This window comes from Rhinolophus ferrumequinum, chromosome 10, assembly GCF_004115265.2.
Source record: "Rhinolophus ferrumequinum isolate MPI-CBG mRhiFer1 chromosome 10, mRhiFer1_v1.p, whole genome shotgun sequence".
In the NCBI taxonomy this organism is placed as follows: Eukaryota; Metazoa; Chordata; class Mammalia; order Chiroptera; family Rhinolophidae; genus Rhinolophus; species Rhinolophus ferrumequinum.
Window position 1 is genome coordinate 49,120,013 of NC_046293.1, and position 60,948 is coordinate 49,180,960.

The 60,948-nt window shown below is 38.3% G+C and overlaps 1 protein-coding gene across 2 annotated transcripts; it reads right to left on the reverse strand.

The window, feature by feature from the left end:
- Positions 1 to 31,509: 31,509 nt before the first annotated feature.
- RPAP3 (RNA polymerase II associated protein 3) lies at positions 31,510 to 59,350 on the reverse strand. Of its 2 annotated transcripts, none has more exons than XM_033118395.1 (17): positions 59,255 to 59,350; positions 55,909 to 56,092; positions 54,877 to 55,017; positions 53,531 to 53,653; positions 52,610 to 52,737; positions 49,754 to 49,875; positions 48,984 to 49,054; positions 47,700 to 47,825; positions 46,453 to 46,580; positions 42,902 to 43,023; positions 41,471 to 41,541; positions 41,045 to 41,146; positions 37,168 to 37,406; positions 35,658 to 35,844; positions 34,717 to 34,814; positions 34,143 to 34,243; positions 31,510 to 31,744 (listed from the first exon to the last, which is right to left on the reverse strand). In XM_033118395.1, the coding sequence occupies exons 2-17, from the start codon at positions 56,059 to 56,061 to the stop codon at positions 31,659 to 31,661; spliced, it is 1,998 nt and encodes a 665-aa protein (XP_032974286.1). In that variant the 5' UTR covers positions 56,062 to 56,092; positions 59,255 to 59,350; the 3' UTR covers positions 31,510 to 31,658. The 2 variants fall into 2 exon arrangements, with proteins under 2 accessions (XP_032974286.1, XP_032974287.1); XM_033118396.1 differs by having other exon boundaries at positions 59,260 to 59,344.
- Between the last annotated feature and the right edge of the window lie 1,598 nt (positions 59,351 to 60,948).

The window sequence follows — 60,948 nt, forward strand, 5'->3', positions numbered from 1 at the left end:
GGGCAAGTGATAGGGGTTTTTCCTTTCACGCCAGTGACGTAATGTTCCCTTTTTAAATAAATTTAAGTTTTTCAAAGAAAGTCCATACAGATAGCAATATGAATTAAGCATACGGATGATGTATACTCGTAGGTACGGCAAACTGGTGCAGGCATTATGTAAATGCCTGGAGTTTGGGAAGTAGCTCTCTGCCGGGACATCCATTGAACTTTCCAAGAGGAGTTATTAGCAAATGTCTCTCTGACTGTAGTCTGTGCACTGTACGGGCCATGTAAAACTGGTGCCATTCAGGAAGAAAACAGTGCAAGTTATATCTGTATGTGTAACAATCTGAAAGGAGTCAGGCTGTAATACTATGTAAATATCCCAGTTGACATAGGCACCTCACCTGTTTGGTCAACTTGCCAGATGGTCCCTGCCCGGGTCGCCCCCTGTGGTCCTCTGGGCATCTTGGGGGAAAAGTGTAATTTCCCTAAGGAGAGAATTGACACATTTTTTTGTTCACTTTCACCAAATGGCCATATGTTACAGTTCAAATGTGTCTAATTAAGAGGATGTGTAGACTGTAGCATCTGGTTTTGACTAAACTAACTCATAAAATGGAGAAGATTAAAGACAGTATCAGTAATACACACAAGCACACAAAAAGAAAATGGCAGAGCCTGTGCTTCTCTGATTCTTAAAACACACAGCTTTCTATCAGCCACATGAGGTAAAACAAGGATCTGACAGAAAGCAACTGCCACATTTAAAATTAATAAAAAGACAACCTAAACTATAGGTTTACTTCCACTCTTTTTCCTTATGAACCTTGCCTTGAGTTTATAGTGTGCCTTTGATATTGGCTAATTGGCGCATAAAGCTGTCAGGATTAGCGAGACATTTTTAACAGGAAGCAGCCGGAACACTCATTGTTGTAGATGAGCAATGTGATTCTATTAATGAATAAAACAAAACAAAAGGCATTTATTTCATCTTTATCATCCTTTTAAGTTGTTTTTTATCTATGCTTTATAATATAAATGACATACTAATATCATAATACACGGATTAATTTATTAATAGGTAATACGTTATACATAATTTATAGATAAATCTATATAGATTGGGAAAGCATGCTGACACATTGTTTTACTCATGAAGTATGTAATTAAAACAGTTGGGATATCACTGTTATAAAAACTAAAAAATCTGGCTGGTTGAATGGCATTATTAAATTTAGAGTCATTCTAATTGGAGAACAGCCACATAATAATGATTTCAATTGTGAATTAGTTGGTCTCAGACGAGTCTTTCTGTTAGTGGTCTGACCACAGGATGCACCCCACACAAAGGCCACTTCCAGGATGTGACATTAATATGTGTGTATAGGAAGAAACTCATTCCACCATTTTCTATGGCCAATGGACAGGCATCCACATTAACCAAAGTCAGTTTCAAATCATTAATATTTAACTTATACAACAGGGGGTGCAGAAAAGAGCCCTGCTTTATGTCACTGAACACTGTTAGCTAAATCATCAAAAGATACGCCGAAAACAGCCTAAGTGACCGACAACAGATGAATGGTAAACTTTCAGACTTGGTTTGTTTTGTTCTGCTAAAGCAGTGGGACTCGGTTAATCAAATGACATATTACGCAGAAGTCTAATATACAAAGCAGACTTGGAGCAAAGCTAGAAGCCTGAATTTCTGCAGATGTAGCCCTTCTCTCCCCCTGAGGAGTGGCTGGGGGTTAGGGGTCAGAGATTAGGGGTCGGAGATGGCCTTAGGGCAAACGTGTGAAACCCTTGAGAGTTAGAGCAGCAGAGTGGAGAGTGAAAGGGGCTGGGGAGTAGGAAAAGAGAAACACAGGAAACAAAAAGGCGATTGCTATTGAGCTGATTGTTGGCTCACCCTTCCTTTCTTTCCTTTCTTTCGTTCCCTTCCGTCTTTCCTTCCTTCCTTCCTTCCTTCCTTCCTTCCTTCCTTCCTTCCTTCCTTCCTTCCTTCCTTCCTTCCTTCCTAATAATTTAGGCAAGAAGTGGTGGGGGCTTGAATATAACCACCCCAGCCTTTCTGATACCTACTAAAATGTGACGACCATTGCTCTGGACCTAAGGTGATGAAATAAATTTCTAGGCCCAAGATAGAGCCGCGCCTGCCTGGCGTGCCACATCAGCAAACCGAAACTTAGATAACTGTGCCCCTGTAACCACTCCCCTTGACCAGAACCGCGGTCTAGCCAGTCTGCCAGGCCCCAAATACCAAGCCAACTCTGAGCTCTCTACTCATTTCCTTGTTCCTTATTCATTTTCTGTCTTTTTCTTCCTGTTGCCCATTGTTTATTCTATAAAAGTGTCCTGCCTTCGGCCCCATTCTGCAGTTCTCTGGACCCTTGAGAACGAGACTGCCCACTTCATGAACTGTTAAACAAGGTTTGTCTGTATCACCTAAATTGTCTTCTTTAATCATTTTTAATACAGGGTTCAGAAGGGAGTTCTTCTGTTTCTCCTCTTCCCATTCCTTCCTCTTCATCTTTTCTTCCCCTCCCCTACTTTTTAATATCAGCAGAGCATCTAATACCTACCAAAGAACATGCCGCCATTTCCAGCATCAGCATCTCTACTGCGCTGTGAGCACCTCAGGCGGAAGCCATGTGTGACATGCATTGAAGCCTCAGGTCAAATACAGTACCTGGCATACAGTAAGCACTCAATAAGTAGCTACTGAATTATGAATGGAATAGGGGATAATATGTAGAATTTTATTAACTTCAGATATGAAATACATGTACTCTCATATTTAAAAAAAAAAAAAAAAGAACTAAATAGCAAAAGCATTTTTTAGGTGAACATTTGCTAACGACTGATTTGGACATTCTCTCCGTCCAAGCTTCCAACACCCAGCACTGCCTGGCTTCTACAGAGCAACGGTTGTTCATCTCCTTAATCATGAGCCTGCAGCTCAGCCAAACTCTGAATCACTACAGGAGCACAAATTACATTCAGTGAGATTTTAGAGGACGCGTTACATTGTGCCTGGCACATACTGGCAGTGACTTTAATGCCCCACTGGAGATGTCAGGCCAAAGACTGAATGACCAGCAGAGATGGGCCAAAGGGACTCCTGCAACTGCACGGGAAAGGCGGAGGCAGGCCAGGTGGTGCTGTGATCCACTAATATAATATTCCGTGGTCATGATTTGTGATTTTTTTAAATCAATAGGAATCTGGTTTAATATATTCTGTTCTACCCACAGGAGAACCACACGAGGAAGAAGAAAGGAGGGAGGGCTGTACATAGTGACATGCAAAGAAGCCCATGATCTATTTTTTTGTACTGAAAAAGCAAATTAAAGAAGATTTTGTATACATAAACAATTTAAATTTTAATTGTACAAAGTAAATTTTGTGTGTTTGAGAGAGTTTTAGATATGCATAGAAAAATCCAGATGGCTATAGAGCAGCCTATCGGTGGTGGGGAGCTCTGGGGAGTGAGATTGGAGGAGTGCAGGAAGAGGTGGGCTTTCACTCTAGTATACTTTTATACACATTCATATCGTTTGAATTTTTTGCAAGTATGCGCATTATGGAAGTATATAATCAGTCGTCTATGTATGGTACCCATGTGTGGTTAACTAATGTATGAATATGCTGTTTCTCACCCAGAAGAGCTCCCTGCATTTGAAGCAGGAACAATAGACCAGGTCTACTCCTACCTCTGCCCCAACCAGCTGTGTGCCCTTAAGCAAGTCACTTTACCCTTTGGACCTCTATCAAAAGGATGGAACCAAAGTTCTTCCTCAGCTCAAAATTCCTTAAGGAGGAAATAAACTTCATGTAAGTATCCATTTAAAAACCTGATTCAGCAGCAACTACCTAAATATATTTCCTTGGGAATCAGATGGTTCAAAATTTGAAGAAAAAAAATTCAGCGAGAATTTAAAAAAATAAAATCTATTGGATTTTATGCCCAGTGCTGATTTTCCAATAAGCATTTTCTCCACGAGACTGAATTTTTTTCTCAGTTTTCTGATACTGTGTGTGGTTTGCCCAAAGTTACCAACAGCTGCAAATTGTTTTTTCCCACAGCTTCCTGCTTGGAGCATATTTATAACTTCCCGTCCTCTTTTGGAAAAATATATGAAGTTACACAAGGGTTTGCTATGGGGGACATCCAGCCATGAAGCCAAACTTTATGACAAAGTAAGAGTTAGGAAGAGGAACAAAATTATTTATTTTGAATAAATAACTAAACATTTAAATATAGAGTGGATAATATATCAACACCATGAGATTTCATGTAAGCTCTAGAAACCAGGAAATTGGTTATATTTCAGTAATGTTTTAATGATAAATAAACTTTAGTTGGAGCCAGTCTAATAGATTGTGTTTATCAGTCAGAGGGAGCCAAACTAATAAATAGGCCTGCTTAAAATGCCCTTTTTTAAATGATTTGACTACCATGTACAGAACTATGGCCTGGAGCACAGATACGTTCAATTGTCAACAGTAACATTAACACAGGGTTTCCGTGAATTTCCATAAAGACAGTGTGTGCAGTTCATGAACGGTTCGTGGATATTGGGACAATCGGGCTGAGACTGCACAGCCATCCCAGCCAAGACCACCCTGGTTTGAGAGAAGCCCTATTTTGATGGCCCAACTAGGATCGTCTAGTTGGAGGTCATGCTGTACGATCCCTGGCTATTCTGGGTTTTGGAGTAAGACAACATTTAAATCCATCTTCACCTCTTACAAGCGCCAGACACATAACCTTTCTGAACCTCTCATTTCTCTCCTTTGTAAAATGGGGCTAATACATAACACAGGACACATGGTCACACACAAGAAAATAATAGGACCTACCATTGGTGCCTTGGACAGAGTAACGCTCAGTACATATTAGTCTCCTTCCTTTCAAACAAAGACTCTGTTTCCAAAGCCACTGGATAACAGGGTGAACCTAGGAAATATTTTATACTCCTGGTCTGATGATTTTGCTGAGGCAAAACTGACCACCATGTGTTCTATGTTTTTAGTCTATTTTCTTATCTGTAAAATTGGAATAATGTCTCTCTGCATCCCTATGACAGCCTGCATAGGGATGTCATGAAGACTGAGATTTTCTGTTTCTGAGTAATGAGGTATTCATACAAATATGAGTAGTATCATCATTATTACTACGTCCTTCAGATGAAATGGCAGATGTAACCCCTTCTCTAGATTTTGCCATTGGAAAACTGAGTCCAGAGAGGAGAAGCAACATGCTCAAGATCACACAGCTTCTTAGGGGCAGAGCTAATATTAAAACTCAGTCTCCTGAATCTCAGAACAGTGCAGGCACCATGGGACCTCCGCCAGGATGGGGAGTCAAACCCTAATAAGCCCTGTGCGCACCGAATTCCATCTCAGAGTCTACTTCTAGATAACCCAACCTGCCACACCTGGCCACACCCAGCTACTCAGATGACTGAAAATGTAGTATTTTAGCTGGTGGTCATGTGTGTTCCATAGTTTCCTCTCAGGAGGCTTTGCACAATGTCTAACATTTAGGAGGCATTCAAACAAATATAGAATGAATTAATGAGAGTAATTGAATGGATGAATGAACCACAGGAATCTTCAAGGAAAGAACAAAGAAGCCAATTAAATGTATTGGTTATATATGCATTGGGTCACGTGGACATACACATAAAGTAAACACTTTACTTACAAATAGTTAGGAATACACAAATAAACTTTATGACACTCGTTCTAATTTTACTTGAAGTGAGAAGGATTCTTTCAAACTGACTTTATCATATTTGTAAGGAAAAGCAAAAACTTTTGTGTCATTTTCTATAAGCATTGCTCATACATCTCATAACTAGTTGATAAAAGGTGTTTTGGATCATTTGCTTGCTTGCTTGCTTGCTTGCTTTGTTTATTTGCTGGCTTACTTTTGCCAAAGCAGAGAGCATTTAGGAAAGAAGTCTGCTGTCTTCTGGGAATCTTAATTCCCTTGGGACAGAAGAGAGATGAAAAATGTACTTTTCAACACATTTGACATGCCAAGGAATTTCACAATAAAAGGAAGAAATTAATCCATAAAATGTATTTCTAACAAGTTGTCAGAATCCACAGTGAATGCTCTGTGGTTACAACACAGCTGAGCAGGGAAGGAGAGGAAGGGAGGAGAATTGGAACTGTGGACACAGAAGAGCGCTAAGGCCACAGGGCCCAGAGCCTCTGAGCATGGAGGAAGGATTCTGAGGCAGCTTTAGCGGCCACCACGTCCGCACTGCTCTCTCCAAGGAAGGGAACTGAGTCTGTGGGACAGAACACCTCCCGTGCAGCATTTCAACAGTGGCCTTCTGGAGATGATGGCTAGTGACAGAACTTTAGGCCCGTAGGCAAAGAAGATATTTGGGGACACAGAGGTCCGCAGACAGGCTGATTCCCTGAAGTCCTCGGGCACATGTCCTGCATTCAAATGAGCACCATGAAGAGAAACAAAATGGGGACAGTATTCAACTTGAGAATATAATCCAATGGTTTTTTGATACAACAGGCCCTTTAGAAAATTTCAGAAAGAAAGAGCTTGTGCCATTAGCAACTTCTGTGAGAAACTGCTCTTCCCAGTGCCTCAGGGACCTGGAAGCTCCTGCTCTGAAAACCCGGAGCCAAAGCCAAACCCTATTGCTGACATTCCATTTCAATTTGACTGTTTTTGTTTAACGTCCAGCCCAACACCAACAACCTGATACACTTTTATTATTCTTCCAGGAAGCAAACAAATATAAGGCTTTGCACACGAAAGAAAAAAAGCCAAATATGACCATTATTCCCCATTAAAACTTAAAATATCAAGCTGTAAACCCCGAGGAGGACGCTGAGAGGCAATAATAGCTGGGAGACATTTGTTGAGGAGAGAAAGGCAGTGACAGATGAAAGAGGAGGGTGATACCGTTTCCCCATCGCTTTCTGCTATGTTCCGAGTCTCCCTGTGGGGAGCCTGGGCAGCAGCAGGAGTTTCCATCACATGCCTCAAGCCACATTTGTCACCCTGTGCTCCAGCTGCTGCCTCCGAGGTGTCTCAGCCTCGTTCATACCAGGAGGGAAGAGGTGGGAACCCTCTCAGCACAGCAGGGGCCTCGGACTCAAGACTCCCTAATATTCCACACTCCGATAAAAGCAAAGGTGCGTTACCTCATGTAATCCTCACCGCAACCCAGGGAAAAGGTACTACTTTAATCCCCATTTTATATGTGAGGAAATTAAGGTTTAGAGAGATTAAGTAATTTGAAAGAGACGAAACCTATTAAATGAGGACCCAGGATGCCATCGAGATGCCTCCTGTTTTAGAGAAAAGGGATGGGTGCGGAAATGGCAAAAGTGACTTCTTTTAAAATAAAATTATGTCTCCCACATTTTCTGTTTGCTCATGAGCGAAATGGAGAGGGCAGCTGAGTTGCGAATACATGAGATGATAGACGTAAGGAGACACGGTGAGCACTCAAGTAATGCTGGGTGTCACCGTTCATCCTCACTGGGAGAAACTGTATCTTTCCCCATTTACCCGTGAGGAGACTGAGGCTTGGCCAAATCGAGATGCCCAAGGTCGGAAATGGAGTTGCTGGAAGGGGCCCCAGTTCCTACCCAGTCTGGAACCCTTCCCTCCCCCAGCTACCTGCACTCCTAGGATGTGCTCCAAGCTGCCCTGTGGGCTTGTTCTTTTAATGAATGCACACGACAGCCTGCTGAAGATGGTGTATCATTGGGCATTAAAAATTACCTACTTAACAATCGCTTTGAGACTTCCAGGTGAAATGCATGTATCTTTCCTTTTCAATCTTTGTGTTGTTACCAAGATTTGGGCAGTCTAAGAACAGTCAGACAGGGAACACATCATCTATTTTTGTAATATTTCAGCTCTGGGTCTGAAAGATCTAAATTAGAAAAAAAAAATCATACAAAATGGGAGAAGATTAAAGTTCTCTGAGTGTTAAAAAACAGAAAGAAAAAAGCTTATTTCTCATTTGATTCAACCAGCCCAGGTAACAAGCAGTGTCTCGGGTCACCTTTTGACATCACTGCAGCATAATCACTCTGTAGACAGTCTCTTAGGACCAGCTTTACTCATGTGAAGCTGGCACTGAGGTGATTTTAAATAACATTTTAATTTCTTCATCCCACCATGATAGAATTATGTATTTGCATCTGAAGATCCTTTATGACATTCCTTTCTCAGAAATCGCTGTGAATCAGTAATGAGTCTGCCCCAGAGCTGCTCCATTGACTTGATATTATAAAGTGAAAAATCACATGTCTAATGCCTGTCTGACTGGTACTGTTTTGTAAAACTTTGCAACTGAAAAACTTCTGAACCAAAGGAAAAAATGTGAAATCTCACTTTTGACGGGTAACATTCAGAAGAATATTAAGGACAGGGTTAACTCTGGTTTTGCTCCTTACCATAGTTTTTTAAAATATACTCTTGCGGGGAAAGAGAGGTGTGACTTGTGGGGGCGCGGAGGACGACAGCTGGCTGGCAGGACCATGGGTCCTGTGGGGGGCAGTGGTGTTACTGTCCAACAATTAAGCTGTCCATGTTTTATGCAGTTTTCTGTGTTTGTGTTATATTTAACATGTTTTAAAGTTTCTTTGTTTGTTTTAAAGAGCCCTACTCTGGACAAGGCAGGGTGCCAACTCTATGTACCTGTTTTGTTCACTGCTGAATCTTCAGCTCCTAGAAAAGTGCTTGGCCCATAGTAGGGACTCAATAAATACTTGTTGAAGAAGATTACACAGATGAAAAAGACATCCATTCGCTCACTGAGATGGGAGCCTTGATAAAATACAGATACCAACTAGGGTTTAGGCTCATTCAGTGGTCTGGGTTGAAGCCTAGGAATCAGTATTATTTTTAATTTTTCGTTATAAACTTTTTCAAACACAGAAAAAAAGAGTATAATGATTCTTAAAATCAATACCATTAGATAGCTAACAAAATTAATGATAATTCTTTATCACCATCTAACACCTGGTCTATATTCAAATTTTGTCACTTGCTCCAAAAATGTATGCTACTCCCAGTTTAATCCTACCAGGAGCCAATCTACATAACATGTGGTTGTTGTATCTCTTAAGTCACTTCTAACCTAGAACAGTGCTTGCCCCATCCCTTTCTTTGGCATGACATTAAGTGAAGAGACCAGTCCAGCTGTCCCTCAAAATGACCCACGTTCTGAATTTGTGCAACTGCTGAATTTGTATTGTCATTTATTCCACTCACCCATGCATTCCCTGTAAACCAGAGTTTGGATCTAAAGGCTGGATTATATTCAGGTTAAAGATTTTAGTCAAGGTATCACTACTGAGGCTATATGATATTGTAACACATCATGAGGTACATCATATCTAATTGACCGATTATCAGTGAGCCAGAGACAGCTTCATCCCTCCATTGTAAAGTTCCCTTTTTTCTTTTTAAACCATCAGATAGTCTCTGGAGTAACACTTCAGCACACTACAGTATCCAATTCTCCATCACTTAATGGACGTATCATCTATTGACGATTCTTGCCTCGGTCAATTGCTTCATGTTGCAAAATGGTAATTTTTCTATTTCTATCATTCGTTCTATATTTATTAGTTCATGATCTTTATAAGAGAGAGAAGAGCAAGAAAGAGCAAGAGAGACTTATCTCATCAGCTGCTCCTGGAAAAGCAAGGTAAATATTTATTTCGAATTATCACTTTTCAGAGTAAGGAGTAAGTAACGTGGTATTTTGTTTGCTTTGTTTGGTCTTTGGTGTTCTCGTCTCTGAGTATTATTTTATAGATTTACAGATTTTTATGTATTCAGTGTATTTTATTCCATTGCAGTATTTCTTTTTGAAGCTCAAATTGTCCCATCTTTGGCCAATAAGAGTCCCTTTAAACTGGCTCTTTTCCTAGCACAGCAAGATGCCCCAAGCTTGTACACTCCCTCATTCAGACCTAGAATCAGCCTTTTCTTTAAAGAGCCCTGATTTCTTTCAGTGGGAATGGTACTTAGAGACCAAAACCTGGGTGCTAGGGGTACTCATTGCTACTCACTTTTCAACACTTCTAGGCCCTTCCAATGGAAAGAATTGATGGGAAATATACGTGTATGTATTTTTAAATCATATTGAAATTTTCCATTCAAATTTAGTAATACAAAGGTTTCACTTTTTTTTATTTTTATACTTACATTGCTTTTCTCTTACACTAATAACTTAGTTGTTACCAACACTAACATGTCACTTATTTGCTTTATTTTGCAATATATATTAGATTCAAAATAAAAATATCAGTACAATAACTTGCTTTAAACTCTTGAATTAAATTTGAGATTTCTTTTGTCTTGAGAAGATATCCCATTAGGCCTGTTAAAATATTTCAAATGCTTCTAAAGTATTTGAAATAATTGTTTTCTTGGTGTGTTTGTTACCAATTTGATATTATAATTACATTTACTTGTTTTCAATTTTAGGGACTCTCTTTTTGAATACTAAAAAATTTACTTCTCAAAAAACTAAAATTATATAAAAATGAACATGAGTTTTGATTCCATCTCTGTCTCCTCCATCTTGTAATTTTTTTAAATGTTTATATTCTTCCACTTTTTCATCTTCCTCCTCCCTCCTTTGCCTTTCTGAACTAGTCAGTCCTAAAGCTCTCAAGCAGTTCAGAGTAAAGTAGGTGGTCACAGTGGAGGGAGGGATTGCTGTGGTGGTCCAAAGTAAGGATCCAGGGCCAAGAAGGGTAAGGAGAGAGCTCATCTAGGAGGACTACCTGGAGCCCCAGCAAGGTGAGGACTGATGCAAGTATCAGAGCACAGGTGGAGTGAAGAGAGCATCTGCGTGGGGGTAGGGGGCAGAGGCTGTGATGGGAGATTGGTTATATACAGGTGGATTGAGCAAATAAGTGACTATATTAAGGAAAATGGGAGCAAGGTTTCTCAGTGTCAGAGAAGGGAGTTACAAATAATAGAGAGAGATAATTTAAATGACTCCTGTGATGTTAGATAGGAATTGGAGATATGAAGGTGAACTCAGTTTTTGAAATCTATAATAGACACAGAAGTAAATATAGATGTAAAGGTATACACACACACACACACATTCATCTGTCCACTGAGACTGCCTGAGAGAAGTGACACCCCAATAGCAGTGAGCACAGCTAGCAAATCTTAGTTTACAAACTAAATCTTAGTTTGTAAACACCATTCTCCACTAAAAGGAACCAGGGATCCTTGGAGAAATGGCTGGTTCCAGGGCTGAGGCAGGGAAGTCCAACATTGGAACATCTTGTGTGGGAAAGCAAGGAAGTACTCAAGGAATAATGAAACCTCCTCAAAAGGGCACAGAAGCCAGCTTGAAGACGTTCCCACTAATGCAATCTGGGGCAATTTGGGCGCCCAAATAAATAATGATAACAAATTATAATCCATGAATAAAATAGGAAATCATGATATTAATTAATTAATCAAAGCTTTGTTGAGAAACAGGATATTTACATAGTTTCAAAGTCCCATCCCACAAATATTTATTAATTACAAAGGGAAAAAGTAACCACAGTGGACCACCTTAACCTAGTGATCAAAGCCAACCTCATCAGTAGTGAAACAACTCAAAATTATGCACCATATAAGATGTAATGAGAACACACATCATATCTGTGATATTCGTGCAAAAATTGCACAGCCTTGAAACTAATCATAAGGAAACATCAGACAAACCCAAATCAAGGGACATTCTTAAACCCAACAGGCCTGCAATATTCAAAATCTTCACGAGGTCATAAAGTGAAGGAACAACAGCAACAAAATCAGAATATTCCCAAGGAGCATCTTATATATCAGTTCAGACTATGCAGCTTGATGGATGTAAATCTGTTCATCACCTTTCAAAGTGCTATTAACAGAGACATCTTCACTTCTCCACTCCATTCCACACCCCAGCTCATTAGTTCAGGAAAAAAGAAGAGCTACTTAAGAAATTAAACCTACGAAGTGTTAAAAATGACACAAAGCAGCAACATGGAGATTGGATTGTAAAAGCTTTAGAATAGAAGGACTTGGTACAGAAAACACCAGAGAGAAAGACTGGAAGAGAGAAAAGAGGGAGAACAGCTTAAAGAAACTGCAGCCCAAGTCAGGCAGGGCTCAGGGGCCATGGAGAAGGCGGCTGGGGAGGAAGGCTGGGTTTCCGGTTATCTGATGGCTCAGGGTCTGATGGCTTATTCACTTGTTTATCAGTTTAGTTCACTTTTCCATGAACCTCTGAAGTCCCTGAAAAGTCAACACTGACAGTACATGACATGCAGCTAATCAAATATTCGTATTTTTTAATAAGCTCCAAAAATGTTTAAAAATTAATGCTGCTGTCACTAATATCTAGCTCCTATTTCTACCTTTCGGTGTGGTTACTTCTTAATGTTTTTCTATATTAAAAGGTATCGGAGCCTCTCCTGAAACTCCCCTGACAGGGCTTTGCCTGATTAATTCCTTTTTTCTGACTCTGTGCTCAGGGATCTGGGGAAATCTCCGAGGCCAGCTCACCATTCGCTAACACTGTGACCCAGATTGAGTCTGTTTTATTTAATAAACAGGAAGGGTTTTAGCCTTGGGGTAGCAATACATTTAAGGCTGCAGTGAACCCCCAGTTTGCTTATGAGAGATGTTTTTGCCTGGGGTGAAATGAAGGCATCAGCTGTTGATTTCTTCTGCGTTTGTAGAATGGATTGAGATTCAGGAAAATTTTTTAGTGTTTTTGAAAATGCTCACAAAGGTATTACTCTGTCTCTTATACTCAGGAAAATTTGTCAAGTTCCGCCCCAGATAAACTTGGCCATTTCTGTCCCCTTCTAATAACTCACTGGAAGGAGAAGATTCTGCCCATCAGCAATGAGTGCAGAGAGGGTACTCAATAAATCGTCCGGATACTATTATGTCGTATTCACACAAGTGCAGCAGTAACTAAGTAATGGTTATTGAGCACCTACAATGTACCATGCTCCGGGCTCAGCACTTTACATTCATTAACTCATTTAAGCCGCATGCGTATGCTGTGAGGTAGATACCGTCATTATCCCATTTTATGGATATCCAAGAACACACATCTATTAAGCAAAAGACTTAAACCTGAATTTGTCATACTCCACACAGACTTAACTATTATAGAACGGTTCTAGGAGTGCATAGGACTACAGATTCCAAATCATTTTAACCATTGTAATGACGGGGTCAGGACAGTCTATCCCAAAACAGGACACCTTGACATATTGAATATTTTAAGCTGAAGAGTTTGAGAAATCTGAAGATGCATACAGGTCACTTGGCCCTTCCCCCAACCCTTCTCCCGTGAAATAAGTCATAAAACGCTCACGTGAGACGTGCCCTCCCTCTACCCGGGAGAAAGGGACATCCTTATCTCAAAGACCAAGGGACACAGAGAAGAATCCTCACAAACTGGCCTTCCTCAGTTTCCCCAGTTTATACTAAACCTCACCCTCCTTAACCTATCCTATTCCTCCACGACTGTCCACTCTTCATCAAACCCAGCATAAAAGTACTCAGGTCTGTTTCTTTGGGTCTTCATTTCCTTACGAAGGCCCCCATACCACATAAAATGTGTACTAATCTTTCTCAGACCCTAAGAGCGTTGAGGAAAACCGCCCCTGCCCCTGCGGTGTCCCCCTGGATCCTAAGCACAGCCCTAACGCGGGTTTCATTTCATCTTTCAAAGAAGGAAATTGAAGTTCCAAGAGTTTAAATAACTTGCCCAAAGTAGGGTTGCCAGACGTAGGGGGAAAAACACAAGATACCCAGTTAAATTTGGTTTCCAATAAGTAACAAATAATGTTTTAGTATAAGTATATCCCAAATATTATTCAAATTTAACTGGGTATCCCGTATATATATGGCAACCTCAGCTCACAAGCACTGTACCGGTGGGAGGCAGAGCTTCGCTAAGCCCAGGGCTCTTTCCACCACCCTGGGGAAAGGGGCCTGAACTCCCCACCCGGATTTGCAAATGGAATAGTTATAGAAAACTGCTTCTATCAGATACTCAAATAGCCATGTAAACTAATATTTTTCACTGTCACTAAATTAATCTTGTAGCAGATATGAATCTCAAACCATACATCCTGGTGTCAAAAATTACAGCTTTATTTTTTTATAACTCAACTTAGTTTCTATTTTAAATCTTCCTTCTGCTGGGACAGTGGAAGCATTACTTCCCAACCCTCTTCCTGGGATGCGCCACTGTGAGATAAAAGAAAATATGTATATATTGGTCTCTGCCGCTGGTCCCTGGCACAGAGCTCCTAAAATCCTTGTAAATTCCTAAGTGATAAGAGCACGAGGATCGCTTGTTCTCATGTTTGGTCTTTGCCCCTGTTCCCGACACAGTGCTCCTAATTCCCTTAGAATTTCCTGGATGACAGCAGTGTCTTTTGTTCTAATGAGGTGACTCTGAGCCGATTCTTGGAGGGGACTGGTCGCCGGAATGACGAAGTCATGATTAGAAGCTTGGAATTTTCAGCCCCATCCCCACACTCTCCAGAAGGGGTAGAGGGCTGGACATGGAGTTGAACATTGAACATGCCTATGTGAGAAAACCTCCGTAAAATCCCAACGGTGGAAGGTTCAGGGAGCTCCCCCACAGGTGAACACATCCATACCGGGAGGGTGACACACCCCAACGTCACAGGACAGAAGCTCCTTGTCACGCGGGGCGGCCTACGGGGTCTCTGGTCCCACTCCCCACACAAGAACGCAGGATATGGCTAGGCCAAAAAGGAACACCCACGGAGCCATAGGTAGGGGAGTCATACCACTATGGTCTCACTGGAGGCTGGGTTTACACGACGTGCGACCTGCTGTCCACTTTGCTGCCAACCGACCGACTCTCCTCCACTCTCCTTCAGTCTCCTCCTCTCTCCTCGACTTCCCTCCATAGCCGCAGCAGTTATATTAGTGGCCAATGGCTCAATGGTTACAGCTGACGGCCAACCAGCCACAGCTGATGGCCATCTACTACCCGAGCCAGCACCTTTCCACATGAGGCCGAGAGCCTGGAAACTGCTCTCTGGGGCTCTGTCCCCACACTGCTGCACTGGGGACCCTCCCAGTGCTCCCCCATGTATGTCTTCATCTAGCTGTTCACCTGTATCCTTTATCATAGCCTATATAAATTAACCAGGTAAACGTATTTCTCTGAGTTCTGTGAGCTATTCTAGCATATAATCAAATCCACGGAGGAGGAGGTCATGGGAACACCCAATTCGTAGCCAAGTCAGACAGAATTGAGAATGCGAGCACCTACTACTTGCGACTGGCGTCAGAAGTGAGAGCAGTCTCGTGGGACTGAGCCCTTCACCTGCGGGATCTGACTTTATCTCCAGGCAGACAGTGTCAGATTTGAGTTAAATGGTAGGACACCCAGCTAGTATCACAGAGAATTGCTTAGCATGGGGGAAAAAACCCACACATCTGGTGTCAGAAGTGTTGCAAGCGGTTGTAGTGTCAGAGTAAAAAAGGAGAAACATACAGGAGGAGAAGAGTAGGTTTCCTGCTCAGCCCCAATTCTGGAATCCTACCCAGCGCCAGGTGCTGTGGGCAGAGGGCCCCCTCTGCTGACTGTGTCATCTGTTCACACTGGGTGCTGTCCATGAAGCCCTCTGAGTCCCAGGCCTTTGGGGAGTTGCCAAAGGCCACACCTCCCTGCCCCTGTGCGGCTTGGTGGGGCACTGCCTGGGAAACCAAGGACAGGTTCTCTCTGCTCCCATCACCTCTGCCTCTCTCCCCACCCTGGGGACAAGACGGAGAGTTCTGTTTTTCTAGTCTTTGAGAAATCACACTCCCCTTCTGTGTCTGGCCAGGAACTTTGACGTAGTCTTCAGAATCTTTCCTATTCCTTGGGGTTTAGACTTTTGAAAACAGAAGTCCAGAAAATTCCCACAGTTATATATCTGTACTACATCCCCTTCGCTGTGGTAAGGAGTGCAGGAAGGGACAGCAGGGAATTCAGGGAGGGTAAAAACATCCATTAATATCTGAAAACATTCTCCTACCACAACATAATGTAAAAATTATGCGTTTGTAAGTAAAATATTTATACATTATGGTTTCTTCATTTAATACACTGCTGTCTACAACTCAGCAATTACAATTAATACAATCATCTTACAGCCAAACCATTTTCCTAAAGGCAAGCTTATCAGATGACTTCTGAGCTCAAATCTCTCTCACGGCTCCCCTTTGTCTCCAGAATATAGTCCAGGCTCCTTGGCTTGGGGCTGGAGAATGTCCAAACATCTGCCGCATTTTAAACTCCGTCGTGTATGACACGCCAGGCACAGCCCCACCACAGCCCCCTGCCCGCAATGCCTGCCTTCTCCCCGCTGCCTCTCCAAGCTGTCACATATAACCATCATCTACTGCTACGCCAGCCCGTACCAACCCATTTCAGCTCACATCAACCAACCCCTCCTCCAACCACCTATTTGGTGTCCTTTTAGACCTCTAAAAAGGATACATTGGTACTTTAAAACATGACAAAAAATTTGCTAGCACAACTTAGCTGTTAACGAAAACATCCAAGTTTCTTTGCTTTGCGTTGGAATTGTAACACCTCAATGTAGTCATACTGGTTGTATCATAAAAATGAACGGCCGAGCGAGGCCTGGATCAAGAAAAAGTGAAAAAACAAGTGCTTTATCAAATGCAGTGTGTCTGGTAGAAAACAAGGGGCTCACTGAGATATGAAAGATATGAAATACAGCTTTAGGAGTGAAAATGTAGAAACCATCCCGTCCAGTACACCCTTCATTTTACAGTGGAAGAAATACCTTCCACCACCCCCATCACCCCCCAGAGACAATGTTTCTCCCACACAATGAAGGTGAGTCTTCACACGGCATATAATGTGGAAAACCCACCTGCTGAGAAGCTTATAAAAGCTCACTGGCATAATTAATAACAAGAAATGCATTAAATGTGGGACTGTCATGAATGTCACCAAAACAGAGATACTCTGAGGAAGTCAGTGAGGAAGAGGGCCAGTTTCCCAAACTGTGTCTTTCTAGATCTTCACTCTTCAAATTTGCCCCATGAGAGCGTCATGTATCAGTGAATTCCTCCACAAAGCTGTAAGTGGGCAGTTCTTGAATGAATGTTCTTATTGTTTCACTCTTAGACATGTGAAGACCAAAACTAATTCTTTAAGCAGAGAAAGGATCTCACTTGAAATAAACCCTTGTCTTGGGTGGCTGGAAAAAGGCCCATCTTTAGACAGAATCTGAAACTGAGTTCCCACGTGAGAGGCAGAATTAGCATTTTTCCTTGGCCTTGACCTTGAAGAACTGAAAATATCAGAGAAACCAAGTGCTGACATCTGAAAAAGCAGATTCTGGCACCACAGAAGAGAGAAGGTGCCCTCTACACAAAGACAGTCTAGGAGCTGAGAGCGGGGGACACGAGAGGACACAGCACAGTGGTGCAGGCTACCCCAGGCGACACAAGGGACGCCTCTGTGAGCTGAACTTTTCATGCCTCTAGTATCTTCTTCATTAATAGTCTATGTTCACGCTTGGAATTTGGTCAAGTCCTTTTGAAAATGCCAGTTTATCCAAGTTCTGCTGGGGGGAACAAAAGAAAGGGGTTTGTATCTTCTTGTGGGCCCGAATTTTCAAGCTTACCCTGGGAGCCAGGCTCCATGTGGCAGTGGCCATCGTAGGATAAATCCTTCAAGGGAAAACCAAGTCATGGCCCCTTGGTCTCACCATACTTCCCCATCAAGTCTGTAAGAGAGACCCCCACAGACTTGGCCCACAAGAGCACCAGCGGTTAACCCCCAGCTCTACCCACAGGTGTTACTGAAAATAGCAACAGGACCCATGACTAACAGCTGGCCTTTGGCAACATTCCAGATCCAGTAAGTAAATCTGAGTCTCCAGGTTCACTTCCTCCCCCTGCCAATCTCCAGCTTCCTATTACATGTCATTCTTCGTGGGGAGTCTATCTACTCATCCAAGAAAGAGCCAGACAAGCGTGAAAGGTAGAACCTCAATGCTGTCCTGGAGACTCTGGCTTCAAAGCCTGAGGGGGGACATCCTGGAACTACTGGTGGATGAAGGCTTGGTTTCAAGATACCACTGGTGTCACTGGCTGAACAATGTCCCAGTGGCAGGAAAAAGAAAAACTCTAACCCTCAGAGCCACTGTGGTCTGGCTGAGCCGCAGAGCAGTCGACGGGGAGCCCAGACTACCACAGGAGCCCTGGGGCCTCCTTTTTTGGAGATCCAAGTCTTGACTACTATTCCAAAAATAGGAGCTAACAGCCAAAGGGCTTCCCAGTGAAACAGAGATTTAATATAGATAGAGCATGCAGAAAGCAGCATGAAATCTGAACAGACAGCACATAAAGGGCTAGTATGTTTCTCCCAATATGTGACTCCGACTCTAAATGAGAGAAAGTAATCTCAACCACATCGGATGACTAGTCACACATCGGCATCCCTAACCAGAGTGCTCACTGCTGTAGGGCCGCGGCCTCCACCGTAATGCGCAGCCTGATTCGCGGGCTGTAGGTAAGTGGACAGGAGCTACTGAGGGGCAAGGAGAACTTGGGTATGATCCTCCCAGGGATGTGAACGAGGACCCTCATCACTAATGTCTCTCCTTCAAAGTGGGTTGTTGATTTGGGTCACGGGCGTAACTGGCTGGGCACAGCTCCTCAGTGAAACTTTTCTGAAACAGGTCTCACCTTAGACGTCACTTCCTTTGGGGGGGGCCTGCCCTCCACCTCCCCTCTCATTCCATTTATTTCATTTTATTGCATCCTTTATATTTTCTTGTATTCTCATTACATGCGCTCCCAGTAATAATAATAAAACACAACATTTATTGTCACGGACTACGTTGCAAACCCAATGCCAAGCACTTTAGATGAATTTTCTCAATGAATCCTCACATTAACTCTGTAAAGTAGGTGTTTTATTATTACCGTATTTTGCTGTGTATAATGTGCACATTTTTTGCCCAAATTTGTGAGGGAAAAATAAGGATGCACATTATACATGGGTAGTACCAAATCCATTTCCCTGAAAGTTTGGGGCAAAAACATGGGTGCACATTATACACAGGAGCGCATTATACATGGCAAAATACAGTATCTCCTTTTTAAAGATGAAGAATCTGAAGCTCAAGGACTTTGGATCGTGAGCCCTGGAGCTGGAATTCAGACCCCTGGCTGTCTGACTCTTGAATCTATGTTCTGATGCAATACCATCTCTCTAGACTGTAAGCACAAAGGGCAGGAACAGGGCCATTCATTCATTCAACAAAACTTAATGAGCAACTACTACAACTATTCTAAGCTATTCGAAGCGCCAAGAGTACAGTAAACAGGGAAGTTCCCTGTTTGCAAGAAGCTAACATACTAAAGGATAGAAAACAAACAAGTAACTAATTAATAAAAAGATAAATCAGGTAGTGATAAATGCTAAGATTGCAATAACAGAAGCAGATATGCTGGCTAGAGAATGACTAGTGCAGGTGTGTGGCCAGGAGGGAGAACGTAGCTTCGGTCTGAGGATTGGGAAGGACCTCTCTTGCGGGGAGATCTGCAAGATGAGGCATGAAGGGAGTCCCAGGGAAACGCCTAAGGCATGTTCAAGAAATAGAAAGAGGCTCTTGTGGCTGGAGCAAAATGAACAAGGAGTGTCTACCTGATGCTGCAGGTAGATTTTATTTTCATTGTAATAAAGAGCCAATATTGTCTCCTTGGGCACTGAATCTACAGCCCTTAGTGGTGTGTTCAAGGTACATGTAACAGTCACTGAATGAAATGCTGTTTGCCTAAAGGAGTAAAAGAGCGGACAATATCCAGCTTCCAACTCTAAGGCAGAAGGTACAGAATGGTGTATCCTGCAGTGGATTGACACCCTGACATTGTCCCCAGGTGCACACTGAGAGCCTGGATTGGTGGCTAGAAACCCTAGAGACACTGTAGAACAGAAAACTGCAAATTGAAGGCCTTTCGCATTTTTTGCACACCTGCAACAAACACAATGAGTAGAAGATGGAAGCGCCATTGCTGGGGGAGGGGTGGCTAGGGGTACCCCTACTCACAACCTGCTCAATAGCTTCCTTCTCTGGCTGTGTGCACAATCCTCTAATCTCTGGAGGACAAAATGCATGTAGCATACACAGAAGGCCATTTCCCTGGGGACTGCATTCTTCATTTCTGGGTGACAGATTCTGAAGAGTCATGTTTGCTGCTTCCAAAGGAGCTGCGTATGAGCCGGAAGGGAACTTAGGAAAGACTCACACCAGCCTTTCCAAGGATGGGGGACCATGGGCTTAAGCCGGTCTGTACCTAACACTGTCTCCCTGACTCAACTTGCCTTGCTTTTCTCATCTGTGATGTGCCAGTTGATGTAAAAGATTTTCTGATTATCTCCAAGCCACAGAGTCACCACAGGCCACTTACCTGGCACATTCTTTTTTACCATGAATTTTATCAGCATATCCATGTAATGGGTCTATCCCTCCAAGTGCTCAAGACAGATAACACGGAGATAAAGTGAAAGAGACAACTCCTGGACTAGAGAGAAGGTACTACTCTCAGGGTCAGCCCGCAGTGTGACTGGGAACTGAGTGAACGTTGACCTCCACGACCTACCTCCTTTCCATTTTTCCCTCCCGTGCTCACCACCACCTCCCCCAGTGACCCATGCTACTTCAAGAATAGGTATAGTTTGGAAGCAGACCTGGTTTTGAATTCCAATTTTACTGCTGTTAGCAGTGTGACCTCGGTTAAGCTACTCAACGTCTACGTGCCTCAGTGAGCCAATGTGTAAGTTTAAGAGAAGAGTGTTGATAATATTAAAGTGAAAAAAGCACCAGAGCACCTAGCTCTGTATCTGGCATACATTTGATACTCATCCTTGTCACTTTGCCACAACCAAAGGCCCAGTCCCTTGTCCCTAAGGACTCTGGCTAGCGTAGAGGGAAGATGCTCACAAATTCATTCTCATGAATATATTAATATCTAATCACAGTTGTGTGTGTTTCTCTCCCCCGCAATACTTGTGTTCCAGTGAGCAAGGTTGACTCCATAGCAAAAAGTCCCAGTTCCAGGATTTCATGCTGCATGGTCATATGGGGAGTGGGGAAGAGGGCTTCCCTAGGTACAGCCCACCACCACCTGTGCCAAGGCCACGGAACAAGCAAACCAGGGCTATTTGTGGGTTACCATGCCCTTATCCTCACTTCACGGTGCAGCCATAATTAATTACAAGAGGCTAACTGAGGGAAAAGCACATCAAACTTTGAAAGCAAAATCTTAGACAAAGCAAACTTTATTGACTCTTGGAGATAGATCAAAAATTCATTAACTCAGAAAAGAATGAAAGTCTATTCATACAGTTCTTTGGCCAGCTTCACTTTAAGGCTGACTTTAATAAATGTGTGAAAGTCCGGCTTTGAAGCAGCTAACTGGCTGGGGCGTGTGCTCTTTCAAGACTCTCTGCTTTCACGTCTCTCTCCTCTTCTCTCTACCTGCAAAGCTCTTATCGCTCCTTCTGCACCTGGCAAAATCTTACTCATCTTTGAAGGCCTAGCTCAAACGTCAGCCTGTCTGGAAAGCTTTTCAAAATCTTCATCCAACCGTCCCACAAAATTAGTCACACAATTCTTTATCCCTTAGTGTTTTGCTCCTACCTTTGGAATAAGGCTTACCTGCATTTATTCACACATCACACTGTAGTACAATTAGTGGTTTGTGCTCTGTCTCCCACACCAGACTGAGCAATTAGAGGGCAAGAGCCCCGCTGCATTTCCGTTTGTATTCCTGGTATGATGCACAGTGCCTGGCATACAGTGTACCGTCAGTAAATGTTAGTGGAATTGAATTCATTAACATTCAGGGAAGTACTAAATCTCCTCAAGCCTCAGTTTCCTCCTTTACAAAAGGTGACAAAGATATTTGCAACAAAAGGTCAGTGTTCGGATTCAATGACAAGTCAGGTGTGAAATATTGCCTTGCACCTGTCATAGACTCTCGTACAAAATCACTAGAAGTTGATTACATTCACCCGGTCAGTAAAAATTATTCAGCTACTATGTCCTCAGTGTATTGCAGTAAACAGGATAGGCAATGACCCTAATCTTTTCCCTTATATCTCAGAGGGAAAAGACAGCTGATGGCCAGTAAATAATAAATATGCCAGAAATATTAGTGATAAACATGTTGAAGAAAATTAAACAGGATGCTGATACAGAAAGTTATGTAGGTAAGGGAGGTGGTAGGGAAGGCTTTCAGAGGAGGTAGTGTTTAAGCTGGAATTCGCAGGAGCATAAGGAACCCTGTGAAAATCCGGGCTCTGCAACACCAAGTGCAAAGCTCCTGAGGCAGGTCCAAGACAGAAGTACTTGGGAGAAAAATGAAGTAAGTACAATGGGAGCATTCTGACTTAAGGGAGGAGTAGAGGAGATGCAGTTGGAGATGTAGGCAAGGGGTAGATGATTTGGGGACTTAAGAAGACTAGGACTTAATAAAACTAGAATGAGGAATTGACATTTTATTCAAAGTGCAATGAAAAACCCTTTAGAGGTTCTTTATCAGGGTAGTGACATAAAGTGATTTGTTTTTAAAAGTTTATTCTAACCATTGTGTAGAGAATGGGTTGTAGGGGAAAGAATGGAGGCAGGAAGATGAGTTACTGCTAACTGTAGTAGTCTAGGAAAGATGCTAAGTTGCCCTTGGCTAATGGAAGTGAAGATGGAGAGGAGGGGATCTGAGTACATTTCAGGGATAGAGCCAAGAGAAGTTACTGATGGAAAATGAGGGAAAGCAAAGGACCAAGCACGATGCAGAGATTTTGACTTAAGCTTCTGGGTGAGATTAAATTTGAAAGCACATAAAACATTTTAAAACAATTAGTGGTAGTTATACTTCTCCCTATTTTTTCTGCTAAATACAATTAAAAACCCTGGACATTATTTATAAATCCAATATAAGAAGACTACAAAGTAGAGAGAAGAAGGCAGATTGACTAGGGACTTTGGGACCCAAAGAACACAGTGGAGAATACTGTGGGCTGTCTTTTTGCCTCATATATCCCAAACGTGTTGCTGAAGGGGCCAGCAACCTGGAAACACTAGTGGGCACATACCAAAAAAAGCCCCCTGCTCTCACTAGACAAAGGACCAGGAAAGGAGCAAGACAGAAACTTCTAGATAATAGCTTTTCTACTCCAGACAAACATCACAGAAAAATCTGTGGCTTCACTCTCATGCACATCAGCAAAATCCAAGTAGGAAGCCCAGGCTCCGACCCTCACAAGGCTCTAATGAGGAGCTCCAACACCCAAGGGGGCTGGTGTAAGATAAGCCAAGTAGGGAGTCAGGAGTTTGATCCCCACGGGCCAATAACTAGCACTCCAACCCCTCATGACATCAATAGAGACCACATGGGACAACTGAACTTGGATCCCCACATCCATCCCCCTCCCAGATGATGTGGCGTCAAAGAAGGCCTAATGGAGAGTCAGGACTTAATAACATTGTCTAATATGGTTCTAAATGTATATAGAGAAAATATTTAAGACTTACATTATAAATAGGGAGAGGGAGGTAAAGGGACATAAAGAGAGGTAAGGTTTCTTCATTCAAACTGGTAAAATGACATCACTGTAAACTGTGGTAAGTTATGCATATATAATATAAAACTAAGAGCAATCAATAAAAAAAGTTATACTTTTTTTACAAAGATAAATGAATCAAAATGGAATGTAAAATACGTTCCAGTAACACACAGAAAGGTAAAAAATAATAATAATAATAAAAAATAAGAACAAACAGAAAACAAAAATAATGGCAGACATATCCTAACATATCAATAATTACATTAAATATAAATAGTCTAAATATACAAATTAAAAGATAGAGATTAACAGACTGAATTACAAAATATGACCAACTATATGCTGTCTACAAGAACTCACTTTGAATATAATGATACAAGAAGGTTGAAAGTAAAATGATGGAAAAAGGACGTATCATGCAAACATTAATCAGAAGAAAGCAGGAATGGCTATATTAAGTAAAGTAGACTTCAGAAAAAAAGAAACTTACTAGAAACAAGAAGGGACATTACATAATGACAAAGGGATTAATCCACTAAGATATAGCAATCCTAAATGTGTATGTACTAAACAGCAGAGCTGCAAAGTGTGTGAAGCAAAAACTGAGAGAACTGAAATGAGAAATAGACAAACCCACAATTATAGTTGGAGACTTCAACACACCTCTCTCAACGACTGATAGAACTAGACAAGAAAATCAGCAAAAATACAGAAGAACACAACACCGTCAACCAACAGGTTGGCATTTATAAAATACTGCACCCACAACAGCAGAATCCATAGTTTTTCCAAGTGCCCACAAATCATATACTATATCCTGGGCTATAAAACAAATCTCAACAAATTTAAAATAATTGAAATTATTATTTCAAGTATAATAAAATATGACAAATCTCTACACACATCTGAAAACCTACAAGAAATGGATCGATATCTCAAATAACACAAATTACCATTATCATTCAATACAAAATAATTCGATAATATTTAAATTTTTTAATTTGTAATTTATTGCTTCCCCCCAAAAAAAATCTCTAGGCCCAGATAGTTTCACTAGAGAATTTAATTTAATGTTTGAAGAATTAGTACCAATTGTACACAATGTCTTCCAGAAAGTAAGAGATAACATTTCCCAATTAATTTTATGAAGCTAATATTACACTGGCACCAAAACCAAACAAAGTATCAAAAACAAAACTATTAATATAGAGTAAAAACTCATGAATATAGACTAAAAAATCCTTAATAAAATATTAGCAAATAAAATTCAGTATTACCATATATAAATAAAATTTTATACCATGACCCAATGAGGTTTATTCCAAAGATGCAAGTCTACTTCCATATTTGAATATAAATCAATGTAACCCACCATATTAAAAAGCTAATGGGGGGGAATCACATGATCTTATCAATAGTACAGAAAAAGTATTTGAAAAAATTTAACATCCATTCTTGATTTAAAAAAACTCTCAGAAAAACAGCAACAGAGGGAACTTTCCCCAACTGATAGAGTATTTACAAAAACAAAAATCTACAACCAGCATTATACCTAATGGTGAAAGACTGCTTTCCCAAGATTAGGGACAGGCAAGGATATTCACTCCCACCACTGTTATTTCGCATAATACTGGGAGATCTGGCCAGTGCAATCAGCCAGTGCAATTTTCACAAAAATTAACTCAAAATGGATCACAGATCTAAATGCACAACACAAAACTTCCAAAACTGAAATGCAAAGAGAAAAAGGAATGGAAAAGACAGATTAGAATATTCAAGAACTGGGGGACAATTACAAAAGGTGTAACATACATGTAATAGGAACACCAGAAGAAGAAATATTTGAAGCGATAATGACTGAGAATTTCCCCAAATTAATGACAGACATCTACCCTTTCTTGCACCTGGTTTTCCCTAGTCCAGAGCTTCTCAAGGGTTCTGGAAGGCAGAGTACTTTCTGTATTAGTTTGCTAGGGCCGCCATAGCAAAGTACCATAGATTACGTGGTTTAAACAACAGAAATTGATTTTCTCACAATTCTGGAGGCTGGAAGTCTGAGGTCGAGGTTCATCAGGGTGGTTTCTCCTGAAGGCCTCTCTCCTTGGCTTACAGATGGCCACTTCTTCCCTGTCTTCACTTGGTCTTCCCTCCAATCTTATAAGGACAATTATATTGGATTAGGGGCCCCCTATTGACATCATTTTAACTTAATTACCTCTTTAAGGACCGTATCTCCAAATACAGTCATATTCTGAGGTACTAGTAGGGGTTAGGAGATCAACATATGAATTTTGTGGGGAGGCACCACCCAACCCATAACACCTTCCTTATCCGCCTTCATGCACATCCTTTCTGTAACTCTCTCCACCTTCATCTTTCCAAAACTTTCTATGTCATTTCCTAATGTCCTGTTGCCTTTCCTTCTGCTGTTTATGATTTATTCCTTTTTTTAATCCTTTACTATTTTTTTCATAGGATCTGAGAGACGGGAAAAAAAATGAATGTGCTGAATCCCCCATCTTTATCCAGAAGTTCCTACCCGTCACTGTAATTACCACCCTGTCTGAGAAGTCCTCTAGCCGATGTCAGACCACAATCTCTCCTTCCTCTTAATTCCTAATTTGTTTAACATATAACCATCGTGTTTCATTTTTATTAGCCTTGTGAGTTCATATATTTCTGTTTTACCCACTGAATATCCAGCACGGTATTAAGTGTTCGCTATCTAATAAAAATAATTTTATGAATTTATATGACTCCATTCCTATAATTGATTCAATTTTTTATTAATGTTTTAATATAGATCGATTAACATATTACATTATAGATTTCACAATGCACCACCCTATTACACATGGCAGTTTACGGAAGGAGTTAGGATTTCAAGCCCAAGTCCCCAAATGAAGGGCACACTGCCATCTCCTGGATCAAAGCTAATAATGCAACCCTTTAAAAAAGGACAACAATACAGCTCCAAGTAAAAAGCAGGTCTAAGAAAATTATACAAATGAAGACTCTGCTTTCTAACAAATGTTAAGGGTAATGCAATTAAAAGCAATATTGATCACTATAGTAATGAAAATCTTGGTCATGAATTCAGGTCACGTACAGACAGTTGACTTGTTAACAGGATCTTTCACGTTCACCTGAGGAGCCTCATTCCCTCGTGTGATTTTCTAAATTTCTACCTGGCCTGGGTTCAAACTTCTCTGGCAGTTAGTGTTTTTGCGTGATTGGTTAGTGAAAACTTTGTTATGCTTTGCTCTACCAAATGCAATGACAAATCAAGTGCGATGAAAAATGAGATGACAAACACATACTACAGCCTTTGTCACATTTCCGACTGCATGTTTACGCAACAGACTACACACCCAGTTTGGACATTTTGACTGACTTACTCTGATTATCCAAATCAGGCTTTCTTGGATGACAAAGAAGGTAAGAAAATAAAAAAGGGCAACGTCAAATCCCAGGTACCAATTGTAACAGACACGAGACCAAAAAATTAAGGCCAACATTTGGGGAATCACAAGCATTTTCTGCATTCTTGTTTCCTGGATTTTCTTTTCCCTTTGGGAAGATTCTCCCATTTTCTGGAAACACCATCTGTTTTGGTTGAGCATGTCTAAAGCAAGTGCCTTCCCACTCAGGGAAGTCCTGAGAGCAGGAGTGATCCCAGAGCAAGGGCTGAGGCTGCAGGGAGGTGCTGAGGAGCTTCTGGTAAAGCCGCCTTCACAGCGAGCAGGGAACCTCTGCCAAGGCTGTGAGGACAGTAACTGGTTTTTGCTTCCTCTGGCATAGGCCAGCTGGTAGAGTATTCTGGACTTGAGGGGGATCCCCATGCAAAGCAGCAGTGGGCTCCAGGAACACAGATGCCTGTCCTCTTCTGTGCCGTAATGTTCTGAAGACATCCTCACGTATTCAGTAACAATGTGCTCGACTCTGCCTTCTAGGATCACCTGTGTTTGGGAGGCTACAGCTGTGGGGTTTGGCAGGCCTGGGGAGGAGCAGAAGGCGGGAGAAGGGGCTAAGAGATGGCCACGGCAAGGAAGCCTGCAGCAGCGTCCAAAGGAGCAGTCGGGATGGATTTGTGTGCGTGTCAACTTCTGGGCTGGGTGTTGCTGGGACCCAATAAAAGACTGACACCTTCCAGTGATACAAGGAGGCTCAGGCATGTTTTGGGGCATGAAAGGGGTGAATGATCCCCTAGAGCTGCAGCCTCTGAGGATATTCTGGTGTCCGTTATGTAAGTCAATCTGAATCTGCTACTCTCTCTGGATTCTGAGTTGATTCAGTGCCAGGCACTCATAACTTGTAGCTCTGGTTCTTACCTCAGTGATGTCTAGATTGACGTTAGTGGAAGGGGAGGTTCAGTCGGATGCAGTAAGGCAGCCCCATTGCCGTCAGTCCTTCTGCAAACCAACCAGCAAGGCCACCTGAGGCCCCCAGTATACGGAGAACGCTCACTCTGAAGACCCACAGATACTTATGTCAAGTTGTGAGTCTGGGACCTCGGGGTCTCCAGGCCCCACTCAGGCAAAGGTCTGAGCCTGTGGGAGGTGGACAGGCTCCACTTACTTCCCTCTTCTTCTCAATTTCCCCAGTTAGGTCACTCCCTTTTCACTTCTGGATTACTCTGAACCCCACCTTAGCTTTGGCCTCCCAAGGCCTGCCTTTGGATTCCTTCAGAATGCCCTCCCCACGGTATGCGTTTTACCTGATAAAATCATCTCTGCTAATGGACCTATTAACTCATGTTACTTCTTTCAAATTACAATTTACTATTTAATAATTTGCCTGGGCCAGCGTAAAACAGTTTGTGTCTCCAAGAGGTCTAGAATAGGTTTTTTAGGCATTGCAGCAAGCCAGAGGAGAGATGTAGCTGACAAGGGGCCCTTTGGCACTTCTTGGTGGCTGTCTCATCTAGGGCTGGAGCCAAGGACATGGTCAAGTGTATTACCAAGCAGAACTTCCACCATGACCAGACTCTCAGGAGAATACTGCCCTGGGTCTTGAAGGTTTTCAGGGCTAAAATCAGATCAGTAGCTGGAGAAGCAGACTGGCATGTCAGCTGTCTCTATATATCGCTGGGTAATGAATAGATGAGTCTTTTCCATTGGTCCTCTCACCATCCTGATAAGCTACCACCTGCCCAATGAGTAGTAACGAACCACAAACAATTCAAGGATGTGTAGCACTCACAAAAAGTTTGGTATAAAGCGTAGAAAAGGGAAGACTGAATGTGGCGTAGTCTCTGGGAGAGCAAAGCAATGGCTACAGAGTATGACAGCTTCCTGGTCTCCACTTGGCCTGTGTCATTGCAAATGCACACTATTTTACCGTAATTCAGGCTCTGCCCTGACTTCAGAGCCATTGTTTTTGATGTTACAGAACATGCACATTCAATTCTCCCAGGGAGAATAAATACCAGAATCACCATATTTTATTATTTCTCGATTTCCCCCGTTAGATGGACCCCATTCTAGTTGCCACTGACTCTATACTCATCATCTCATCCCCACAACCTTCAGGACAATTCGCCTGTTGTAGGACAGGGATGGTCTTGTTTTGAACTTAATATTGAAACGTGGTTTAACAAAGGTCTTTCTGATTTGTGGATTTCAGTTTAACTTCAGCAATATGCATTACATGCCAGGCACTATGCTACTAGGTGTTACAAACACAAAAATTAAAGCCACAGCCTCTGCCTTCAAGGATCTCTGAGTTTAGTGGGGGAAACAGAGAGGAATCATCAACTATAATAAAGGGTGACAAACACCATGACAGAAGCCCAAGATGCAGGCCACAAAGCTCACGTGGTGGAGCCGAGGAAGGCATCCCCAAGGAGGAGACAGCTAGGCTCAGACACGAAGGATCAGAAAGAATCATCCAGGCGAATACAGAGAAAAGTGGTCCAGGCAGAGAACAGCCTGGAACGAAAGGGTGTGAGAACAGGACACAATCAGGGATTTGTGGGCAGTAGGGTGCTTATCGGGGCTTGGCTGCGTGCAGATGGGTGACGAGGTGGGAGTCAGATCATGAAGGGCCTTCTATGCAGTAACAAAGAAGCCAGTTTTCTGAAAGTGATGAGAAGCCACTCAAGGGTTATAAGCAAAGGAGTGACATGTGATTTGGGTTTTAAGATCATTCTGGTAGCAGTGATGAGGGGATGAGTGCTGATGGCATAGCTGGGAACAGGGAGACCAATCAGAAGAATACTGCAGGAATGTAGGACATGAATAATGAGCATCGAATGAACTACTAATAATGGAAAACAGGCTAACATTTAAAAAGAAAAATAATTTAATGCAAATTCTAAAGTAAATCTTGGGATTTATACTTCTTCAGTCCAGCGCCTACACAGGTAGCACAACATAAATACTGCAACTGGAGTAGTTCAAGTATGTGTAGATTAATAAGCGTTATTAGGTTGGTGCAAAAGTGACTGCAGTTTAAAAGGTTAAAATATTGCAAAAACCCCAATTACTTTTGCACCAACCTAATAGAAGACAGCATGTTCTGAACCTGCTCTGCTATTTTTTAGCTCTGTAATCATAGGAACATTTACTCTGAGTCTCCTTTTCTTATGTTACAAATGGCAGTAACATTACCTGCCCTGACTACCATTAAGTTTCTTCTAAGGGTCACATTAAAAAAATATGCAAAAAATTTTTTGCCCTTGGAATGCTTTTCTATACATCTATACATTCTTATTAATGAGAAAAATTCAGTCATTCAAAATTCAATACACATAGCTTATGTATAAGCTATACATAAAAGGCTAAATTTCATTGCTATTCTTATACCACAGTAAGACAACACATTTAGCAAAGCATAAGATTAATAAATTCTATCCTAAGTATATTGCAAAATACTAAGGCTATACAAATTATGATCATTTGAGTAATTTATACCGTGAACCGGAAAAATTATCTTTGCGAACAGACTGATTATTCCTCAAGCAATTGTAAGCATGATAATATGTATGATGCAACAAAATTATCAACAAAGTTTTAAAGTTTTAGTTATTGATGCTGATAATAGCTACAGAATGATGAACTAATTTTTTTTTTACCTGATAGCCTCTAATATTAAGTTGGTTTTAACATTTGCAAGATGCCCTACGTTGCTGCTTTAAACATTTACTAATGTTGATTCTTGCTGTCAAATTCAATTAAATTGTATAAATCTCAACTGAGCACTAACCAGGTGCAAAGAGCTGTGCCAGGTACTACGAAGAACTAGGATAAATAGAATTTTACTAGCCCTGCTTTCAAAAGTTTATAGACACACACTCGCACACAACACATACATACAGCAAGCTCTATCCTAATTACTACTGTAAACTTTTCTAACTTTTAAATTGTTTACACCTTGCTTTAGATTATGTCTTAAGTTACTATATAACGTGGATATCATGAGGAAAAAAGCTGAAGCATTAAAATTTAGGATGCTGTGACTCTTCAATTAACCTATATAAAAAAATCCAGTTAAAAGTCTCTCCTGTTATACATAAATACTAAAAATACATATCCTGAAACTAAGTAATTTTATGTTAGTGAACTGGCACAATGATTTAAAAAAGTTTTATAAAGAACAAATCTAGTTACCGACTTAACTCTCCCTATATAAATATAACTTTATTCATATGCTAATGAAGCAACCTGGTCACATGGTTACAAAACGCATGAAAACATAAAAATAATGTAACACTGACAAGGCATTGAAGAATGTCTTTATAACCAACATTTAAAATGATTTATAAAACACTGGATCTTTACAATTATACCTCATTATTTATATTTTATTTTCAGAAAAAGACTTATAAATAGTTCATTTAAACACATTTCTCACTAGTTAAATCACGACTCACTTTATATTTAATTAGCTTATCTCCAAAGACAGTACTTTCCTGTATTTCATTTTCTTAAAAGCAAAACAAAACACTTTATTTCAGTAGAAAAAATTTACATATGAAAGTCAAAGAAAATAATTTCAGTAAAAGTGGAAATCAACCACCATATTTTTTCTTGAGTTCTTCAACAGAATTACCCTTCAATCCTGATTTGTCTATGTGATTGAATAATACACGTGCAACTGAAAAAGAAAAAAATTATTCATTTTAATCTCCATTTTTAAAAACTAAGTGAAACAAAAATTAAAGGGAGTAATCTGATCTGTCAAATTAAACTATTTACATTTGAAAGCAACAATCATTAGGATTATTTATAAATTCTAATTCAGATATTTAAATAGCCAACCCCAGAACAGAAAATCATACAGCAATCCAATGTCTTTTACCAGAATATTTTACTTTCTAGTAAAAAATTTATCCTACTTACTCAATGACATTCATCTTGCAGATTAAACTTAACTCATCTGAGCTTCCTAAAATTTTTATTCTATTCAGTAAGTGTACTTTTACTTAATATTATAATTAACTGTTTCTCCAACTTAAATCATTTTATTTTAGAAGAAAATCTTGTATCACTATTCTAAATTGAAAATTAGCAATAACATCTATGAAATCATGTGTGATGGGGTAGTTACACATTTTTATAATATATAATAAAACATATAACTATTAAAAGTTAAAAGATCTTCCTACAAACCACATAAAAGCTTTACCTTTCATACCACTGAATGGTCTACACTCAACACTGTAGAAAATACAGTTATAGTTTATATACTTTTCAGCATTAACACTAGCTAACAGTTGTTAACAGTAATGGTAGTAATAAAAGATAGCAGCAGCTATTATTTATTAAATGTTTAGTTACATGCCAGGAACCATTCTAAGCACTTCTCATGGACAGTGGTGACCCAACCCAGGGGGTATTATTGTTAGGCCAGTCTGAAGAGCCAATCACATTGTTTGACTGCACTTGAACTTATCACATTATAGTGGCAAGAAATTCATTATTCAACACACTTATACTAAGAGGTTATGACGTACTAAGTACTGTTCTATGCCCCGAGGCCTAGAAAACAGGGTAAAGTTCCTGCTCTCATGAAACTTTCATTCTATTAAGGAGAAAAATAATAAACATACATGAAATACTGTCAGCTAGTTATGTATTATGAAGAAAAATAAAGCACGGTAAGAAAACAGGATGATGAGGAAGGGGAGGCAGCAGTTATTTTAACTAGGGCTGGTGAGGAGAGGATCTCTGAGGTGCTGACAGCTAGGTGGAAACTTGAATGAAGTGAGGAAGCTGGCTAGGTGAGGATACGTGGGAAGAAATTCCAGGCTGAGGGAACAGCCAAAAGCAAAGCCCTTGAGGCTAAAAATAAGTCTGGCAGTTTGGTATATATTAAAAAAACACAAAGCCATGTGGTGGGGCAGAGTGGTGGAAAAAAGTGGTAAAGGATGAGTCAAAGCAGTAATAAGAGCAATACTTTTCAGGGAATTTCAGGGACTGTTTTTGATTAACTGAAGATAAAGCAGAAACTTCTTTTGGTTTAAATTCTATTTAAAAATCTTTCTAAATTACACATCCACTTCCCTAAGAACAGAGAGTATTTTTCTTAGTGACTGAGACTTATTTAATGTCACCGCTAGAAACATAAAGAAGAAAAAAGAGAAGGAGCCCTGAGTACATTTAGTTTAGGAGGTCTGAAAATGGTACATTGAATTTTTGCTATTTTTAAAACTAAAAAACTAGTACTTACGTATTTTAATGATTTTTCTCTTTTTCGTAAAACTAGAGTATAGCTCAAAAGTCTGAGTAATTGAAGATTCTGCAGAGTTTGATTTTACTTAAATTAGGGTTTCCCAGAATGGACACTTTCTGCCAAAGACTGAGATACAGAAATAAGGAAGGGGTCTAATTCTTCAGGCTCATCACCTGCCACTCGTCACCCCCAACTCTACAACCCGGCCTCACTGTGCTTCATTTATTTTCTAAACTCAGTTTGCTCTTTCCTGCCTCAAAGCCTCTGCACACTGCATTCCTTCCGTCTAAAACTCTTCCCTACCCCTTCGTCTCACGGACTCCTGCACTTCTTTGAAGATGCAGCTTAAACTAAACACACTCAAGGAAATCAGCTCTCACAGAATGCGTCAGACCTCCCATGGCAGGGACCCCTTACATGCTCCACCATGGCAGGAGCTCAACTATTACACTCTTATTGCATTTTCAAGTAGAGGAGCCCAGACTCTAGAGCAAGACTGCCTAAGCTTAAATCCTGGGTCTGACTTCCTACCTATGTGACCTTGATCACGTTCTTTACCTCCCCATGCCTCAGCTTCCTCCTTTGTAAAAGCAGAATGATAATCAAACCAACACCTCATAATGTTATTATCAGGATTTAAATTTTTAATTTTACTTAACTGTAATTCAAGTAATTTAATTGTAATTAATTTAAATTTAATTGTATGTACCTTGGACATAGTTAACATTCAATAAATGTTTGCTATGTCATTTGTTTAAAAAAAATAAAGGAACAATACAAGAATAAAGAGATATGGAAAGGCTTTCTTCACAGAACTTACTTTTTTTCTCAGGTTCTGACATAAACATCACTGCCATATCAAACCTTTTTAGTTCAGAAAGTCTTTGCAAGATTTCAAAGATGAGTGATGGCTTTTCTCTTCTGAAATAAACCAAATATAAAACAAATGATCCAGTAAAAGTTGCTCATTTAATTCTTTATTAACACAGTATATATAAATAAGCTCTTCATTTATCTTTTTTCCCTGGATACTGTCTATATTTTAAGTACCCAAATGAAGAAATGTATAAAGTCAATTGAAGAAATTATAACATTCTTAAATGTGAGGCTTAGCAAGACATTAATCTGCTATAACACTTGTCAATTCCACACCCTACTTTTCTCTTAAGAAAAATTTTAAGTCCTTTGTCCTCCTACTTAATCATTTCCCTTATTACCGCTTGCATGTGTCATCTCTTTACAACTTCTGCACCAGTAAAATTTACTAGAGACCTAATAGCAGTTAGTGCTACATAGCAGGTAGCAATATGACATCAAAATGAATGAATTTCCCAAACCACTAGAAATAGTATAGCATTACAATACGAAGGTATAACTTAAAAAATTCAACTTACTCAATGTAAAAGTCATGAAGAATTTTAATGATTTGGTTGAATACATCTGGATCTAGATTTTTCTGAAACAACTTAGGATACGAGGATGGTTCAATTTTCTTGGGAAAAAATATAGTTAGAAAAATTAAATTATGGCAAAATTCACATATCATAAATCATATAATAATTACTTAGATGAATACAGGAAAGATAACTACTATGCATTAGTACTTAATGAATAATAATGGGAGGGGGGTCACACCAAAATGTAATTAATAATAGAAGAAAAAAAGTTAGAAGAACTGTAATCACTCAGTTCAATTCAGAGAAAAACCTCATGAACAGAGAGGGACAGGAAAACCTCATGAACAGAGAAGTACATCACCCCAGGAGGGACTTGAAACTTAAGAGCTCTCAAGGAGCAATACAAATAGAGTTTAAAAACTAAAATTTCATGAAACAATGTATTTGGAAGTATTTGTATACTGCATAATTATATAAGGGATTATTACTATAGTCACACTGTGAAAAAACTAATCTATTCCATTATTTCATAAATTTCATGTAATTTCATTCTTTTTCTTAGAGCAAATAAAAGCTCATTTTCAGGAGAACGACTGTCTAAACATTGCAAGCATTACTTGGCACACAGAAGGCCCTCGATGTATTTTGCTTCTTTCCCCATCTTGAAGGATAAAGAATTACGTTTAAGTTATATATGAAAATTAGATTATTTTTAGACAAGAGAATTCAAAACAAGACTTATTTCCAAAGGTTTCCTGGTTGCAAATATTTAAAATGGCCTGGCCAGGGTGACATAAGTATCAGGCAAGGGGTAAGAGCATTTTCTATAATTATACTATACAAAAAGCAAATATAACATTATTATTATAAAGTAACAAAGAAGTTCTTTGACCTTTTACTAACAATAGAACTAAAACTACTAGCTTCCTTTTTCTTACCTTCAAATACTGATATATCATATCTGGAGAATTTTTCAGATGTCTGAAATCAGATTCAAGCTGGAAAGAGTTTGCAGGAACTGGAGGAAGAACAGTTGTGATCAACTGAGCAGGTATTTTATCTACCTCTACAGAAATCTTCTCACTGAAAGACCGACGCACATCCTGTTTCAAATTAACATGAGGTCTGAAATATTTCAGAGGCATCAGTCAAACAATTGAAAAAGAACCACAAATATTTAAAGTTTACATAAGGAAACATTATAATAGAGATTTTTTAAATTTCTGACTTTATTAATATTATATTATCTATTTACACTCTGAAAGTAGTAAATTCTTTCAGTTGATAATACATTTTTTTCCACAAGACAAGGTAATGCCTTTGCAAATTTTCACATGCTATGTTAAGGACTATTCTCATCTGTTGGGCTATTAGTATGCCCTCATACTTGTGACCATTTCTACATACTGCATTACTATGTCACATGTACATAAAACTCAGCCTTTCAGAAATTATCAGTTTCAAGAAATATATTCTGAGAAAGAAAAAAATGCTTCCTCCTTTAAAAAAAAACAACTACCGATTTAGTGTTTTCCCACGACCCATATTATCCCTTTAAATAGAACTACTACTAAAATTCAAAGTTAAAAAAAAGACACTTCAAATTGTTGAGTGCAACGCAAGAATATATGAATAAAGTATAAATACCCCAAAATAAACCCAGTCTATGTTTTTTCATATTCTCATCATGAAGGAAACACATGACTATTTTTTTAAATTCCGAATTTTAAACAGCCCACAAATAACCTTAAGTATGAATGGCTAGAATAATGATAAAGCCTCAATTTTTCCACTTTTGATAGTCTGGAATTACACAATTTAACACTTTTAAAATTGCTCTATGGGGGGTGGCCTGTTAGCTCAATTGGTTAGAGCATGGTGCTGATACCACAAAGATTGCCGGTTCAATCCCCCCATGGGCCACTGTGAGCTGTGCCCTCCTTAAAATTGCTCTATGCATGTTATTCTGAATTAGTGATTTAAAAATTATTTTTAACCTCAGAATCCTCTGGGCAAAGTCTGGAAGTGTTTTATATATACATATACATACACAGCAAAAGTGAACTGCTGTCATTGAAACTGCTGCTTAATTACATATGCACCTAAAACTTGGTCCTGTGATAGTCACCAGCTTCCTTTTAAAAAATTAAACATTTTTTGCTGAATTCAAAAGTGAAACAATATACTAAAGTTCTAGAAAAGAAAACGAACAAAATCAATCTGTTCAAGACACTTTCTTATCATCTCTAACTTCCCACTCTGGTAAAGGAACAGTGATCATTCCTTAAGCAAAGCCTCTCTTAGAGCAAGAACAAATGAAAAAGAAAAACTAGATAGAACGTGAAGTTGAAAAAAATTAAGGTTCTGAGTACAAACCAGAAGTCTCATCAATTTCCAATTGAATTATTAGCATTCTAGAGATTATCATGTAAAAGTATTACTACTCACTGCAGAGCTGAAGTATCACTGATTTCTTCTATTTTCAATACTTTTGCTTTTGGAATATCATTTGTGGGCAAAAGGTCATCTTGGATTGAATTCTTCTTACTTGTAGTGCCTGTGCTTGCTGTTAGATTTGCTAGATTAATAGGATTACTCTCTGGAGCAGCAGCCGTAGTGCTATCTGGCACGTCAATAGTCTGTATCAAATTACCAGTTTCTTCAATAATAACCTTCTTGAGTGGTTTCTAAAACAATTAAAATCAATTCCTTAAATCAACACATAAAGGTTTTCTATTTTAGAGTCACAAATTAAAAGGTTGCAGTGTTCTTACAGCCAATATCCCAGTTATAAGTAAATTCAATTTGATGGCTAGACAGACTCAGGAGTCATCCTCTGAGAATACAAATAAAAGATGCATAGCATCTATCCTACATAGGTCTAAAGGGGGAAAGAAGATGGACATATAAGTAATTACAAGGCAATGAGATACACACCATAAAAGGTGACAGCACAGAACAGTAAGAGAACACAGAGGAAGGTAGATAAACACTGGCGTCAGCAGAGATGTCCCAGAAAAAGTACACAAACATGGAAGACGACCGTACGGTCAGCGGAAAGGCGAGAAGGCCAACGGGGCTGGCGCAAGGGGAGGGTGACGCACACAAAGCCTGCCAGGTCGCTTACAGACAGTGCACGCAGGACCTCGTGTGCCACGTCAAGGAGTTTGGATTTGATCCTAGAGGCAACGAAGCCAAGAAAAAACATGACCAAACTGCCAGCAATACTGTAGGCTAACTGAAGGCAGGAAGAATAAGGCCAGGCAATAACCAGCATTCTGGATTAAAACCTAAATACGTTCTCTACGTAAGTAGCAGTGGGATAAAACCAGCCCAGGATTAAATCTGCCAAATAATATTTACCAAGTTGCTAAGAACTTGACTGCAATAATGGTTTTTAATTTAATAAAATAAATAGCATTCACTATTTATTTCAATCATTACAAGTGTCAAACATTTTCAATTCTTAAGTTTATATACAGTACTCTTATTTTTAATAAAAAACTTTCTTCAATATATTCTAAATGTCTAGTCCAACTGTACAGTTGAATTTTAAATCAAAAAGTTGTAAATATGAAAATTTTCGACATATAAATTAAACTCAATGTTAAAATCAGACATTCTATTAGCATAGCTAAGACCTAATAGGTAACAACTGAATGTTACAGTATGAATGCAGAGATAAAAAACCTGTTAGCAAATTTGTTAGCAGAATCTGTTAGCAGTTCTATTTTAAAGCATAATTATATTAAGGTAAGGCCTTTGCTGAAAACTATCATTAGTAATAGTTTTCTTAAGATATTGACCAAGAATGGACATGTATTAGTGTTAAAAAATAGGCTATAATTTTTGACAGGCAATAATTATTGAAATGTATCAATGCAGTCCCATTTAAAACCAAATCTTTTCACTGACAAGCTGCATAAGCATGATCCTAATGAACAAATGTCCTAATAGATGAGCTCCGTTCACTGTAAACCAACAGGTACTGAGAGCTGCTGAAGGCTACGGGCAACGGGTGGGAGGAATCAGGGGTACGACTATGCTGCTAACAGCAGTACAACCCAAAAGATACCACTATAGAAAGACTTCAGAAAAAATATGAAAGGGTCAATTCATCCCTTTTTTTTAAATTAAGATTTAGGCGCATATTTCATTTAGCTCTTTATTATGGCCATTTCAAGAAAAAGAAGAGAGAAATAAGAATAAACAGAAAGGGAGAAAGACAAGGTGAAGGACAAAATATTGGAAGATGAGTTTTACGTGAGAAAACAGAAAAATGAAAATAAAACAAAATACATATTTTAGCAGAGGTCAGGAGAAATCTCATTTACTACCACCCTACCAGGGAACCCCAGGCCCTGGCTTAGCTGAGGCACATCACTGCTCTCCCACACTCTCTCTAGAGAAGGTCTGCCAAAAATAAAAAGTACTCCCAGGCTGCCAGCCCTTGAAGCACAGGCTACCCTGGCCCAGCCTCTCACTTTTAATAAAGTAACCACCCCTAGAACTCTCTCCACTTCCTGGGCCTTCCTTCCTTTCCTCAGCGACCAAGTAGACTCACAAATATGTGACTGAAAAGGAAATTAACATTCATTTCACCTGAAATTAGTATTAATGGACATTCCTTTGATTTCAGCTAATCTGTGAGTTCTTCTCAACTTAAGGAGAAAAAGTAAGGATCACAGAGGAATTACGTAACTTGCCTAAGATTTTAAAGTTTATAAAGTTGGTGGGGCTCAAAATAACTCTTAAAAGCATTATGCCAAACTGCACCTTCTATTTTTTAAACAATGCCCACATTTTTATTATGGAAACCTATTATAAAAATAAACAGCCTTTTTTTCCCTCTTTCCTACTAGGATAATGATTTTACTTGTGTTGAATCATTTACAGAATGATTTTCCCCAGACATCTCATTTCATATGTCGAGGTGTTTCGACATCGTGCTACAAAAGATTTAAATTCATGTTGCATTTTCACAACTATTAACATAAATTGATTTTTCACGTGAAGGAGAAGAAAACCCAACAGATTTACAAAAGCTGTTTAGAGTATATTGGCCATGGGATATTACATACACAAATATTTGATTTACAACAAGGTCATGTCTTCATAATTATAGATAGCAGTCTGACAAAGGCTTTTTTAAAACTTGTAAATTAATTTTTGTGAAGAAGTGGTACAAAGATGTAAAAGTTGAAATCACATTTAATTAAACATTTAATCACCTTCATTGAAAAGAGTAAAATAGCAAATAAACATAATGAATGAAAGCAACTAGATTTATGCCTGGCACATGAAACAAATATTGTCTCAGAAAATTCAAGAATAAAGTCACAATAAGAACACTGGAAAAGTATTACACTAAGGATTCCTCTATCGGCTACTAACCTGAAATATGAACTTAGCAAAAACATTAAACATTCTTTGTCTCATTTTCTTCCTTTGTAAAAAGAGAATAAAAACAGCTGCTCTTTCTTATAAAATTACTTCTGTGGAAGCATTATCCATGCCTAACAGTTACTTCTAGGGGCAGGGAGAGGTTTGTCATCTGTGAGGGACACAGGGAAATTTTGGGAAGCTGATACCTTTCAACTTTTTGACCTGGTTGGTGGTTTCATGGGTGTTATGTATATGTATATGTATATGTATACATATACGTACATGTATATATGAATATATATAAATGTTAGAAACTACCATAGAGTCACATTATATTTATATTTGCCTTAAATGAACTCAATTTTAAAGGTTTAGCACAAAACAAACTTCTGAATTCATGCCAGTTACTCTTTCTGTCCCAATATTACAGGAAAAGAGCTGACTTTGCTGGACTTACTGAAAAACGGTATGGTGTACCAAAAACAATGTGCAGTATATATTTTTAAAGATAATCTTGCCTATACAAGATTTTTGCCTAAGTGCTGATTTTAGATCTAAGCCCACACAAAATGCAAGACTATTGTAACAATTTCCCAATCTCAAAAACAGTAATAGAAGTAAAAAGTTCTTAATTCTTAAAAATAATGTAAAACTGTTTCATATTCCTTTAATATTGTAACATATGTGGAAATACTTAAATTTATACTGTTAAATTAAAAGTCACTTAAAAATGTACCCCAGAATTCTAACAGCTCTATTTTCCCCAATTTTATTATGTAGTTGTCCGAAGAAGTATTTTTTAGAGATTCTAAAAATGACCGTAGGAAGAGATTCCAACATTTAAGAGATTATTAATTCAAACTTGTTTTCAACTCTTAGTTATGCAACACCAATAATTAAATAGCAAGGAAAAAAAATGAAAGAAAAGTACTTTACTTACAGTTGATCCAAGCTGAGGTGGACTATCAATGGGTTTTATCACATTTTGCCTTTGAGTAGAATCGAGAAAGACATCATCCCAGTGTCCTTTCTCAATTAATTCCTTGAAAATAAATTTGTAATCATAAAAAAAATATTCTCAATTATCCAACAAATAAATGTGTTTATGTTGCAGAAAATAAAAGGATATATGGGGGGGTAGGGGTGGGGTATGAGTGTAAAGGGGATCAAATATATAGTGATGGAGGGAGAACTGACTCTGGGTGGTGAACACACAATGGGATTTATAGATGATGTGATACAGAACTGTACACCTGAAAGCTATGTAATTTTACTAACAACTGTCACCCCAATAAATTTAAAATACAATAAAATTAAATTAAAAAAAAGAAAAGAAAAGGATATGTTGGTGAAAAGAATGCATTACCTTTTTAATTTTGGAAAGTTCGGTTACTGCTTGCTTATTTCCAGGTTCCAGAAGTAAAACAGTTTCAAAATCTGAAGTGAATTTTTAAGAAATATAATAAATTAGTGCAAATACTTTATGCAGTTCAAGACATGATATATGAGCGCTTATTTAGTTTAGTAACTCTGTGTTTATCTCAAGAAGTTTTACTCAGGACAATAGGAAATCGGTGATCGACAGATAGCAAGGCCTAAAATTTACTGAGCACTATTCTAGTTGCTTTGTATTAATTCTCATGTAACCCTCACCACAACCCCACTTTACAGTCAATATGACTGAAGCCTAGAGGTCATCTAACTTACCAAAGTTAAGAGCTATTTTACCCAAAGCTATTTTACCAAAGCTACCCTGTTAACAAATGACAGGGGTAACTCACTACAGGTAAAATAGAATGTAAGAGAATGTCATATAATGGAATATTATTCAGCCTTCAAAAGGAATCGAATTCTGACATACACTACAATATGGATGAACCTTGAAGACATTATGCTAAATGGAATAAGCCAGACACAAAAGGACAAAATATTGTATGAGTCTATTCATATGAAGTACCTAGAATAGGCACATTCAGAGATAGAAAGTGGAATAGTGGTTTCCAGGGGCTGGAGAAAGAGGAGAATGGAGAGCAATTGTTTTCTGAATGAGTTTTCAGAATGGAATGATGAGTAAGTTCTGGAGATGGATAGTGGCGATGGTTGCACAACAATGTGAATGTACTCAATGCCACTGAACTGTACACTCAAAAGTGGTTAAAACAGTAAATTTTATGTCATGTGTATTTTACCATAATAAAAAAAAAGTATGAGCTATAGCCAAAGCCATGCTTAGAGAGAAACTGACAGATTTAAATGCACATATCGGGAAAGAAGGTGAAAATTAATTAAGTATTGATGTCAAGAAGTTAGAAAAACAGCAAATTAAACCTAAAGACAGTTGAAGGAAGGAAATAAAGAGCAGAAATCACACAACAGAAACAAGTTGGTTCTTCAAAATGATTAATAAATACTTAAAAGACATGGAAAATAACCAGTACCAAGAAAAAAAGAAGCGGGGCATCACTACAGATCTCACATCATCCTCTATCCCCCAGCTGCCGATTCCCTTCCTTTTCATGCTTGCTTTTTTCCTTCTCACTTATAATTCAAAGTTTACATTAATTTTGATTGGCAATTAGCCAGATTATACTGTACGCTATTAGAAGACAATCAGGCCCACTATGGAAACTGCAGTCCTTCAAATCTGCAAACCTCTTCATGAACTATACTGTGATAGGCAATGTACTTCTCTAAGTTCTGCATCCTTGAACCGTGGGAAGGCTGTGCCAATCTCTGCTTCTACAACTTGGAAGTCTCGTCGGGATGAGAGAGTGCTAGTTGTTATAAAAAATCATACCTTCTTTGGCTTCATTTAACTTTCCCAAAAATGTTCTTGCAGTTCCTCTTCTGGCAAAAGCTTTAGAATATGAGCCATCTAATAAAATAGCTTGTGTGCAGTCTTTTTCAGCCTCTTCATATCTATTAAACATGATAAAATTACCAACTGGAAAAATGCAACCTATAGAAAAACTTCATATAAACTGAGTTCCTAATGTAAAAAGCATGTATATAATTTCAATTACCAATTCCCAAATGAGAGAAAAGACTATTTTTAAATTTTATATTCTCACCAAATCTTGAAATCATCTGATAAGGAGGGGGAAGGTATCAGATTAAAGGAAAGTCAGAAAGGAGTTTGCTGGAAGGATGGTATTAATGACAGTAAAACATGAATAGATCAGACAAAAGAATACCACTGCTGGCCATCTACCTCTCCTCCAACCCTCAAGATAAACAGATACTACATTAATAATTATAACTAGCATTAATTTTCTAATAAAACTTCATTAATATTGACCTATAGTACACAGCAGCTAAGGAAAAACAACCCACACAAAAACATTATATATGTGAGAGCATATCATCTGACATTTTTCATAAACTCTACTTAACCAGGCAACCAGCAATCAATTCAGTCTGACTGGGTACTGCTCTACGATAAAGCACTAAGAGGAGCTAGAAAACGAACAAAACGTCTGTGATTTGCTTTATAATAATTCAGTGGGAGGAAAGAGCTGAAACAAATATGACCAAAAAAGGTATGGCTTGTTAAACTAGATGATTTCGTGCATGACGCTTGCTATATTACTTTTGTGAAAGTTTGAAAAACTAAATAATTAAAATACTTTTTAAAAAAAGGATCTCCCCAAGGCCTAAATAAATGCCATCCTACCATATTAGATCAAAACAAGACCCAATATGAACAAAAGTAGATTTTATAATGAACTTAAACATCTCTAAATTCTTTAATTCACTTTACAAGAAACAATATGTGTGTGTGTGTGTGTGTGTGTGTGTGTCCACGACCCTACCGATATATTTTCTACCTGATTATATCTCTCTCCCATTCGAGATACTTACATGGCCCCCACACTTTTCAGGATAAAGTCAAGCTCCTCTGCAGAGCACAGTCAGGGGCTTGTCTGACTCTCCAACCTTATCTCTGTCCCCTGCATAACAGCCATAATATGGACCACTTGCCCTTTCCAGAATTTCCATGAAGTTTCCCACTCCTGTGCCTTTGAACCTGCATTGGGACACTCAACCTGTTTTTTTCACCTAACTCATATTACCCCATTAGATCTCAGTTCAGTTCAAATATCTGTTTAAAAAATTGCTCCTTTTTATGTTCCTCATCTAGTCTAATATCTGACAATAGTCACCATGTAGTGGAGACAACTTCTGATATTAAGTGTGAATCTAAAAGATACACTAGAAAAAATGTAAAAAGGGGTCATATAGTTCTTTTAATTTGAAATATACATCGCTTCTCGGCCTTTTGGCTAAGATCAAGTGTAATTTGAAATATACTGTTAACTTGCTATAATACACTAATGTGATTATAACTAAAGCAATAAATCAGAGCCTTCATAAATGTAGATAGAATCTCACCTATTATAACAGAAGATATTATTCTTCACATTAGTCAAATCTAAGAATCAGGCTTTACAATTTTTAAATAATGCACAATTCTTGAATAGCAAAACCAAAATTTTCATAAGTTAGCAGGACAAATAAAATTAAAACAATATGTCTTTAATCAAAATAATATGTCTCTAGATATGTCTATTAGTTTCAATAAGGTTAAATATACAACCAAAATTTGCTTCTATGACAGGGGTTCCTAACCTGAGGTCCTCTGAGATATGAAAACTTGGATGGGAAAAATATTACATCCTTATTTTCACTAGCTTTTAAATAAAATTTAGCTTTTCTTTCAATTTTAAGTGTAGATAACAAACCACAGTTGTAAAAGCAACTATACCTTTGTTCCCAATAAAAATCACAGATATTTTCATATCACATTACATTTATTAGATATCTCACAATATTGTTTGGGGATATCACCACTATTTCATAATTACAGTAGCAATATAACCTGTTATTTGTTCGCATGTGATCACAGTATCCCTGTTTACAGACACTCTTATGATATAGCTAGCCAATTGCCTGGAAACTCTGCCCCACGTAGTCACTCAGATGTCAAAGAATGAAGCCATGTGTTATGACACCAGTAACATAATCATCAGTGCTGCTGAGTAGTCCCTACTCACACTGACTAGCTGAACAATATGTGGAATAAGACATGTCAGAGATCATCCCAAGTCCTAGTGCCCTTATTCAAACCTTCACATTAGTGTCTTTAAAAACAATTTTCACTTTAACTTGCCTAGATTGTAAATATGGTTTCTCACTATGTAGTGTGTTTTTAAAAAGTATATAAACCACTATTTCACAAATTTAATATTTTTAAAACTATATTTTAATATAATTGGTTTCCACTGGAATCCTAAATATATATAACTACACATTTAAAAATTTTGAGAAAGGTTCAACATGCAGACAAAGGGGTCCATGGCACCAAAAATGTTTAGCATCCCTATTTACAATATTTATAAGTCTTTTTCTTAATTTTGTCACTAGTGTGTAAAGTATTATAACAACAGATACAATGAAATGTAAGATAAAGTTTCTGCCATCAAATACTATCCTGATTGTACAACTTTGAGACCCTGAGTTTATCCAAAAACAGCTGGAAAATATCACAGGACCAAGTTTTAGGTACATATATAATTAAGCAGCAGTTTCAATGACAGCGATCCACTTTTGCTGTGTATATATATGTATATATAAAACATTTCAGGGGGTGGCTGGATGGCTCAGTTGGTTAGAGCATGAGCTCTGAAAAAAACAGGGTTGCCAGTTCTATTCCCACATGGGCCAGTGGGCTACTCCCTCCACAACTAGATTGAAGACAAGGAGCTGCTGCTGAACTTCCGGAGGGGCAGCCAGATGGCTCAGTTGGTTAGAGCGCGAGCTCTCAGCAACAAGGATGCCAGTTCAAGTCCCACATAGGATGGTGGGCTGCGCCTCCTGCAACTAAAGACTGAAAACGGCGACTAGACTTGGAGCTCAGCTGCGCCCTCCACAACTAGATTGAAGGACAACGACTTGGAGCTGATGGGCCCTGGAGAAATACACTGTTCCCCAGTATTCCTCAATAAAAAAAACAAGTAAATAAAAGTATAAAAATTGCAGGATTAAGTCTTTGCCCAAAGGATTCTGAGGTTAAAAATAATTTTCAAATCAGTAATTCAGAGTAACATGCATATAGCAATTTAAAAAGTGTTAAATTGTATAAGTCCAGACTATTAAAAATGGAAAAATATTAACAAGAGCTAAGTTTACTGAACATGTACTATCACACACACACACATACACACACACTCCCTGTCTCTTTTAATTTTAATTCTCAAGAATAAATAAATTTTACTGTTTAGTTAATATGCCAATTTATGGTAAATTTCATTCTCATCCTGAAAAGTATTAAATGTAACCAATCCTTACTTCTGAATCTTCAGATAGGCCATTGCTCTGTTAGCTGGAAGAAGGGCATTAGCGCCATCTGCTGCTATCCCTCGAGTATAGCATTCAATTGCTCTTTCGTATTTCCCCTCTTTGAAAAATCCATTCCCCTATCATTTTGGAAAGAAATACGAAGAATAAAAAATATGCAAAAAAATTAGTTGAATTCAAATCTTAAAAAACACTGCCAGTATATGCATCAATTTATTGTATCAGTAATTACAATATATTTTAATTGTTAAAAATCTAGTCCATGATATATGTTTTAGAATCTGTAACTTTGAGTTGTTTTACAGTTTTATAAGGGTGTCATTCTCTTTTCAGACCCTTATAAAAGAGAAAAAAATGTATATTACTTCCGTGCTTCCCCGGAAATAAGACCTAACTAGAAAATAAGCCCTAGCATGATTTTTCAGGATGACATCCCCTGAACACAAGCCCTAATGCGTCTTTTGGAGCAAAACTTAATATAAGACCCAGTCTTATTTTCGGGGAAACACGGTATGTTACTTTGCAGCATTAACCATTTTGTACAATTATTACACAAAGCTTAAATTTAAAAACACATTTTAATAAATATAGGTCCAAATATTATACTCTTTAGTTACATTATAAGCTGTACAAAACAATTTCGTAACTCAATTTTTATGAAAGAACGGAATACAAGAATTTTACAGCTCACTCTTCATAACATTAATATGTCTAAAATGGGATAAATTAAACTGTATTAAATGTGTATACCAGGTTTCACTATAACATTTATTTAAAATCGGAAAAAAAAATTGATTGTGATTGTATCACAATCAATAATCAGAAGTATTATGAATCCTCTGTGGGTCCACAAAAAGCTGTAAATATATTAAATTAAATCTCAACTCAGGATTTCTATAGGAATTTGGATCAGAAATAGTCCAGTGTGAGTTAATGAAAAAAATCATAAATAAATTGTAATTTATTTATGTTAAATTTCTATCTGTATGTAAATATGTTAAAATGCTCCAAAGTAATTTGTCCCATAAAATTAAATTTTTTAAAAAAATTATTTATTAAGTCATTAATTACTCAAATTTAGAATTAGTAGGCTCCAGAAGTTTTAGTATATTTAATTTTCAGTCCCCACTGAAAAAGAATTTTAATATACTAGAAAAAATAGAAACTTAACTGGTACATAAGAAACTAAGAGTAAATTCAGCAAAACATATATATATATTGGAATCCCTCTGGATTACCAGATCTTTCTCTGAAATTGCCTGCTGCTTATTCTGCCGCTCTTCAATTTGTTTTTTCTCTCCTTCAGTTGACTTAATCATCATATCAGGTGCCTCTGGATATGAGTTTTCTTTGGTTGTTAGAGCCTAGGAGACATACCAGTAAGCTAAACTAAAACAAGTACTGCAAGATGCATGCATATTTGACTTTAAAAGACTAAATTATTCGAACACATTAGAATTTCTGCCACATTTCAAATTAATAATTAAAATATTTACTCTAATTCTAAGTCTTTCTACTTATTAAAATAAAAAGCCAAAAAAAATTGTAACAAATTTAATGTACAACTTATTCCAATTATAGTAAGTAGTATCTACTAAATGTAGCTCTTCCTTTATCTATTCAGCAAACATTTACTGAATTTCTACACAGGCCAGGTACTGTTCTAAGAACTATTTTCAAAAATAAAACACATCACCAAATTTCTCAAACTTAATATTCATAATCATTCTTTGACCTGGGACAAAATACAAAAATATACAATACAGTTCACAATTGTAATCAAGTTGATATATTTACCAACAGATCTTATGTGCAATAAACAATGGCAACATAAAAAGCAGATTTTCCCCCAATCACTGTCACTTTTTTCTCAAAGTTTCAATGGACGGCAAAATAATCATAACTGATTCAACGGCAAAGTTAAAGGATATGTAGCTGTTCAGTATCATTTGACAGCAAATTTCATATTTAAGTAATAACTCGTTTCTTAGTGTTAAAAAAATCAGTATGATTTTTGCTAAGATATAAACTATAAAGATGCCCCAACTTAAAAATTACAAAATGAAAGAAATACACAAAGTTTAGTACAGAAATCAAAGCACAAGCCAAAAAAGAAAAATCAGTAGCATAAAGAAAAATAATTCTGTCATCTGGGAAAAAGTAAAGCAGCAGTTCTAAAGATTTCAGACAACTTTCTTAGATGATGATTAATAAAGGATCTTTAAATACCATTATACCGTGTTTCCCTGAAAACACGACCTTGTCGGACAATCAGCTCTAACGCGTCTTATATTCATTTTTGCTCCAAAAGACACGTTAGAGATGATTGTCCGGCTAGGTCTTAAATTTTCGGGGAAACACGTTACTATCTCTTGCTTGCAAATTTGGTAAAACTCTACAGTACAAAGAATTAAAATTAGAAAAATGTCTATATTAAGTAATGTACAGTACAGAGTCTATGCTAAAACCTTTACTTCATGAAATAAGATAATAAGTAATGCACTTAAATAACTATAGTTCACCTGATTGATTTTCCTGAGTTCACTTGTTGCTTCAAAGTTATTTGGTTCCAGTTCTAATACTTTTTCATAATCTGAGTAAAATAGAAAGATAGAGAATATTTGAAAGACATATTTAAATACCTGTATAAAACAATAATCATTTGCTACATGTGACAAATACGTAACTGTCCTATAGCAAAGTTAAGAGGAACTAAGAAATGCTATCATTAGGCTACTGGGCTCTCTCCATTTTCCCCCAGACATATCCTGACAGAATCGCCTTCTTCCACCAGCCCCAGAAAGGATACGTGCTATTTTAAGTCATACATCATACAATCAAAAAGCAGCAGAATCTTTTAGATACTAGCTTTATTCAGAGTTTGTGATTTATACTACACAAATCTATTTTATGGAAAAATAAGAGGCTTAGAAATTTCAAACATGTAAACAAAAATGTGATAAGAGCTTTACGTGCATACCTGTAGCCTTATAACAGCCAGTAAGATGTTTTAATCCCTATTTTACAGATGAGAAACTGAAAATCAGAGAAGATACATAACCTTCCCCTGGTCACACATGGTGGAATGAGAATCTGAACCAAAGTCTAACTGGTGGCAAATAATGCATTCTTTCCCAAAGTATCAAGATACCTTTTCAATTGCAAAAATTAGCTTATTAAGATACAGAAAACTCTCTGAAGGTAATATCTGATTGTCTAATATTCGTTGTATAGCATCTATTAAACAATTAAAGAATTTTTTAGATAACAATGACCTGGAAAATATTAATACCTGTTTTGGCATCCTCTAATTTTTGCAAAGCAAATCGAGCAGCACCTCGTCTTGCATAAGCCTTTGTATAACTTCTGTTCAAGGCAATTGCCAAATTACAATCAGACTCAGCAACAGCAAATCTGCAATTTAAAAAAATTACTAAAAATCATTTGTTAAACCAAAATTTCAAAATCTGTTTTCTGAAATCCCCAAAAAGGGGATTAATTTCCCAACTGAAGGCATGTTTCCTACCTCCTTTTACTCCATTAAGCTTACTAAAATCGGTAATTCTTTATGCTGCGATGTAAATAGCATTCCCTTTAAAGCAAGGAACAAGAATGCACACGATCAACTGCTTTTTCTCAGTATTGTACTATAAATCCTGGTCAATGCAGTTCCATAAGAAATCTAAAAAGACTGGAAAGGAAGGGACAAAACTGACATTCTCAGATGATACGACGGCCTACCTAGAAAACTCAGAACAATCTAAAGAGATTGTTAGAAATAATGAAGGTTAAGCAAGGTGGCTGCTTTACTAGAGATCAGAAACAAAAAACAAATCTAACGAAAGATGTACAAGACCCATATACAGAAAATTGCAAGACCATCTTCAAAGACATTAAAGAAGATATTTCACATTCATCTATAAGGCACAAAAACATAACAATATAATTCTCTCCACACTGATCTTATAAATTCAAAGCAATTGTAATCAAAATCCCAACAGACATTTTCAAGGAATTTGACAAGATGATTCTAAAATTTATATTGATAAGCTAAAGTCCAAGAAAACCCAAGACATTCCTGAAGAATAAGGTAGGAAAACATGCCCTATGCCAAATGGCAAGACTTACAATGCAATTAAAGATGGTGTGGAATGGGTACAGTAATAGGCAACAGATCAATGTGAAGAATACAGATGAGAAAGAGATGCGTGCAAACCTGACCTATGACAATGGTGGCACTGTAGGTCCATGGGGAAGGCATGGGTGGACATTCACTAAATATGGCTGGCACAACTGGGATAGTCACATGAAAAGATACAAAACTGGAATTCTACCTTCAGCGTATATAAAAAGACTTAAATGTGAAAAGTGAAAGAAAAAAACTTTTAGAAGAAAATATAGGACACTAGTATAAGCTCAGGGAAGGAAACTATTTCAACATATTGCATTTTTAAAAGTGCTAATATTTTTTTTAAAAAATCAGTAAATTGATATACATTAAAATTAAAAGTTTCTGTTCATCAAGACTCCATAAAGAAAGCAAAGAAGATAAAGCTACAAACTGGGAGAAGATAATTATACACAAACACTAAAGGATTAGTATCCAGAATAAAGAACTCTTAAAAATCAGTAGCAAAACAGAAGAACAGAAAAATGGCCAAAAGACAAAACAAGCATTTCACAGAAAGTACAAGTGGTGAATAAACATATAAGAAGATGCTCAGCCTCATTAGAAACTGGGAAATGCAAATTAAGAGCACAATGAATTCTCATTTTATACCCCCTAGACTGAAAACAACTAAGAAGCCCAAAGATACCAGTGTTGGTAAAGATACAGAATGGGCATTCTCACACACTGCTAACGGGAACATACACTTGTACAGCTACCTTTGTAACAATAGGTCATCACCCTTTAAAGAACATGTGCACATCCTACCCCTCAGCACCAAGCAACATGCACAAAAGTGTTCCCAGCATGACTGTTTTTAAATAAGGAAGGTGGGAGGTAGGGAGAGAGTGGGGAGGAGGGGGAGATGGAAAGGAAGGAGAGGAAGAAAGAAATCAACCAACAATCCAGCAACAGGAGAATGGATACACAACGGTATCTTCCTAAAAAGAAACTGTACATAAGTGAAAATGAGAGATCTACAGCTCTATACGTAAAACATGACAAATCTGGGAAACATTCAGAGAAATTTAAGATGACACTCAGTGTGATACACTTTTAAAGTTCAAAAATAAGCAAAGTTATACAATATTATTATTGAGGGATGCATATATAAAATGAACTTTTTTTTTAGTCAAAAGAATGATAAATATACCAGTCAAGATAGTGGTTAACTGAGAGGGAAAAGGGTCAGGATATGGAAAGGAGTGTCAAGGTAGCCTCAAAAAGAATAATGTTCTGATTCTTAAATTGGATGATGGGTTCGTGTTGAGATTATTTAAAATTATTCTTCATCACTTACATATATTGTAGATATTAAATATTATAAAATATAAATTTGTCAGGATATTAACATCATAAATTGCAAAGACCTAAACACAGTAAAAACTCAGAAACCAATTACCATTTTATACCCCCACTAACACTCCCTACAGCACCTCGTATTTCCAAATAATAATTAAAACAGTAAGAATATATTCCTTGTTGGTATTTTGTCTTTTTACAAATTCTCATGATAGGTCAGTTCCCTGCTTATGGTAAGACCATAAGATTTATGTTCTTCAACAGTAAGTATGTATTTAAAGAGTCAGTATGACTTAAACAAATGTTGGGACATATTTTAAGTTTACCATAATGAAAGTTCTCTAGGTTAAATAGTGGATAAATGATTTTTCAAAATATGGAGGGAAATTAACTTCTAACAATTTTTACCCGCTGATGTTTTCTTTTGTGAATGAGGTAAAGAACAGCATTATTCAATTTTTGAAGAACATCTCTGTAAAGTGAGCTCCAGGGGGCATGCTTTGAGCAACCGAATGTTTAAAACAGTTTACATAAAATAAATAAAAGGGGGTGAGCTATAAGAATTTGAAATGAAATGTAATGCTTTTTCAATCTTTCCCACATTTTATCATGAAAAACTTTTTAAAATATCAGTCTCCATATACACATAGAATATTCACACATATGGAAATCCCTTACTTTTTCACTCTAAAGTACGCTGAGGCTCTGTTTGTTGGCAACACGGGATTATACGGATCAGCATCCATGCCTTTGGTGTAGCATTCAATTGCTTCATCATATTTTCCTTGTTTGAAGTACTTATTGCCCTGAAAAAGCATACAAGTCAGATATATACTGGCAGAGGAATTCAGAACCAATTTTTTCAGTATTTTCCACCTCATTCTAACTCATTAGCTGTGTGATCAAGGCTAACAGGGAAAAAAAGATAATGCAGCAAAATGGTCTTTTTACAAGTGCTAAAATTCACTATATACTCATAGTGGGGACACAATCCAAGAGGCCTGGCAGAAAAATGAGTAAAATACTTGACATTATATACTTTTTATTGACAATAATAACCCAGAGAAATGTAACAAAAAAGAAGCCATCAAGATGAAGTTCAATCTGAAGAGTGCCACCTTTCTGAAAAGCAATACTCCTAGTTTTATGAGACATTCCTCAGGGAGATGCTGAGCATCCCGACGGCCTGTGACATGGAGGAGTGGAATCTAATATTCATGTCAAGAATCACGTGCTGATTTGTAAGTTACTTTAATCTACTACTAAAACCCTGGCACGAGTCTGTACGGTCCAAGCACTTCACATATAATAATTAATTTAATATTCACAATAACTCATTGAGGTTTAGTAATAATACTAATCTTATTTTACAGCTGAGAAAACTAAACACAGGCAATTTGAAGAACTTGTCACAGGAATGAACCCAAGTAATCAGTTTCAGAGCACATGCGCCTAACCACTATCCTGCACTGCCTCCCAATAGGGACACAGCCAAAGCAACTTAAAGTGTGAACACCCCCTAAACTATGCTGAAGAAATCTTGGGGATCCACATGATTTTCTATATATCCTGCCTACCTAAAGCTAACCTAAAGAGTACCTTTTCTTTTAGGGCAAGAGCCTTTTGTGAATCTACACGAATTCCATCTTCTTCTGACTCTGATTCTTGAGACACAGAATCATGGGTACTCTCTTCTTTGTCAAGCTCATCAAGGATACTTTCCTGAAATTATAAGTAGGAGAACGGTGAATAGGAGAAGTCATAATCACATGACTATTAAAAAGCACACACAAAAAAATACACTCAGCACAACTTAGTAAGTTGTTATATCTAAGGACCTAAAGGCTTATTATAAAAGCAACCCAAACAATCTCTCATTGTTAAGAATATATCCAAAGGTACCCTTGCTTAGAACACCAAGATCCAAACCACTTAAAGAATCTGACTTTGAACTCATAAATTAAGCTCAGTCAACAGAGTCTACAAACCACTCCTAAATCACAAACTATTACATAGCAGTGAGGTATTATGGTTTTAGGTAATAGAAAAGTTTGCAAATAACCCCAAACTAATGTAATAGCAACCAATACGAGAGAAAGGTTTTTTCCTAAAAACCTTTTCTTCTTATTGTTAAAACAACAAAATCTACTTATAAAGCACAATTAATTCCTGATTCTTATAACAATCTATGAGGACGGTATAATTACTGTGATTTTCAGTTGAAGGAACTGAAACTCAGAAGTTAGTTAACTCACTCAAGGTCACTCAGCTAGTTACGTGGCCAAGTCAGGATTTGAACCCAGGCAATCTATCCCCTCCAGACAGGTCTCATGATTATGCTATACTATCTTAGTGTATCCCAAAATACAGCTGACTCTACCAAAGAAAATACACAATATGCTAGTCCAGCAATTCCCAATCTCTTTTGACTCAGACATTCTTTTCACGGTAATAACCCCCCTATAAATAGGTAACACAGGGAGATCTTTATGGTGATGCAATATTTCTGTATCTTCTTTGCAATGTGGTTACCCAAACCTACACATGTGATAAAATGGCATAGAACTATACATACATTGTACCAATGTCAACTTCCTGGTTTTGATACTATACTGTAGTTAAGATGTAACCATTGGGGGAAACTGCGTAAAGAATATACTGGACCTCTACGTGATATTTTTTGCAAAAAGAGAAAAAATAATAATAAAAAAAGAATCCTGGCTGTTTTAGCTACTACTATTCACTGAAAGAGGCTGCAGGAGAAAAAAATAATTTGGTTAATTGAAGAGCTCCGTAATTACATTTTTATTCCATATAAAATAGTCTATAAGACAAAGAAACAGGTTATAAGAACTCTACGTTATTTTCATTTAATCCATGACTCTTAGCTACCACCAAGAAAATTTTACTCAAATATGAAGAAGCACAAAACTAGATTAACTTACCACATCAAGTTTTGCCCATGCCTCATAATCATAAGATTTTATCCTGTTTTTTGTGTTTTCATCTTTGGTTTTTTTAGAAGCTTCTTTAGCTTTGCCTTTCTTCTTTTTCCTAAAATTCCTATTTCGAATAGGAGGTAAATTCTAGTGAAGGGAAAAAAACATGTTTTGAGCACTGCTCTATTACTTTCCTGTATAACTAGCAATATTTAAAATTCTCTCTAAATTATATTTCAAGTAAGAAGTACTTTCAAATTTAATTTTCAAGTGCTTAAAAATATCAATTGACCATCTTCACTTATAAAGATAATTTATGCTTTAAAAGTTTAATTCATCCTTAGACGAACGTTGAATATTGTTCAGTCACAAGAAAAGTATTATCTAGAAATTTTAATTATACACTTAATTTGCAATCCTAAATTCAAACTTCCTGATCTTCATGCAGCCTTAGTACAATGAATTAGCAGTACAAATGGCAAGCTGAACTGCCTCCACATCATTGCATACAGTATGAAAAGGCTGCCCATATTTAAATGCACTGTCTTTAGAAAATCATTTAACGGAACTGAGGTGCTATCTATATTTTAATGGCAATAGTATATGTTAATATGTCATTAAATACATAATTATATGATATACATGATACATATACACATCTACGTATTTTATGCTATTCATTTACCTTAAGAATTATCATATGGTCTTCTTTTTCAGTTAACTATTCACTAACTTTAAAATGTCTTAATATAGGTCACACAATTATTACAAAGACTTCAAAAAGCAGAATTTTTCATAATGTTTCATAATGTTTTTCATAATGTTAAACTATTCACTAACTTTAAAATGTCTTAATATAGTTCATACAATTATTACAGACTTTAAAAAGCAGAATTTTCTATAATGTTGACCGGAAGCAAATCACTTCAACTTCAGAATTTTCACAAACCATTTTAAAAAGTGCTTTATTTTAAAACAAATAATTTTGCTGGATTCTGAAGTAGGAATTTAATTAAGAAATTCAAGTAAGAAGTTTACCTCTTCAGGAACACCATTCTGTCTTCTTAGTTCCATATCCTTTTGTTTAATATCTTTTTCCCAGTTTTCTAAATCCCTCATAAAGTCTTGTAATTCTTCTGCATTTTGTTTCACTTGTAGTTGTAATTCAATTGTTTTATTGGTTGAAGTCATTATGGCCTGCAGAGTTTTGACCAATCAACCTCTGATAAAAATTAAATAGAATTACTTGGTGTAGTTTTTTTGAAACCTAGCTAATGACGTTTTACCTCTTCATAAATGGTCAAGATACATGGATAGAAAGCCTAAAGTGCTGCTGAAGAAAGAAAATATCAGTGTATTATTTTTTAAGTGAGGCAAACAATGTTGGCTGAATAAAAAAAAAGAAACAAGTTTGGGCATCCCCATAATGCAACATGAATGAAAGGCAATGCGGAGGGAATCACTGAAATTAGCAAGTAGCCCCTGGGAGCAGATTGGCTGTGCAACTCTAGACTTTATAAATGCATCCTAATTACCTCCTTTGCTCCTTTTTCTTTCAACATTTATTGACCGGTTATGTGATAGATCTTGTATCAAGATTCAAAGTTGCAAAAATTAGTAACACAAAGTCCCTTGTCTAGTGGAGAAGGGAACAAAACAATCAAATACTGAGCAACAAAATACCAGGCTAGGCTAGGCAGGGGTTTCTCAACCTTGGGACTACTGACATTAAGGGCTGGATAATTCTTTGTTGTCGGGGGGCTGTCCTGTGCATTGTAAGATTGACAACGTCCCTTGCTTCTACCAACTAGGTGCCAGTATCCGCCTCCCCTCCAGACTGTGACAACCAAAAATGTCTCCAGAAACTGTCAAATGTCCCTGGGAAGGCATAATAACCCCTGGTTCAGAACCACTGTGCTAGACATACAGACAGATGCTACAGGACTGACCATAAAGGATAGGCATAAATCAGGTGGTGGGTTCAAGAAAAGAGGTCCCAGAGGTGCTGCATCTTCAACCTGAGTTTCAAAATGGGCCAGCCAAGTGATTTACACGAAGGGGTGGGCAGGCAGAGTGAGGGACTAGGAGGGAGATGAGGGAGAATGATGGAAGGCTAATGAGGTGGAAATAGAACAGATCTTGAAATGTCAGGCCAGGAGGTCTGACCTACAGTCTGAAAGGTATATGACAGTATTAAGGTGGTAAAATAAAAGGGACAAATGACTGATTAGAATGAGGAATTGGGGAGCAGAGAAGGACTGTCTCATAGATTTCTTGTTTGGGAGCCTGGTAATATTAGTGGTGCCGTTTTGAGTCAGGAATCACAATTTTAAAAGGAAAAACAGTTTCAGGGTTGGAGGACAAGTGAAAAGACATACTTCAGTTTGGGATATTCGTATGTTGAATTTGAGTGTTCATGAGACATGAGGAGGACGAATCCAGTAGGTAGTTACAGAGGGCTAGAGAGATAAATTTGGGTGTCACTAACATAAAAGTAGAAACTACAATCATGGGATTTGAACACGTTTAATAACTGTGACTATGGGAGGCGTGTCGGGGGGGGAGAACCTGGAGAACACTAATATTTAGGGAACAAACTGAGGAAGACATGCCAACATTGGAAAAACTAGGAAGTACATCTAGGGAGCTGTTACAGAAGAATATTTTCAAGAGTTCTTGAAGGCCACTTCTGTGGATGCCACAGAAGTCGTATGGGGGAAAGAAAGTATATTATATTTAGTCATATAAAGATTATTGAAAAAAAATTGAGAGTTTTAATGGAATTTTTTAAAAGAATGGAAATACAATAAGCTAACTAAATGAGATTATTATATGGGTATTAATGTAATTTTGTCTTTGATAAGATTGTTCATGTGCCACATAACCAGATTTGGGTCAACGATGGACCACACATACTACCATGGTCCCATAATTATAATGGAGCTGAAAAATCCCTACCATCCAGTGACATTGTAGCCAATGTGAGTAATACACACATTACTCACACGTTTGTGGTGGTGCTGAGGTAGAAAAACCTACTGTATTGCCAGTCATATAAAAGTTGAGCACACACAATTATAATTATGTACAGTACATAATACTTGAGAATGACAATAAATGACCATGCTCTGGTTTATGTATTTACTACAGCAAAGAGTGTACTCTTTCTACTTATTAAAAAAAAAAGTTTGCTGTAAAACATGACGCCGTGTTACACCAGCTGCAGTCTCTTACATCTCATGTTTACCGTGTCTCTTCATTGCATTATTTTCTCTTGTGCTTGATTTACACTAAGTTGTTTCGTACAGTAACACGCTGTGCGGGCTTGTGGCCTACGAGCAACTAGGTGTGTAGTTGGACACACCATCTAAGTTTGTGTAACCCCACTCTACGATGTTCAGTCAACTATGAATCGCCTAATGACACATTTCTCAGCACATACCCCAGAACATATCTTCATCATTAACCGGTGTAGGACTATGGTCTGATGGAGAGCCCTGGGGAGAAACATCGTAAAAGAAGATACAGGTATAGGAAAGAGGATGAGTGATGGGGCAAGGGCCCCAAAAGGTGAGAGCAGATTCAAAGCTTAAGGGGGGGAAGAGGGAAGGAGGAGTAGAATGGGAGAGGTGTGAGTGATTGGAAAAGGGATTCCTCGAGAGGGAGAGACAGTTGCAAATGCGGATAGGTCTGACCCCCCCCCCCTCACCGCCGTCCTAGGCTCAGAAATCAAACTAAGCTTAAGCTTCTTTTGGCCAGTGCCCACGTTCGTTCACATATGTATATCTCATTAAAAAACAAAACTAGTACAATGCTCTGCTGGGGACTCAAAAATATGCGTAAAAGCGCAGTAAGCCACTAAGACGGTGTAAAAGGTCAAAACCTTGTCCATTTCACCCATCACCTCTGCCACTCCTGCAGGCCCAACTACTCCCGCGCAACCTGCGGTGGGGCCGAGGTCCAGGCAGGCAACGAGAAACTTCCAGTGCTTGAGGGTATGACTTTCATACCCAACAACCAGGCAAGCATTGCACACCCACGCCGAAAGGGGGCGGGCCCCTCCGCGGTCTTCCCGGGAAGGTGGATGTGCGGTCCTGACGACCGCAAAATCGCAATGCCGCGGACAGCCTGGGTGGAGCGACCGTCAGCGAAGCAGAACGTCCAGGCCCGGGCCGCGCGGGTCGAGCCCCTGCCTGATCCTGGAACGCGCTCCCCGCTCCCCGCTCCCCCGTACGCCGCTACCCAGGACACCACCGAGCCACCCAAAGGCCGCGCCCCCGCCCGCCCTCACCCTCTCTGCCTGCCCTGGACCCGCGGCGGGGCCCACTTCTCCCGCCAGGCGACCCCAAAAGCCTTCTCGGCGATAACGGCAAACCGAGCGCACCTCACCAGGCCGTTAGCTCCGCACCTCCGCCGCGTCCCGCCCGCAGCCAGTGGCCCCCGAACCCCGCCTTCCTGGGCTTTTTCCCACAAGTCCTCGCGTGCCCTCGCCCCGCCCCCTGGAGCGTGCGCAGAAAGTCAGATATAACGCTCCTTACTTCTCCGAGTAGAACCGGCTTAGAGAATTGACAGGTGTGTTAATACAAAATCTGATGCCCTGCCTGCTTCTAATATGATTCAACTTCACCGGAGGTAACCCAAAAACTGCAGGGTCGTCCTGACTTGTTCTGATGCCCAAAACAGTAACGCCTTGAATATTTCCTTGGACTTCCCTCAATTTTATCCCTAATATTTGCCTTGCTGATGTCTAACGATCTGTCACAACCTTTGTTAAGTATGATAATCATGTGAGAAAGTTACTGTTTCTCTACCGTGAATAGACGATGTAAACTTGTAGCTCTGGCAATTTTGCAGAGTTTTTTTCCCCCCTTAAGACCTTATATTTGGCAAACCAGTTCTTCAGTCTGACTCCTCCCTTACACCCTTGCAAGTAAACTCCTTCCTTTTCTAAGTGTGTGTATCTTTGAGTTTTTCTAGAACGCGTATATTAAGGTCTGTCTTTAGATATATTCTGGCTTACAAAGCAGAAAGAATATGAAGCTTTTAACATTTCTTGCTTCTGCTTCCTGTATGAGTGAGCTTTTTTCATTTTCATGACAACTCTAAAATTGTAAAAAAAAGAATAATAATAGGTAATAATTTTTAATGCCCACAAAAACAGAAACAAGCAAAATTTTCAATTTGAAACAGCTCTATGACCTCAAAAATTATCGCAAAAATCCAAATCAGTGGCTCTCAAGCTTGGCTGAACTTTGAAATTACCTAGGGAGCAGGAAAAAAATTTTTATTTCTAGGTCCCATACCCAGAGATTTTGATTTAATTAGTGCAGCCTGGGCATCATGATTTTTTTTAAGCACAGGATACAGCTGTACAGCTGACCTGGGAACCATGAATCCAGGTAGTGCCCTGGGGTCCTCCTTTACAAGGTCCACATTAGCACATCTTTCTCGCTGTCTAATTATTTGGTATTTTTGTATTTTAAAGTCACAGTAGTCAAATCATTAAGTGTCATTAAAATATGTACTAATGGAATGATTGTTATGGGTTTTGTGTGAAGCGAATAGATAACTAAGAGTTTTTTGTGTTTTAAAATTAATAATAAAAAACTTTAAAACAGATATTAATTGATAGATGTTCTTAACAAAAGCAACTGTGTTTTTTTAATTATTATTATTAATTCTGGCAGAGTCAGTAGAGATGGGAGAAAGGAACCAGCTGGCTGCTCTAGTAAAACTTCATAGACCCTTGGGTGAATCCTCTTTCCTCTTTCTCTGTCAAGTCACATATTAATCAGATAGTTGCTTAGTGAGTACAGAATCAAAATGAGAGGAACACTTGAAATATCTTGATGGCCACCATCACCTAATTCTGAGGCTCTCATTATCCTACAAAAAAAAAAAAAAAAAAGCTATGCCTGTAATGGCAGCCTTCTCTCTGCAAAGGAGTTTAAGAGTTTTTACTCTTCGCAGTCATGTGCTCATCTAAAACCTAAGAATTCAATAAATAAGGAAGAGGAGGAGGAGAACAGATATTGACGGCAACCAGTAAGCTCTATCCCAGGCCTTACTAAGTATTCT

Bases quoted from the DNA above. Each gene is read 5' to 3' on its own strand.
- RPAP3 (XM_033118395.1), bottom strand. From the start codon at position 56,061: ATGACTTCAACCAATAAAACAATTGAATTACAACTACAAGTGAAACAA. The intron at 53,654-54,876 runs GTAAGTTAATCT...TTATAATTTCAG, and splicing joins CATGGGCAAAACTTGATGTG to GAAAGTATCCTTGATGAGCT. The intron at 46,581-47,699 runs GTAATCCAGAGG...CCAAAATGATAG, and splicing joins CAATTTCAGAGAAAGATCTG to GGGAATGGATTTTTCAAAGA.